The sequence below is a fragment of the Ranitomeya variabilis genome, chromosome 1, assembly GCF_051348905.1.
Source record: "Ranitomeya variabilis isolate aRanVar5 chromosome 1, aRanVar5.hap1, whole genome shotgun sequence".
Classification (NCBI taxonomy): domain Eukaryota; kingdom Metazoa; phylum Chordata; class Amphibia; order Anura; family Dendrobatidae; genus Ranitomeya; species Ranitomeya variabilis.
In genome coordinates, this window is record NC_135232.1 from 825,782,971 (window position 1) to 825,853,172 (window position 70,202).

General features: G+C 43.7%; 1 protein-coding gene across 2 annotated transcripts; it reads left to right on the top strand.

Moving 5' to 3' along the window:
* The first annotated feature begins 13,247 nt into the window (after positions 1-13,247).
* Positions 13,248-59,673, top strand: PRAG1 (PEAK1 related, kinase-activating pseudokinase 1). Of its 2 annotated transcripts, none has more exons than XM_077275213.1 (6): positions 13,248-13,518; positions 30,131-30,537; positions 34,720-36,188; positions 43,199-43,374; positions 50,624-51,363; positions 54,812-59,673. In XM_077275213.1, the coding sequence occupies exons 1-6, from the start codon at positions 13,275-13,277 to the stop codon at positions 55,844-55,846; spliced, it is 4,071 nt and encodes a 1,356-aa protein (XP_077131328.1). In that variant the 5' UTR covers positions 13,248-13,274; the 3' UTR covers positions 55,847-59,673. The 2 variants fall into 2 exon arrangements, with proteins under 2 accessions (XP_077131328.1, XP_077131333.1); XM_077275218.1 differs by having other exon boundaries at positions 13,415-13,537.
* Positions 59,674-70,202: the final 10,529 nt, after the last annotated feature.

Here is a 70,202-nt window from a genome sequence, read left to right on the forward strand (position 1 = left end):
GTTCTAAATGCGTTTTTGGGGTTCAAAAGATTTCCTTCTTGGGATACATTTTTTCCCCCTCTTCCATCGAGATGGATCCTGTCAAGGTTCAGGCTATTTGTGATTGGACGCAACCCTCTTCTCTTAAGAGTCTGCAGAAATTTTTGGGCTTTGCTAACTTTTATCGCCGATTTATTGCTGGTTTTTCTGATGTTGTTAAACCATTGACTGATTTGACTAAGAAGGGTGCTGATGTTGCTGATTGGTCCCCTGATGCTGTGGAGGCCTTTCGGGAGCTTAAGCGCCGCTTTTCTTCCGCCCCAGTGTTACGTCAGCCTGATGTTGCTCTTCCTTTTCAGGTTGAGGTCGACGCTTCTGAAATCGGAGCTGGGGCGGTGTTGTCGCAGAGAAGTTCCGACTGCTCCGTGATGAGACCTTGTGCTTTTTTTTCCCGTAAATTTTCGCCCGCCGAGCGGAATTATGATATTGGGAATCGGGAGCTTTTGGCCATGAAGTGGGCTTTTGAGGAGTGGCGTCACTGGCTTGAGGGGGCCAGACATCAGGTGGTGGTATTGACTGACCACAAAAATTTAATTTACCTTGAGTCTGCCAGGCGCCTGAATCCTAGACAGGCGCGCTGGTCGTTGTTTTTCTCTCGGTTTAATTTTGTGGTGTCATACCTACCGGGTTCTAAGAATGTTAAGGCGGATGCCCTTTCTAGGAGTTTTGAGCCTGACTCCCCTGGTAATTCTGAGACCACAGGTATCCTTAAGGATGGAGTGATATTGTCTGCCGTTTCTCCAGACCTGCGGCGGGCCTTGCAGGAGTTTCAGGCGGATAGACCTGATCGTTGCCCACCTGGTAGACTGTTTGTTCCTGATGATTGGACCAGTAGAGTCATCTCTGAGGTTCATTCTTCTGCGTTGGCAGGTCATCCTGGAATTTTTGGTACCAGGGATTTGGTGGCAAGGTCCTTCTGGTGGCCTTCCCTGTCACGAGATGTGCGAGGCTTTGTGCAGTCTTGTGACGTTTGTGCTCGGGCCAAGCCTTGTTGTTCTCGGGCTAGTGGATTGTTGTTACCCTTGCCTATCCCGAAGAGACCTTGGACGCACATCTCGATGGATTTTATTTCGGATCTGCCTGTTTCTCGGAAGATGTCTGTCATCTGGGTGGTGTGTGACCGTTTCTCTAAGATGGTCCATCTGGTTCCCTTGCCTAAGTTGCCTTCTTCTTCCGAGTTGGTTCCTCTGTTTTTTCAAGATGTTGTTCGTTTGCATGGTATTCCGGAGAATATCGTTTCTGACAGAGGAACCCAATTCGTGTCTAGATTTTGGCGGGCATTCTGTGCTAGGATGGGCATAGATTTGTCTTTTTCGTCTGCTTTCCATCCTCAGACTAATGGCCAGACCGAGCGGACTAATCAGACCTTGGAGACATATTTGAGGTGTTTTGTGTCTGCGGATCAGGATGATTGGGTTGCTTTTTTGCCTTTGGCGGAGTTCGCCCTCAATAATCGGGCCAGCTCTGCCACCTTGGTGTCCCCGTTTTTCTGTAATTCGGGGTTTCATCCTCGATTTTCCTCCGGTCAAGTGGAATCTTCGGATTGTCCTGGAGTGGATGCTGTGGTGGAGAGGTTGCATCAGATTTGGGGGCAGGTGGTGGACAATTTGAAGTTGTCCCAGGAGAAGACTCAGCTTTTTGCCAACCGCCGTCGTCGTGTTGGTCCTCGGCTCTGTGTTGGGGACTTGGTGTGGTTGTCTTCTCGTTTTGTCCCTATGAGGGTCTCTTCTCCTAAGTTTAAGCCTCGGTTCATCGGCCCGTACAAGATATTGGAGATTCTTAACCCTGTGTCCTTCCGTTTGGACCTCCCTGCATCCTTTTCTATTCATAATGTTTTTCATCGGTCATTATTGCGCAGGTATGAGGTACCGGTTGTGCCTTCCGTTGAGCCTCCTGCTCCGGTGTTGGTTGAGGGTGAGTTGGAGTACGTTGTGGAAAAGATCTTAGACTCTCGTGTTTCCAGACGGAAACTCCAGTATCTGGTCAAATGGAAGGGATACGGTCAGGAGGATAATTCTTGGGTCACTGCCTCTGATGTTCATGCCTCCGATCTTGTCCGTGCCTTTCATAGGGCTCATTCTGATCGCCCTGGTGGTTCTGGTGAGGGTTCGGTGCCCCCTCCTTGAGGGGGGGGTACTGTTGTGAAATTGGATTCTGGGCTCCCCCGGTGGCCACTGGTGGAATTGAACTTGTGTGCATCATCCCCTCTGTTCACCTGCTCCCATCAGGATGTGGGAGTCGCTATATAACCTTGCTCCTCTGTCAGTTTCATGCCGGTCAACAATGTAATCAGAAGCCTTTCTGTGCATGTTCCTGCTACCAGACAACTCTCAGCTAAGTTGGACTTTTGTCCTTGTTTGTTTTTGCTTTTTGTTCCAGTTCACAGCTGCTGTTTCGTTACTGTGTCTGGAAAGCTTTTGTGATCGGAAATTGCCACTCTGGTGTTATGAGTTAATGCTAGAGTCTTAAAGTAATTTCTGGATGGTGTTTTGATAGGGTTTTCAGCTGGCCATGAAAGAGCCCTTTCTGTCTTTCTGCTATCTAGTAAGCGGACCTCGATTTTGCTAAACCTATTTTCATACTACGTTTGTCATTTCATCTTAAATCACCGCCAATATATGTGGGGGCCTCTGTCTGCCTTTTGGGGAAATTTCTCTAGAGGTGAGCCAGGACTGTATTTTCCTCTGCCAGGATTAGTTAGTTCTCCGGCTGGCGCTGGGCATCTAGGGATAAAAAAAACGTAGGCATGCTACCCGGCTACTTCTAGTTGTGCGGCAGGTTTTAGTTCATGGTCAGTATAGTTTCCATCTTCCAAGAGCTAGTTCTCATATATGCTGGGCTATGTTCTCTCGCCATTGAGAATCATGACAGGGTAGCAAGTGTAATGACTGGCACAAGATGGAGGCATCGGTGAAGCGGCTGGACAGAAATATGACCCTGGCTGCCGCATTCAAGATGGATTGGAGAGGAGAAAGTTTGGTAAGAGGGAGACCGATCAGAAGAGAGTTGCAGTAGTCCAGACGAGAATGAATAAGAGCGACAGTAAGAGTCTTAGCAGTTTCAAAGGTGAGAAAAGGTCGGATTCTGGAAATGTTTTTAAGATGCAGGTGACAAGAGCGAGTGAGTGATCGGATATAGGGAGTAAAGGAAAGTTCGGTGTCGAATATGACCCCAAGACAGCGGGCATGCTGCTTGGGAGTTATGGTTGAACCCTCCAGGGTAATTTCGATGTTGGGTAGAGAGAGGTTAGTAGAAGGGAGAAACACAAGAAGTTCCGTTTTGGAGAGATTTAGTTTCAGATAGAGGGAGGACATGATGTTAGAGACAGCAGACAGACAATCCTTGGTATTTTGAATTAGCAAAAATGCAGAATGAGAAGGGTTTGTCCTCATAGTGGACAAACCCTTTAAGAAAGTGTTGTGCATGTAAAACAGGTCATACTTGACACACATTCTCCAGTATTAGAGATGTCAACCAGGGAGAGCTCTTCACAGGGTGATCATGAGCAGCAGGTCTCAGCTAAAATGATGGTTGCTTTTTTGAACGGCATGGTTTACATAAAAGCCCCTAAAATAATCAGGCCAGACAATATAGTTATCTTCTTCTCTCCAGGCTTTACACACACATAGATATCGCGCTCTGATAGAAGTCACTCTATTTCGCGACCCAGGATGAGAGGACACACATCTATTGAAGAGTTTTAATATTTATGTGATAAATTTAAAATGCACATGAAAATAAGAAACTTTGTAATGTATATTATCAGAGAAATCTGCTTCTTTCTCCTCCTGAACTGATCATTCACTCTCAATGCAGATCTGTAAAATCAGTATTCAGTGAAGATAGATATTCCCAAGATAGGAGATGACAGTGCTTTTAGGCTATGTGCACACGTTGCGGATTCGTGTGCAGATTATTCCGCACCGTTTTTGAAAATTCCAGTTTTTGAAAATTAAACGGTCGACCACTCTGTAATTTGGGGTGTATTGTGGTCAGGACAACACAGTTAATCCTATCCAAATTTTGTTTTTCATCTACTAGAGACAGCATGCCTTGTTTATTCTGGGAAATGTAGTTTTAGGCTATGTGCACACGTTCCGGATTTTTCGCGAGTTTTTTCCGCCGCAAAAACGCTTAAAAAAAGCATACATTAAGCATCCCATCATTTTTAATGCATACTGCAATTTTTGTGCACATGTTGCGTCTTTTTCCGCGATAAAAATGCATCATGGGAAAAAACGCAGCATGTTAATTAATTTTGCGGATTTTTTGCGGATTTCCTGCTATTTATTGCATTGTGAAGCTCCGTCAAAAAACGCGAAAAATCCATATTAAAAAAATCCACAAAAAACGCATTAAAAGCGCACAAAAAACGCATGCGGATTTCCTGTGGAAAAAGTCGGGTTTTGTTCAGGAAATTTCTGCAAATAATCCTGACGTGTGCACATAGCCTTACAACTAAAGACAAAGCAGTTGGTATAAGTACTATATATATATATATATATATATATATATATATATATATATATATATATATATATATATATACACACACACACATACACAATTATTTTACCAAATAGAAATTAGAAATATGTAAAAACCTCCTCCTACCTGCCAGCAACCCTCTTCCGCATAGTGGGCCTGGTGTGATGTCCTGCATGTAATGATGAGATCGCCCGGGGTTACTAACCAGAAGAGGCACCGGGGATACTGGCAGATGGGAGGAGGTTCCTGCTGTGTGGCCAAGACCCAGAACCTGGCTGATGGCAATATTTCACAGGGTGACTGGATGGAAAAGGCTGTAAACCAGGGTGAGTTTACCTGTCTGTAAGGCTATGTGCACATGTTGCGGATTAGGCTTAGGAATTTCTGGTGCGGATTCTGCATCTCTTGGCAGAAAACGCAGGTGCGGATTTGACGCGTTTTTTGTGCAGATTTGCTGCGGATTTCTTGCGGATTTACTGCGGTTTTAAACCCTGCGGATTTCTATAATGGAATGGGTACAAAAACGCTGCAGATCTGGAAAAAAGAAGTGACATGCTACTTCTTTTAATCCGCAGCGTTTCCGGACGGAATTTTCCGCACTATTAGCACAGCATTTTTTTTACCATTGATTTACATTGTACTGTAAATCGCTTGCGGATCTGCAGCGTTTCTGCACCGCAAAAAACGCTGCGGATCCACAGGAAATCCGCAACGTGTGCACATACCGTAAGAGTACTGTCATACGGCCATATAAACCAAGAATAAATAAACACCAAGAAAGCAGTCATGACGTCCAAAATATACAATCGTGCAAAAACTTTATTTTCTAATGACAGGTATAGAACATAGAAGATGGGAAATCCCCTGTGCCAAACTCAGCACATTTGGCTGAGTTAAACGTTAGCGAGGGTCTGTTTGAAATTAATTTTTTAACTATAGGGTCCACACGGGTTTTTCGAGTGTTGCACATACCCAATCAGATTGGGAGTTAAAGGTGGTGATGAACCATATTTTATTTTCACCATGAGTTTTCTGTCTATACTGACTCTTGTATGGTAAACTCTGACGTGAAGTGTGTTTAGCTCTCTGATATGCCTTCTTGATGGATCTACCACTATATCCTTGTGCTAGGAAACGCATTCTCAGTTCATTTGCTCTCTTTTCAAAATCATCATCGGTAGAACAGATTGGACGCAAATGAAGGAACTGTCCCACCGGAATGGATCTAATCATATGATGAGGATGACCAGAGGATGCGTGCAACAAAGTGTTGGTAGATGTTGCTTTGCGGAAAATATCCGTGTGTATTGTACCTGAGGGGTCTCTCTTAATAGTCACATCCAAGAAATCAATGGACTCACTACTCCATACAAATGTAAGATGGATATTCAAATCATTGCTGTTCAAAAGAGAAATATATTGCGCAAGGTCAACGGATGTGCCCTGCCAAACGAAGAAGATATCATCAGTGTACCGTGTCCAGAAGGGAACACGGTCCATTGTTCCCTGTTCGCTTGACAGGAGGAGGTCCCTCTCCCACAGCCCCAGGAACAAATTTGCATAGGAGGGTGCATAGGCTGCTCCCATTGCGGTCCCTTGGAGCAGGTAGAAGGACCCCTTGAAAACAAAAAATTTCCTATTTTGGTATGTATACTAACCATACTTATATTTGTATATATGCCACAAGGATCCATGGCACTAGTCTACTATGAGTATAAGCATGTGGGATTTATTTACATCTACAACTCTGCATGTTATTATGGGTCTTTGAGAGATATGTACCTCCACCTGTCCTTTTTTATGTGCTGAGTTTGGCGCAGGGGATTTCCCATCTGCTATGTTCTATACCTGTCATTAGAAAATAAAGTTTTTGCACGTTTGTATATTTTAGACTTCATGGCTGCTTTCTTGGTGTTTATTTATTCTTATTGAAACTGCAGTTTGTTCATTACGGTCCTGTCCTGTCTTACCATTACATTGGCTAAAACAATTTATAATATGAGAACTATGTATTCCATTAATTTTTTATGGCCATATAAACCAGACTGAGATCTGAACGCAATGTTTGGCCTGCCATGCTCAGGTCAGGACAGCCGCTGGCCGGTCTGTGCATTGTGTTCCGATCTCCGTCCGATTTATACAGCCATCTGACTGCGCCCTAAGGCTGCAATCACATCCGTGTGAAATTTCTGGGTGCTGTCTGTTTTTTTTTCTCGGAGAGCACTTAGACTCATAGAGTGGAATGGATGTATTCACATATCTGTTAAATTCAAGAGTGAGATCCGTGTAATTAAGAGCAAGTCCTAGTCTGATCCATTTGCGCTGATCAGAATCAGCCATTGAAGTCTATGGGGATCCGTGAGACACAGAACGCTTCCAGTTTGTGTCCTTGTCTCACAACTAGGATACAACTACTAGGATGACATCTGAAAAAACATTGTTCTGTTTCTATGGGATGGTAATGCTCACGGATGTGTGAATGCAAACTAGGATTGTTCACACATCTGTGTGACACTTCCTAACTCTGTCCATTATTTTTTCAGACTGCACACTGACCCATATTGTTTCATTGATCCATACACACATTTTTAAAAACGGATCTATGTGTGTGATTAGTAAATCTCACAGCATGTCCTGTAATCATCCATTTTGTGGATAAGAATGGACAAGGAAAGTCTCTGGGGATCTGTAATAAACAGATGAAGCACAGAAGACATGCATTGTCCTTTAGGCCGGGTCCAGGGCCGGTTTTAGGCAAAGTGGGGCCCTAGGCAAAGTTTAAAATGGGGCCCCAAATGCTAACATATTGCACATCATACAGAAGCATTTCGGTTGAATTTACATGCGCTGATCTCAGGCCGCTAAACGAGTGTGATCGACAATACTGAAGTCGTTGGACGCTTGTTTCCCGGCCTCTTTCCACCGTCTGAGAAAGAATGAAGGGGACAGAACGATCACTAATAGATCACTAACAGATCACCATACAGTATCATGTTATCAGCAGTACATCTACAGTTTATACCGGCGATGTGCTGCGGAGAACAATGATTTTTATTCCGGCATAAACAATCCAATGAATATGCAGCATTTTGCTTGTTTAGTATAATACACCCCACCCCATACACCCCTTGTTTAGTATAATACACCCCATAGCCCTCCATATATTATAATGTGCACCACAGTCCTCCATATTGTAAAATGCACACCCCATAGTCCTCCATATAGTATAATACACTCCTCATAGTCCTCCATATAGTATTATACACTTCCCATAGTCCTCCATATAGTATAATACACTCCTCATAGTCCTCCATATATTAAAATATACTCCTCAGTCGTCCATATAGCATAATACACTCCTCACAGTGCTCCATACAGTATAATGCACCGCCATAGTCATCCATGTAGTACAATTCACTTCCCATAGTATAATGCACCCCATAGTTCTTCATATAGTATAATGTATTCCCCATAGTCCTCGATACAGTATAATTCAGCCCACAAATAGTATAATGCAGCCACCACCCCACAGAGTATAATGCAGCCACCCCACAGAGTATAATGCAGCCACCCCAGAGTATAATGTAACCCCCCCAGAGTATAATGTAACCTCCTCAAAGAGTATAATAAAGCCCCCCATATATTATAATGTAGCCCCCTCATAGAATATGATGCAATCACCCCTCATAGAATATAAATATAATACAGCCCCCCATAATGTAGCCCCGAACAAGATATAATACAGCCCACCTCTCCATAGAATATAATGTAGCCCCATCAAAGGGTATGATGCAATCATAAAATCTAATAAAGCCCCCCACAGAATATAATGCAGCCCCCCATAGTATATAAGTCTCCTCCATAGAATATAATGTATAATGTACCCCCCAAATATATAACACAGCCACATAGTATATAACACAGCCTCCCCCATAGAATATAATATACCCCAATAGTATATAGCACAGCCCACATAGTAGTATATAGCACAGCCCATATAGTAGTATATAGCACAGCCACTTAGTATATAGCACAGCCCACACAGTAGTATATAGCACAGCCCACACAGTAGTTTACAGAACAGCCCACGCAGTAGTTTATAGAACAGCCCACGCAGTAGTATAAAGCACTGCCCACACAGTAGTATACAGCACAGCCCACAGAGTGGTATATAGCACTGCCCACACAGTAGTATACAGCACTGCCCACACAGTAGTATACAGCACAGCCCACAGAGTAGTATATAGCACTGCCCACAGTAGTATATAGCACTGCCCACAGTAGTATACAGCACTGCCCACAGTAGTATACAGCAGAGCCCACACAGTAGTGTATAGCACAGCCCATACAGTAGTATACAGCACTGCCCACAGTAGTATACAGCACTGTCCATACAGTAGTATACAGCACTGTCCATACAGTAGTATACAGCACTGCCCACAGTAGTATACAGCACTGCCCACAGTACTATACAGCACTGCCCACACAGTAGTATACAGCACTGCCCACAGTAGTATACAGCACTGCCCACAGTAGTATACAGCACTGCCCACAGTAGTATACAGCACTGCCCATACAGTAGTATACAGCACTGCCCATACAGTAGTACACATCACTGCCCACAGTAGTATACAGCACTGCCCACACAGTAGTATACAGCACTGCCCACAGTAGTATACAGCACTGCCCATACAGTAGTATACAGCACTGCCCACAGTAGTATACAGCACTGCCCACAGTAGTATACAGCACTGCCCACACAGTAGTATACAGCACTGCCCATACAGTAGTATACAGCACTGCCCACAGTAGTATACAGCACTGCCCATACAGTAGTATACAGCACTGCCCACATCCCCCCTTCCCTCCCTGCCTCTCTCCTCCCGAGAATGGCCGCACAGCCCAGTAAAAAAAAAAACAAAAAAAAAAACACAAGCTCCTTACCTCTCCTCAAGCCCGCACTGCTCCCTGCTCCTGTGTCGGCGGCTGCCACCGCACTGCCTAACACACAGCGAGTGCGCGATGACGCGCACCCGCTGTGTCAGTGGCAGAGCGGGGAATGATGGGAGAGGGAGCATCAGGTGATGCTCTCTCCTCCATCATTGCTTTGAACTGTACCGGCAGACGCCAGTATAGTTAAATGCGGCGGGGGAGTCAGCGCTGGCGGCAGGCGGGCCCCCCTGCCTCACAGGGGCCCCATAGCGGCTGCGTGACTTGACGCTAGCTGGGGGCCCCTGGAGGAGCAGGGTCTGCCTGCCCCTAACGCCGGCCCTGGCCGGGTCACACTTGCGAGTTCAATGCTAGAAACTAGTGAGAGTCTCTGACATCAATTCCCGGCACCGCCGCCGGCACTCGGGACCGGAGTTTGCGGCTGCATGTATTTCTATGCAGCCACGCGCTCCGGTCCGAACCGCCGCCGGCAGTGCCGGGAATTGATATGAGAGACTCGCACTAGTTTCTCACAGTGAACTCGCAAGTGTGACCCCGGCCTTAGGGTATGTGCACACGTTCAGGATTTTTCGCATTTTTTCACGTTTTTTCACTATAAAAATGCATAAAAACGCATACATATGCATCCTATCATTTAGAATGCATTCTGCAGTTTTTGTGCACATGATGCATTTTTTTCCGTGAAAAAAACCGCATCGTGGTAAAAAAAAGCATCATGTTCATTAATTTTGCGGATTTTTCGCTATCTAATGCATTGGGAAAGCTCTGGAAAAAAAAGAAATGTCCGGTTTTTGTCAGGAAATTTCTGCAAGAAATCCTGAACGTGTGCACATACCCTAACAGTTACTTCTGTGTTTCATCCATTTATAAATGGAGTCAATTAATCAAACAAGTTTAGGCCAGTCTCACACGTCCAGATAATTCCGGTACCGGAAAAATCGGTACCGGAGTTATCCGTGTCCGTGTGTCCGTGAGCTCACGTGGCACATCAGTGTGGCACACGTGCGGCAGCCGTGTGCCGCCCGTGTGCCGACTGGGTACCACACGGACCGTGCAGGAGACAGCGCTACAGTAAGCAATGGGGTACTCGGCACCGGGTCCTCGGTCTCGGTTCTGGGGATGTCACGGTGGCCCAACCCGGTCCGTGGCCCTGCTGAGGGGCGCCCAATTAAAGGTGTAAGTTTGTCTGGTGTTCGTGACGCCACCTGTGGTATTCGGTCAGGGTGACCGACGCTGCTGGGGGTCCGCTGGGGTGATGAAATAGCAGCCAGATGGTATACCTTCCCACAGTTGAAGTATGTCCCCAGGGCTTCCCAAAGTGTGCGGATGATGATAGTGGACGTTGTAAGGCGCGATGAATAACGAGGACACAAAGGTGCAGTCTCTTTACCTTTTACTGTAGACTTCAGCGTCCGCAGTCCAGAGTACCGCTCACGGGGCTGGCTGAATCCGGCCGGTCCGAAGGCACATCCAGAGTTCCCTTAGCCAGGAGGAAATCAGTAGCCTTCCTACTAGCGCCTGTGTGTTGTAGTACCTCCCTGCTGAGCACCACGGGAAAGTCCTCACAACCTTTGTAGATATTTCTCATGTTCTCTCTCTGTGCCTCCGTGTCTTCTTAGGTATTTAGGTTGGGCAGCTAACTTGGAATTGACTGTCCTGCCGTTGTCTGGAGTAATGCGTAGAGTCAGTACTCCCTCGGTGTTCCGGCCACCGGCTATGCGCCTCGGAAGGAGGCTGACGATCTCCCGGTATTATCTCCTTGTGCTGTGATTTCGGTTCTCACTCTCCACAATATACTTCGCTTCGTGTCCTTTCTTAGGATGCTGCCGCAATGATGTGCAGGCGCAGCTCCGTAACGTTCTATCTCTTGCTAGGCCTCTGTCAGGATCCCACCCCTGACAGGACCTCTCTGGGTCAAACCCAGGCTGCTTCTCCCTCGATTTTATCTGGTCGAAGCCCGGTCTGCTTCTCTCCCTGACTTTCTATCCAACCCACCAGTTTTACCCGTGTGTGAGGAGTGCCCTAGTAGATAGAAGCTTTGCTCCCCCTGGTGGACTGGAGTGTAAAGTGTAGTGTGTGACTGTGATACCTGGCAAGGTGAACTCCTTTAGTACCATCAGAAGTAATATCACTCCCCCTGGTGGAAGAGCGACATTACTGCAACGACCAGGACTCTGGGGCGCTGCAGAAGGGATGAATGGCGGCTTCAGCACAAGCTGGGGGGACAGCGCTTACTGTAGCGCTGTCTCCTGCACGGCACACGGACGGCACACGGACAGCATCCGTGTGCGGTACGTGTTTACACGGACCCATTGACTTTAATGGGTCCGTGTGATCTGTGTGCTCCCACGAACACTGACATGTCTCCGTGTTTTTCAAACGGACACACGGTCCGTGAAAACACGCTGACATGTGCAGAGACACATTGATTTTAATGTGTCTACGTGAGTTAGTGTCTCCGGTACGTGAGAAAACTGTCACCACACGTACCGGAGCCACTGACGTGTGAAACCGGCCTTAGACTGTCTACCTGCTTCTTTGAAAAAAAAGAAAGAAAAAAAATCAGATGGCAAGGTTATGTTCACCTGACTGTGGATTTGGTCTGAGTGCTGTCCGTGGAAAAGACAGACAGCAGTCGGACCAATGTTATTCAATAGGGCTTTTCAGAGAGAAAATGCCTGCGTGACCGAATGCCTGCGTGACAAAAATTGCAACATGTTCTAGTGTATTCCGTATTTCGGATGAGACTCATTGTATAGGATTCAAATAAAATGGAATCCTATATGAATCAACCATATAACATCTGAGTTTTACGGGTACAATGGCATTTGTACCTATAACAGTTTATGGGGCTGTTCACATGTCAGATTTTTTCCTCGGACCAAGTAGTCAGTGCAAAGTCACAGAGTCATGGAGACAGATCCGATTTTGATCCAAGTGTCAGATCAAAATTGACAATGCAAGTCCATGGGTCTGTTAAAAAATCTGACAGCGTTCGGATGTGGCCCGTGTGGTGTCCATTTTTCATTAACTGATTAGAGAAGATGGAGAAACTAACGAAACTGATGAAAAAAACTGATGAAACTGACCAAACTCTGAAAATCTGATGACACTGATGAAACTCGGTCCGTTTTCCTCGTACGTCAGAAAGTCTGAACGCAGCCTAAGACCAGGGTCACCCAAGTGTATAAAAAAATCAGTCCGATTTTCATCCAAACAAGTGGGGCGATTTTTCCTCATTTGTCAGTGAAATCGCTGCTGCTGCTATTTTTTTTGCACACAGATTTGTGTCAGTGAAATAAAATCAGTCATCAGCCCTGCCCCATTGAATAACATTGGTCTGAGTGCGATGTGATAAAAACTGGATAGCACGCGTCCAATATATTCGCTTGTGTGAACGAGCCCTTAGAGATAGTTCTGATATTTTCTGCTTTCATAGGCATGTCTCACAATAATAAAATCAAGGTATAATAGAAACACGTCACCACTGCTGTGTTTATCACCCACTCCTGGTTTTGGCTTAGAAATACTGAGGTAAACACTGACCAAATACTATGTGCGAACGTGTCCAATTTGGATAACACCATCATATTAGGAGGAGCAGGCTGCCATTTATTTCTTTACCACACAGCTGAAGTCTCGCACTCGGTGACAAACATCTAGCCCAAGTTTTACAAGGTGTAATGTGATTCTAGAGGTGGGGACGTATTGCGCCTCCTCAGTCTGTTTGTCATTTTCCTGTTAATAGGTGTCTCCTCAAGTACTGAAATAGTTAAGGAGAACAAAAGTAACAATCCATGCCCTGTGGGTGGAGAGTGTGGAGGACTACAACACACACAGCTCCACCCAGCGCCTCCTCCACCTCTGTGCTGCTCCTCTCCCCTCACTCCAGTAGCAATCCTGCTGCCTGTGTGCACCGAGCCCTCACTGGGAGACTGGCATCCTGCTGCCTGTGTGACTGGCACCACCATCTACCCTGGCATCCTGATCATTGTAGGATTACTATATGCTACAAGAAACCTCAAGGAGCTGCAGGCTCAGGTAATACAAAAACTCCATAGTAAGTAACCAAACATGTTACAATGTGTGTGTATATATGTATATATAATCTCATGTCTGTTCCATACTGGTTTCCCTTTACAATGCATTAAAAAAAGTTTTCTGGTTGTTTTCAGACTTTGTTTTATGGAGCATGGAGGACTTGCCTGGGCAAAGTTTACTTTCCCACTTTCGAAAAGTGTAGTGCTACCCACCCCTTCTTCCTCCAGGCTTCTGACAGAGCAGGGTTGCAGGGCATGTTTGCCATCTATCCCAAGGGATAGGAGCAACACAAGCCATGGTAGAGAGTTTTTTTTTTGGGGGGAGTGTATTGCATTTCAGCCCAAATCAGACTTTTCTGTTGTTAACGAGCACTTTTGTAAAGGGATCTCTGTGACCGTAGAGGTGGGGAAGTGCTTTATACTCTGGGTCATGGTTTACTCAACAGGTACATTTGTAGAAATCTTAGCTGGGAGGACTATAGTTCAGAGCGGACGAGATCCTGATAATGAGATGAAGGCGTCTACAGAACATTTTTACGATGAAAAGGTGCACTTAGACCTACGCCGAGCTGCGTGGATGTCAACTCATTGATTGGGAGGCTCACTTGTCCATATAAGTGGTTAAAAAATAGGAATTCTGTTAAGGCTATGTGCACACATTGTGGATTTACTGCGGATCCGCAGCGTTTATTTCTGCGCAGAAACGCTGCAGATCCGGAAGGGATTTACAGTACAATGTAAATCAATGGAAAAAAAAAATGCTGTGCACAATGTATGCACATACCCTCAAAGCCATAAATGTTGATGGATCGTGGAATGACGATTGGTATGGTATGGGAAATTGGTGGGTACTGGGCTTTTATCGCCAAAGGACCTGACCTGTGAACTTGGAACAGTCATTTATTAATAACGTATCGAACGTTCACCAAGGGCGACCTTGACACTTATCTTGTTTTCAAGATTGAAAGCCTTGCCACTATCATGGAGGCGACGTGTACTTTCCCGAAATGATTATGGAATGCGTGCTTTTCCTATTTTGTGTACAAATCAACAGGTTTTTTTTTAATGGTTTTATTGTTTTAAGATATGTTCCTACTGCTACATTCCATGGGAATCTATCCTCATTGTCAATGGCTTGCAAATTTCACAGGATGGCTAAACAATGGGTAGTTGTAGGTTGCTCATGTTGTCGGAGTCTGACTATGTGGCTAAGTTCACACAAGTGTATAAAGTCATCCAATTTTTATCCAGAATTTTTTTTTTCATTGTCCTACGTACAGTATGTTTATTTATTTTTTTTATAAATCCACCAAAAATAAAATACCGTAGTCTTTAAATAGATGAGTCTGATCCGAAATAAGGAAGATACTAGTGCATGCTTCAATTATTTTCATGCTGACAGTCAGTCCGTGTAAAAAGCTGTCATCTGAACAGTCCAATGGAATGACGTTGGTCCTAGTGATTTTCCTATGGACCGCGCTCGGCCGGAAAACACGGTTGTGTGAATGTAGCCTAAAGGCTCCCATACACATTAGACTTTTGTCACCAATATTAAGTGGTTTCGGCTGATAGTCTAATGTATACAGTGTTGGACTGGGGGGCTAAGGGTCCACCATTAACTGACATTTGGGGGCCCACTTATCACCTGCATACAAATATTACACTACCCTCGTTCACAAATTTACCTATATCTCTATATAATAATAAACTGGGTAGTTTGGTTAATGAATGATGAGATGCTGCTTTTTTCTTTACAGAGTGAATCAATTGAATGATACCAAGAAGTGCCCATACAGTGGGGTTGGGGGCCAAGATCTGCGCAGGGGCCCTCTGGGGGATTCCCCTGGTACCCTATGGGCCAGTCCGAGCCTGAATGTATATGGAGGCCCCGGACACCTGATCATTGGAGATGTCAGTTGGGCATGTCCGATTTTTGGACTGTGCAATACTCAATCTCCCTGAGATGAGCCACTGTCAGAGATGGTTGGCAGCGGCTTGCTCATAGAGGACACATGAGTGCTCGACCGAAAGAGCCGACTGTGTATGGGAGACCCGACTGCCACCTAATGTGTATGGCAGGCTTAAGGGTGCTTGAGAAGGGGCAATAATCCCAGCTATTGTCACTCTGCTACTTTGCTTTGAGACCTACAGTATGTACAGAAGACGTCCCAGAAGGCAGGTGGCACCAATTCATCTGTTGCTTCATATCTCCCAAGGTGCTGCATAATTGCTCAATAGTTTTTACGCAGGTGATGGTGCAGAAGCAACGTCATTTTGGATATTGTTGGACTTCTAGTGCCCGATTCATTATTGCGTTTGTGCCATTTTTTTGTTAGTGTTGCGTTTTTTTTGTTGTTGTTTTTTTGTTTTTGAGCCTCATAAAACTTTTCAGTTGCTGCCTTTTAAAGTCACCTTTTTTTGCCATGCTGGGTAGAGTTTAGAGTTTCAAGATGTTATCGCCTGATTCATTATTTGCCACTTTTCAGAAAAGTCCCCACATATTTTTGCAGATGTACTCCAGTCCCTCTTTACTGCCTTGAGTTATTTTATGATTGCCTGAGATTTTTTAACTGAACACAACACTCCTGAGTTAAAAAGTCACAAAACAGATTTTAAGATAAGAATAAAGAGCATTTTTGGTCCTGTGTAAGATTCATGAAGCATGTGCACAATGTTGATGAACGTTGTGCAGAAACGGCAGCGAAAGCCACAAGGGAAAAATCGAAAAGTCACTTAAAAAAATCACAACTCGTAAATCGGGCCCAGTGCTTGGTTTTACTTATGAACACATAAAATATTGAAAATGTCAGTAGTGATGTGTTTATTAATGGGGTATATACTTAGGAATAGAGTGGCTGGCTACCTATACACCAAAAGTTTGTGTGCAAGTCTTTTAACAAATTTTTTGGCGTTAACTACCGTATATTTCTTTTGGTACTTTTTGATGCGGTGTTTACTTTTTTTAAATTTCTGTACAGTATATTTTTTATTTTTTTGGAACAAGGGGTGATGTTAGCCTAAACTGGGAATGGATCATAGAAACTCCCCAGCAAATGCATATGTGGCCCTTCTGGGAACAAACACTCATTAGTATACATTTTATCTCAGACTGTGAGCCCTCGTGGGCAGGGTCCTCCCTCCTTCTGTACCTGTTAGTGCCTTGTTTTTGCTCATGTTTATTGTATTTGTCTATATTTGCCCCCTTTTCACATGTAAAGCGCCATATAATAAATGGGGCTATAAAAATGTGTAATATTAATAATGATAATTAATAATATTATACTGGTTAACCAATGATCAGCAGATTATTATGATTATCAAAGGGAACCTGTCACTCGGTTTTCCCCATATAAAGTACGGACAGCATTTTAGTGTGCTGTATGTCTGTCCCCAATCCACTAGGCGAGGCACAAAAAGAGCATTTATTATATTCACAGATGGCATGGTCCGGCCGATGGGCATCACTGGTCTTGATCTGGTGCCTCCTCTCATCTCGTGATCGCCGTCCTGCTTCGTGTGGATGACTCGCCTTACGTCATCCACACAGTGTCCACCATCGCACTCCTGTGCAACCACACTTCAATCTGCGCTGCCGAGGGCAGAGCAAAGCACTGTATTGGGCATACCTGCCTGTCGTTGGCGCTCTTTGGCTTTTCCCAGCACATGCGCACTACAGTACTTTGCTCCGCCCTCGGCAGGGCAGATAGAAATTTGTTTGCCCAGGAGCATGATGGGGGGACACTGTAAGATGTCATCCACACGAAGCAGGGAAGGAGGACCGCGATTGCAAGAAGAGGGGCAGTGCCAGATCAAGACCAGAGATGCCCATGGGACCAGACCGCCCCGTGGGTGAATATAGCCTTGCATAGTGCATTGAGTATAAACAAGAACCATACTAGAATGCTGTATAAAGATGGCTTAAAAATCCTGGCAGTATTTGATATGGGGAAAACTTGGTGATAGGTTCCCTTTAAAATGGCTGTATCAAGGTTTTTTTGTATGATAGGCTAGGGTATAAATTCCTGCTCTCCTGGAAATCAGACTTCTGGAACCCCCACCGATCTTGAGAATGGGGCTATGTAGAGCCCCCATGTGAATGAAGCAGAGGTTGGGCATACGCACCTCTGCTCCACGCATTTTTTGTTGCACTGCCAGAGATAGATGATCTCTATACTGTATAGATAAGGGAGTAACTTCCAAACATGGTACGGATCCCTTTTAAATGATGGATCCTAAATAAATCTATAGCCGGGCACCAAACCTAATGTGATATTACCACAAGGCCTGTAGTTAGCCAGCTATTTCTTAAAGGAGTTGTCTTGCTTAAAAAGTACCGTAGACTTTAATGAATAGATCTTGGAATAAAAATAAATTTCACAATTGGATGACTTAAAACAAAATGTTCCTGTGCTGAGAAAATCTTATATAATGTGCCCCTGTTGTTTACTTTGTAATGGCCGTGTCTGTACATGCAGGAACATGGTCTGCAAAAGATTCTACAGATATTAGGGGATAGTAGGGTATCTGTGACTGGTACACACTGTGGGAATTACCTGGACACATTTATTACTAGCATGCTGTTATGTGGCTGTAATGAGGACATCAGAGGCAGGCACACGGTTTCCTTTCATATGGCATTTATTTGTTGCCACTACAGGTGCCATATTGCTTCTATCAATCAAAAGAGGTTACATAAAATTAATGTACCTATACGATTATTGGGACTCTGTCGACACAGAATGACTGTTCAAACCAAATACAGGCGCTCGGTGCAAAATGGCCGAACAGTTCGGTGCACTTTTCCACCTGCTTGTTTTCCCTCAATTTCCACCCCCACCCTCTCTTTAACAGCCTTGACTTCATAGAGCTAGAGAAGGGTAAAGATAAATGGAAAACAAGCAGGTAGGAAGGTGCCCGTTAAATATTTGGCCCCGCCATGATTCCTCGTACAGCGGTACTTGGTTTGAACAGTCTGTGCCCACAGTCACTTTAAGCAGATTATATGGTTGTATTGCATTGCTAGAAGAAAGCTGACAACGTATTTACAGACCGGTTATTTGAAGATACTGAGGTGAAGATACATAGTGTAATATATCTTGTATAGAGGTTTAAAGGCAGTCTTAAGGCCCCCACACACATTAGACTATCATCGTTTGATCTTGATGATATCGATAGGTTTGGTCACTAGTCCAATGTGTATGGAAGCCCACAACTCTTCCCCAACTGATGATGTCAGAGGAGATGGGAATTTGGCATGTCTGACTGGACTGCCCATCCTTTTGCTCTTGGTGAGGTAAGCCGCAGTCAGAGGAACTCCTGTGAACCGGAGAGTCGGGTGAGATAGCATCCGTCCAAACGATTGGCCAAGCCTTTGTTCGGTGTTGGTGGTCTTGTAGATGAGGCTGAATTCACCTAACAGAGTGGGGAACGGGATGTCTGAACCAACTGCACTTCTCCTGACCAGAACTCAACAGCCTCGTGTACACATGTTGAGTCCAGGTTAGGACATTGTGGTTCGTGCCTGGACCACGAATATTGGACACGTGCAACCGGCCTAATGGACCATAAAACGTGTGATCAGGCTTACTAGTGAACAATGGTATTTGCACATTTCTTGACCACATATAACATTTGGTCATTAAAAATTGTCACGGCGTTTTTTATCAATGAAAGTTTGCATTTTTGCAATTCTAATTAAAATTCCGGACATGTAACTGCCGTGTTGACTGGAATTCAGTTAAACCTTTTACTTCAAAGATAGATTACTGGAGCTTTGCTTGGGAATATTGTGGTTTGGCCTATTTCTGGTGTGGAATGCAGGATCTCTCTAGAATGGGAATCTCCCCTCCGCTCCATAACAAAGGCAATGCTAGCCGTCCATAAAGAAGGCAGGAATGTGAACTGATCAGGCCATGCAGATAGGGCTTCACAGGAATTCCAGGCTGTTTTCACAGCAAGCCAGTGTCTGAAATAAACCGCCTGTGATTACAATATTAGGACTAATCTGGAGGTATCTTGGGTTACCACTGATTGACCCATTATATAGAGATCGGGTTTGAAATTTTAATTTTATTTACCATTTTATATGTCAGATTTTTTTTTTCATGGGTATTTAAACTGCTTAGGCCAAATGGATAGGGCTATGAGTATTTTGCTTTTACTATTGGATTCAGTTTTTCCATCATTGCACGTCATTTCAAGTCTGGTTGTTTGTTTCAACATATTGGTGACTAAATGAGTCAGACTTTACCCCCTGAGGGACTGCTTCTTTAGGAATGTACAATGAACTGCTAATGATCAGGTCCCAGCTATCGTTCTCTTTAACCTGCCGTATAGATACATACGTAATAACCAACGGGTCTTGGTGGAAGGTATTCTTTCCTTTATTAACCATGTGGGGGTGGAGGAGGGTGCATTTTATAGAGGCAAAAATGTAAAAAATTAAAAAATCCGATACTGATGACCTAGGATAGGTCGTAAATATCATAACTGCTGATAATTATGTGCAAAAAAATGCAAATACCCTGCTGTATAATCTGAACCTACCATGCTGATTAAAACTACAATAAAAGGTATTTTAGACTGTAAGGCTATGTGCCCACGATCAAGGAGTAGCAGCGCTTTGGACGCAGCGTATTTTTGTTGCGTTCAATACATTCTATTGATTAAATTTCTTTTGCGTCTCCGCAAGAGAAATTGACATGCTGCGTTCCTGAAACACGGACGTATGTCAGTTTCCACAGGTGATCCGCAGGCGCATATACACACATGGTGGACATGGGATTTCTACAAATCCCATTCACTATGCTGTAACAGCTGGCCGCTGCGGGTTGGACGCTGCATAAATACACAGCACCAAAACCGCAGCAATTCCTGATCGTGAGAACTTACCCTAAGATGATCGACGAACAAAAATTTCTTTAAAAAGCTCATTTCACGATTATCTTGCCCTGTAGACAGGCTGCAGATCACCTGATGGACAAGCAAAATGCTCATTCATCCGGTAAAATGATCTTTTGCACAGCATAAAAGATCATCACTCTCAGCAGGTGCATCGTCCTGTGTAAACAGGACTTGTGCTGCCGAGAACCATAGCTGCCTATGTGCTTGCTCTTCCACTGTAAATGAGCAATCAAACAACTGCCGATGGGTAAACGTTTACAGCATAGCGTCCGTGTGGTGCCACTGGTCGGTCCATGGACTGTTGTGTGAACTACTGATGCTTCAGTTATTTTCTCAATTTTAAAGCTTACTATAGAAAAGCGAGCTCACAAACACAGTGGAACACCATTCATTCCATTTCACCAATGTGTTTTACAGCAAGCTTTTCAGGAAAGTAAAACAAAGCATGTTGCATAACGGCTTATCTCGGGTGAAATGGGATAGCACAGGAACATGAATGGCAGGTTTTAGTTTCGGGACATGAAGCTGAAATCCAGGTTTTACTGATGAGTTTCAACTTATTTCCTGAGTATTTACGCCTGTTTCCGTTCCTTTTGTAGGTAAAGGAGCTTTTCATTAGCATACAATAGCTACAAGGAATAATCTGATTTTCTGTCAAACTTTATAGTACAAACTAATTTAAATCTCTGACCTAAAGGTACCTTCACACGAAGCGACGCTGCAGCGATAGCGACAACGATGTCGATCGCTGGAGAGCTGTCACACAGACCGCTCTCCAGCGATCAACTATGCCGAGGTCCCCTGGTAACCAGGGTAAACATCGGGTAACTAAGCGCAGGGCCGCGCTTAGTAACCCGATGTTTACCCTGGTTACCAGCGTAAAATCTAAAAAAAACAAACAGCACATACTTACATTCACGTCCCCCTGCGTCCACTTCCTGACTGACTGAGCGCCGTACAGTGAGAGCAGAGCGGTGACGTCACCGCTGTGCTGCTTTCACTTTCACTTTGCGGCGCTGAGTCAGAGGAGGAAGCAGACTGCAGGGGACGCAATGTGAGTATGTGCTGTTTGTTTTTTTTACATTTTACGCTAGTAACCAGGGTAAACATCGGGTAACTAAGCGCGGCCCTGCGCTTAGTTACCCGATGTTTACCCTGGTTACCAGTGTAAAATATCGCTGGTATCGTTGCTTTTGCTTTCAAACACAACGATACACAGCGATCGGACGACCAAATAAAGTTCTGGACTTTATTCAGCGACCAGCGACATCACAGCAGGATCCTGATCGCTGCTGCGTGTCAAACGAAACGATATCGCTAGCGAGGACGCTGCAACGTCACGGATTGCTAGCGATATCGTTATAATGTCGTTTCGTGTGAAGGTACCTTAAAGGTTGGTTTATACAGACCGACCAGCGGCACTAAACGACTGCTGATCGGTAAATATTTCCAAATGAGCGGTCCTTTAATAGCCTGTTTACACAGGAGACTGCTCTTTGAAATGGGCACTGAACGATCTAGACTACCAGTGTTCTTGGCATCACATTGATGTTTGCGCGGGACATCTCGCCCAATAAACGAGCCTGTTTACAGTAAAGGATTCTTGTGAAGCGAGCATTGCTAGGAACACTCATTCACTATAATCTTTCAGTGTAAATTCATCTTAAAGTGACTACCCTCCTTTCAGTTAAAATTTGTACCTCAGCACAGTTTGCTATAGGGAAAATCATATTGCGTGAAACGCGCCTTCCTGGGTTCCACCAGTTTAAGACTTTGCTCGTGATGTCTAGCAATTGACTGCTGCGTTGACGTCATGTCAAGGTCACTCACAGCAACTAATCGCTGAGTTGAGCGGCTCCGAGTGGGGCGTTCTATCTACACTGTCGGAGCCACTGAGCTCACCAGCTGCCTCACTGTCATCTTGACGTCAGCATCAGGGCTGTGGAGTCAGTCTGTATAAGGCCGGTTTCACACGTCAGTGGCTCCGGTACGTGAGGTGACAGTTTCCTCACGTACCGGAGCCACTGACACACGTAGACACATTGAAATCAATGCATCTGTGCAGATGTCATTGATTTTTTGCGGACCGTGTCTCCGTGTGCCAAACACGGAGACATGTCAGTGTTCGTGGGAGCGCACGTATTACACGGACCCATTAAAGTAAATGGGTCCGTGTAAAACACGTAACGCACACGGATGTTTTCCGTGTGGAGTCCGTGTGCCGTGCTGGAGACAGCGCTTACAGTAAGCGCTGTCCCCCCAGCATGGTGCTGAAGCCGCCATTCATCCGTTCTCTCCAGCGCTCGCTGGGGAGAAGGGATGAAAAATCTTTTTTTGTTTTTGTGTTTAAAATAAACTTTAGGGCATCCTCCCACCCCCTGTGCGCCCGGCCGCCGGCATTAAAATACTCACCCGCCTCTCTCGACTCTTGCTCTCCGCCCCGCAGCTTCTCCTGTATGAGCGGTCACGTGGTGCCGCCCATTACAGTGATGAATATGCGGCTCCACCCCTATGGGAGGTGGAACCGCATATTCATCAACTATAATGGGCGGCACCACGTGACCGCTCAGTGCAGGAGAAGCTGCGGGGCGGAGAGCAAGCGTTGAGGGAGGCGGGTGAGTATTTTAATGCCGGCGGCCGGGCGCACAGGAGGGGGGAGGATGCGCTAAAGTTTATTTTAAACACCTAAAAACAAAAACAAAAAAAAAGATTTTTCATCCCTTCTCCCCAGCGAGCGCTGGAGAGAACGGATGAATGGTGGCTTCAGCACCATGCTGGGGGGACAGCGCTTACTGTAGCGCTGTCTCTCCTGCACGGTCCGTGTGGTACCCAGGCGGCACACGGCTGCCGCACGTGTGCCACACGGCTGCCGCACGTGTGCCACACGGATGGCCTATGTGAGCTCACAGACACACGGACACGGATAAAACTCCGGTACCGATTTTTTCCGGTACCGGAATTATCTGGACGTGTGGGACAGGCCTAAAATGAACCGTTAAATAAACAAGGCAGCACACTGTGGCGCCAAAACATGCAAACATGAACTGCATTAGAAATATGAAAAAAATGAGAGCGTTTAGCGCATAATTTGGCCAATTCATGTGTACCTGATAGCCACATTAAGACATTTCTCGTGTACCAGGACCTAGACTTTCCTTTCCTCGCTGAAAATAAACGTCTTCATCTGAATGGGAACCTGTAAATCCTCTTCTTAGACTAAAATCTCTCTCTCTCTCTCTCTCTCTCTCTCTCTCTCTCTCTCTCTCTCTCTCTCTCTCTCTCTCTCTCTCTCTCTCTCTCTCTCTCTCTCTCTCTCTCTCTCTCTCTCTCTCTCTCTCTCTCTCTCTCTCTCTCTCTCTCTCTCATGGTCCTGCTGCGATTAAAACACCTGTGGCTAAGAGGCGGAGTGCTCAGTTAGAAGGCTACTGAATACAAATTTCAAAAAAACTGACCGTCCCATCCAAACATAGAACAAGTGTGAACAGGTGCTGAACCGAGTCACCAACTCGCATAGTCAAATAAATAAGGCAGCACACTGCAGCGCTAAAACATGCAAACATGAAAATTGAACTGCATTATTGCACTAGAAATATGAAAAAATTTGAGCGTTTAGCGCATAAGTTGGCCAATTTATGTGTACCTGGTAGCCACATTAGGGCATCTCTCGTATACCAGGTCCTACACTTTCCTTTCCTCGCTGAGAATAGGCGTCTTCATCTGAATGGGTACCTGTGAAACCTCTTCTTAGACTAAAATTCTCTCTCTGTGGAGGGGTAATGGACCTGCTACGATTAAAACACCTGTGGCTAGCTAAGAGGTGGTGTGCTCAGTCAGAAGGCTACTGAATACAAATTTCAAAAAAACTGACCGTCATATCCAAACATAACCTAAGTGTGAACAGGTGCTAACCTAGAGTCACCAAGTCAAATAAATAAGGCAGCACACTGCGGCGCTAAAACATGCAAACATGAAACATGAAAATTGAACTACATTACTGCATTAGAAATATGAAAAAATGAGAGCGTTTAGCGCATAAATTGGCAAATTCATGTGTACGTGGTAGCTACATTAAGGCGCTAAACGCTCTCATTTTTTTCATATTTCTAATGCAGTAATGCAGTTCAATTTTCATGTTTGCATGTTTTGGCGCCGCAGTGTGCTGCCTTGTTTATTTAACTGTATACGAGTTGGTGACTCTAGGTTCAGCACCTGTTCACACTTGATCTATGTTTGGATGTGACGGTCAGTTTTTTGAAAAATTGGTATAAAATGAACCAACTCCTAAAATATATAATACATTGGGTACAGTAGTAAAATGCAGGACGTGCTGTACATATTTTCATAATTTGGGAAAGTTATGAAATGTCCTATAAATGTCTGTTCTGTTCCTGATCTGAGGATCTCGGCTTTTAGTTGAGATGAGTCTGTGCTGCACTTTATGCACATGATCAGTAGTGACCAGTGCTGTGGAGTCGGAGTCGGGGAATTTGAGGAGTCTGAGGTTTGGCTTATCGACTCCACAGCCCTGCAGCCAATACCAGACATCAGACTGGAGTAACATTTATTGCGTAGAAAATGCTGACACTATTAATTTGATGGGTGGCCACTCCCTGTCCCACCCCAACTTCACTCATTTTGGCAGAGCTGCTTTAAATTGGCGTGAAACGCCAACAATTGCTTATGTTTTGCACAACTCCAACTTAAACTTTTCAAATTGATTTGGGCCAGTTTTCAGTCATTGGACAGCACTTTTCCACATAAGTCATATTTTACAAAATGTCCTCATGCACTTTCATTTAGGCTACTTTCACACTAGCGTTAACTGCATTACGTCGCAAATGCGTCGTTTTGCCGAAAAAAACGCATCCTGCAAAAGTGCTTGCAGGATGCGTTTTTTTCTGCATTAACTAACATTAGCGACGCATTTGCGACGCAATGACACACGTCGCAACCGTCCTGCGACGGTTGCGCCGTGCTGTGGCGGACCGTCGGGAGCAAAAAACGTTACATGTAACGTTTTTTGCTCCCGACGGTCCGCTTTTTCCGACCGCGCATGCGCGGCCGGAACTCCGCCGGAACTCCGCCCCCACCTCCCCGCACCTCACAATGGGGCAGCGGATGCGCTGGAAAAATGCATCCGCTGCCCCCGTTGTGCGGCGGGGACAACGCTAGCGTCGGGGACCTCGGCCCGACGCACGGCGACGGGCCGAGCCCGACGCTAGTGTGAAAGAAGCCTTACTCGTTACCGCTTTAAAAATCAGTGTTCTTTTATTTAAAGCGAATCTGTCACCAGGTTTGTGCTACCACATCTGAGAGCCGCATAATGTAACAGCAGATACCTTAATTTTAGCGATGTGTCATTTACTGGGTTGCTTCCTGTCACTTTGATAAAATCATGAATTGTTTTTATTATTTAATTATTATTTATTTATATAGCACCATTGATTCCATGGTGCTGTACATGAGAAGGGGTTACATACAGATTACAGATATCACTGTTTGCTGTAGATCTATTAGTTCTCTGAATGTTCAACCCTGTAAACCCCGCACACACCACTGATTGGCAGCTTACTGTGTACACTTCTGCATAGGCAGGAAATTGCCAATCAGTGTTTGGGGCGGGGTAATATAGAGTTCATGAATACGGAGGACTACATGGCAGTGGGTTTACTAGTCCTCTAGTGATGATCTAAGTGATTTTTATCACAACTACAGCAAGCAGCCCAGTAAGTGATACATTGCTGGAATCAGTGTCTCTGCCCCTATATTATGCTGCTCTTAGATTAGGTGGCAAAACCTATTGACAGATTCCTTTTTAAGAGCAGTAGATAACATGCAGATGATAAATGGTAGATCAGTGGTAGTTCTACTGTAATTCCCACCTGTGGCTAGACAGAGGGACCTCTCCCAGGATGATAAAGTGATCTTCGCTTGAAACAGGGAAACTATTCCCACGGATGGGAGTACCAGCGAGTGATGTTCAAGAACACAAGTGTCATGTTGCTAAGCCCAAACAGAAATCCCAGTCTGTTTCTGTTATCTGATTTATTTGTTTTAAACCTGTCACAGAAGGATGGATCATGCAGTTCCTCAGCAAAAGTCTCAAGGTGCGATAGTTTACGTGACATATGACCCTAATGACTGGTAATCTAAGCAATGTGTTTGTGATTCAGAGATAACATTATCTGCCTTGTTGAAAATACCATTGAAGACCCTTTTTTGGTGAAAGGTGCGGGGAGGGAGTCGCCTGTGGAATCCCATCACTGAGTTGCGTAAAGTAATTTTTTAAATTTGATTTCGGACTATGAAGCATTAAGATGAGACGGTCTTATTGCACCTAGCAACACCATGAAGTTTCACTTCATCAGAACAGGAATTAAGATGACCATCAACTATCCCTTCTGACTACCTCATACACAAGAACTGGCTTGGTTGAAGGTTCTTGGAGGTCATGGAAAAAGATGTGAAATGTACATGTTAGTGGCTTATCTCCTGAAGATCATAAAGGTCGGGTGTTGTGTTAAAGTTCAGTCTGCCCCCACCCAGACACCAATTTGTGAGTTGGGGGGTTCACATGTACTGTAGATTAGACTATTGGCCAATACCAGTAATATTGGAGGGTTTATGCCGATATGAATTGGTTTGGTCAACAGTCTACTGTGTAGAGGGCTCCTGACATCGTTTGGAGAAGATAAGGATCCCTCATGTCTGATTTTTGGATTGCTGATCCTTTTTTGTTCTCTGTGATTAGCTGCCACTGGAGATGTCTCAAGTTGGCTCACTAGTAGTGATGAGCGAGTATACTCGTTGCTGGGGTTTTCCCCGAGCACGCTCGGGTGACCTCCGAGTATTTGTTAGTGTTCGGAGATTGTTTTCATCGCCCCAGCTGAATGATTTACAGCTACTAGCCAGGCTGAGTACATGTGGGGGGATTGCCTGGTTGCTAGGGAATCCCCACATGTAATCAAGCAGGCTAGTAGCCGCAAATCATTCAGCTGCCGTGATGAAAACTAAATCTCCGATCAGTCATAAATACTCGGAGGTCACCCGAGCGTGCTGGGGAAAACCCGAGCAACGAGTATACTCGCTCATCACTACTCACTAGTGGAGAACACAGCAGTGCGAGCCCACCTTCATATGGTAGTCGGAAGAGATGGCTGACAACCATTGTTAGGCCAGCAACTATTTAGTGTATGGGGAGGAGACTTTAGTCTAATGTGTATAGGGGGCCTTCATACTATCTTGGCCATGATTTTCTAATTTTAGTTCTAATAAAACATGGGAGGCTATAAGTGTGGTATCCATAATATGGGATAAAAAAAATGTCCGCCTGAAATCGTTTAACTGCAGGATAAGTTTTGGACAAAGTGACTTATTATCTCACATCTGTAAATCAAGAATAAATCAGTAAACCTGTTTTGATTTAATATGAGTTAGTTTAATACTAATATTTAGCAAAAAATTATATTTAGTAAAACTATTTTCTATGGTAGTAATCCTATTTGCAGAGGGGTAATGAATTGCTGTAATCTTCGTGATTAGTTGACTAGGGTTGTCTGACAATACCTATAGAAAATGTTGTTACTCTCGAGATCCTGATCACCCGAAGATCTGTGATATCGATGACGTTTCATGGTAACTGCAGTAATGCTAATATTTTGAGCCAGGAAACTTTAGGATATGGAAATAATGATGCCCCAGTCAATGGTGTAACAAGTAGCCCTAGGCATCACCAGTTGGTGGGAGATGTCTTCTCAAAATCAAACAGTTTGAGGCAGCTGTGAAATGGCAATGAGAACCTTTTGATATGGTAAAGATTTAAGGTGTCACTTTCAATTGTCATTGAGCTGAGAAAGGAAATGCATATTCCAAACCAGGGAGGAATGAGTTTTCTGTTAGAACTGGATATTGGGGTTGGGAGTCACCAGATTATTCAGGAATTGCAGGAAATCTAGTTATCTCACAGTATCAGAATCTCTGTTTCATGACTACTGCAGGCATGATCACAAGGAGGATTCGGGCTCCTGCCAAATACTGAGTAACATATCTGTCAAAAGACATGTAGGTTATACTGGTGATTCATTGTATGTCATTCAGCACATAGTTATTGGTGCTGACCTAAGTGGATTTGTTCTAGTCAATGCTTGATGAATCACCTTGATATAGTTAATCACGTTTAATCAGATGAAGCTTTTGGGCATTTACTGCCGGATATAACCTTTAATAGTATTTGAGGCATAAAACGCAGGCTTGTCAAAACGAGGTTCACTTGGCCCCGCTGCTTCCATCAAACACGCTAGGTCGAGAACCTTTTCCTTCAAAGTAGTTTATTGATTCCACATTTGTCTTAATACAATATTGATAATTTTATTTAGTATATAGACCATTTGACCTGACAAAGGGGTCTGTACAACTCTGAATCACGTTGACCTATTGTCAGTGGAATCCATAAACTAGTTTGATTGAAGAGATTCTCGACCTTGCATGTTTTCCCAAGCGAACCCTCGTTCACAAGCCTGTCTTCATGACCACTAACGGACCAGTATTATTACTGTGAGGTGCGTTCAGTAGCTTTAACATTATCAGAGGCTTTTCTGAAAGTGGAAGTGGGTGAGGGTTGAGATTTGGCACCCACCTGTCCACAGTAAGGCTATGTGCACACGTTGCGGTTTTTGCTGCAGATCCGCAGCGGATTTGAAGCTGCGGATCCGCAGCAGTTTTCCATGCGGTGTACAGTACAATGTTAACCTATGGAAAACAAAAACCGCAGTGCACATGCTGCGGAAAAGCTGCGGAAAAAAAGAAGTAGCATGTCACTTCTTTCTGCGGATTCCGCAGCGGTTTTCAAGCTGCACCAATAGGAAAGTGCAGTTGAAAACCCGCAGAGGAATCCGCAGAAGAAACCGCGTGAAAATCCGCAGTGGTTTTGCACTGCGGATTTTCAAAATCCGCTGCGGAAAAATCCGCAGCAAAATCTGCAACGTGTGCACATACCCTAACAGTCTTGCTCTACCAAGTGCATCTGCTTGACTTTTCTGCCAATCTAAATTAAGTCTTTGGGCAGATTTAAGGGGAACCTGTCATGTTGACAAAGATATCAGATCTGCATGTAGAATGTTATAGAGAAGGAAGAGATGATGAGATTGAAATATATTAGTTGAGGAAACAAATCAACAAAACTTGTGTTGGTTGATATCCCAGGTGATTGTATACATATGAATCCAGTGGGCGGTCTCACTATGAATAAAATACAAGTCCTATTGAAACTTTTCCTAAAAAGCTATATATCATTTTGCGAAGCTTCTCCTTCACTATACCATAACATCTGTATATTGGACAGACAGGTTCAGTTTAAAGAAGAGTCCAACAAGGAAAGACTACTGCTCATGATGTATAAACTAATCTAGACTAAAAGTGGAGTAGTTTTCCAAAACAACCAAACCACTTGGATCTTATTCAGTTTTAGACTTGATGTTCTCTTTTTGCTCAAAGAAGGCATAAAAAGAAAAAAAATGCTTACCTGACCATTGAAGAAGGTGCCTATTATATGAAGTGATGTCTTATTGCTAATTTGTATGCTTTCTTAACTATACATTTTGGAATTATTCCAAAGGTTCCCTTTTCTTGAGGGTCATCTACATGATAAAATGGAGGTTGTATTCCAGTGCGGTTCTATAAATATAATATGCTGTCTTTTTTTCTACTTGCAGAAAGAAGCCTCCATTCTTGCCCTGTATATTTGTGTGCACAAGATGAGAGCAGAAATTCTGATCCCAACATGCACAGAGCCATCCCAATGACCAGTCAAGGCTTGATGATGTCTGCCTGCAATGATTTTGTTGAACATATTTGGAAACCTGGATCCTGTAAAAATTGCTTTCACCCAAAAAGTGATCACCGAAAACATCAAGCACCCTCAGATGGGAAAACCAGCAGCTTGCCAGTCCTGCCAAGTCTTAATGGGATTAGGATCAAGCAGGAGAGCACAAACCAAGATGATGACATTATAATTGCTGCTCTGTATTCAAAGCCAACTATAGCAGTGAAACCCACAATGATTACATCAGAGACTGCGGAGGAATGGGCACAGCTAAACAGCACCGAGACGCTCACTCAGGTAATGGGAATCCTGGAGTTAATATATCAAAGAATCACATAGTTGCCAAACATTGGATCCTAAATATATCGAAGTCAACTATGTAAACAGGACATTAAAATACAGATGTGAGGAACAGATTTTTCATTACAACTTTAATCTCCACACAACTTGGTCGACCAGGTGATGTGTGGTCTCCTGATTGTCAGCCAACATCAGCATGTTATATCTCAATGCCTCATCCTTTTTTATTCCAAGCCCAGGAAAGATAAGCCGCCACTATCCGTGGTGTCTGACTGTGGCTTACTTTACTTTTCCCACACAACATCTTCAGGAGGATTCTGCCTGGAACCTGCCTGAAATGGTACTAAAAACATCAAGAAGTTTGATCATATGTACAGCAATGTCAGAATGACTTGCTGTGTATATGTTCTGTCTCTTCTAATTTCTGAACTTCTTTAGGCTTTGAAAGCTGTTAAGCCGCTAAAAAAAGTACCCTGTCCATTGTTCTAGCGCAGTGCTCCTCAACTCCGATCCTCAAGAGCCACCAACAGGTCAGGTATTCAGGATTTCCTTAACATTGCACAGGTGATGGAATTCTTGCCTTTCCAGGTGAGGCTACTTTCACACTAGCGTCGTGCACTGCACGTCGCTATGCGTCGTTTTGTAGAAAAAACGCATCCTGCAAAAGTGCTTGCAGGATGCGTATTTTCTCCATAGACTTGCATTAGCGACACATTGCCACACGTCGCAACCGTCCGACGGTTGCGTCGTGTTGCGTCTGTCCGTCGCCACCAAAAAACGTTGCATGTAATGTTTTTTGGTGCGTCGAGACCGTCTTTTCCGACCGCGCATGCGCGGCCGGAACTCCACCCCCGCCTCCCTGCACATCACAATGGGGCAGCGGATGCGTTGTAAAACAGCATCCGCTGCCCCCGTTGTGCAGCGCTTTCACTGCTTGCGTCGGTACGTCGCAACGACGCAATTCGTCGTGCGTCGTACGACGCTAGTGTGAAAGTAGCCTAATGCAATTATCACCTGGGCAATGCTGAGGAAATCCTGAAAACATGTCCTGTTGGTGGCTCTTGAGCACTGGAGTTGGGGAACACTGTTCTAGCGGCTTCTGTTTGGAAGCCGCCACTATTTTATATACACCTCATAAAAGGAAAGAAAATGGCAAAGTCATCACAAACAACATCTGAAAAGACGTCTGAGAAGACATTTCGGGGACAGCGCCACCAGCATTTTCCTGAAGCGTCTTAAAAAATGATGCGGGTATAAAATAATGGCTAACAGATTGCCCTGTGTCCTCCCTAACCTTATCTCACTTTCACTGGCAGGCTTTCTTAAAGGCCAATCAGCGACACTTATTAGGAAGGTGTTTTTATTATTAGACAAAATCCAATCTTGTTAAGATCAGAGTTGTAGTAAAGAAGCACCAGCTACAGTATCTATCGATGCAGAAAAAGCCTTTGACAATATTAATTGGGATTGGCTATATATGGTACTAACTAACATGACTTTGTCGGGCCCCTTCAGTTATTTACCCAACTTCCAACATGTATTCCTCCCCAAAGGCACAAGTCTGTACCTCAGGCTTATTGTCAAAGCCTTTCCCTTTGGAAAAAGGAACAATGCACAGCCTTGTCTCCTCTCCCTTTCTCTTTAACCCAGCCATAGAACCACTAGTACGTATCTTATTGAACCCAAACACTTTTTTTCAGGTATAAGGCTATGTGCACACGTTGCGGATTTTGCTGCGGATCTGCAGCTGCGGGTCCGCAGCAGCTTTCCATGCATTTACAGTACAATGTAAACCACAGCGGAATCCGCACAAAGAATTGACATGCTGCGGAATGTGACCCGCAGCGGAATGTGACCCGCAGCGGAATGTGACCCGCAGCGGAATGTAACCCGCAGCGTTTCCGTGCGTTTTTTTCCGCAGCATGGGCACTGCAGATTGCAGTTTCCATAGGTTTACATTGTACTGTAAACACATGGAAAGCTGCTGCAGTTCCGCAGCAAAATCCGCAACGTGTGCACATAGCCTAAAGATTAATAAGAAGACAAAACGGGCATCTTTCTTTGCAGATGATATTATTCTGTTCCTAGCTAACCCTAAAACCCATCTAGCAGCAGTTATCAGCCTTCTCAAGGATTTTGGCTTATATTTGGGATTTAAAATTAATGTTAAGTGTGAAATACTCCCCTTAACCGAAAGAGGGAGATCTGTCCTCAAAATACTCCTCTCGGGGGCATAGCCTTGTGCCATCATTCATAACATACCTGGGGATTAGAATTGGATGAATTATATAAATAAAATTATTGCTCAACTAAAATCCCAGCAAGACATTGCGCTATCATTTACGGGCAGAGCCCACATTATTAAAATAAGCATGGCCAAGTCGATGTACCAACTGCAACTCCTTCCGCTGCTACTCAAACACTCTGACATTAATTCACTTAATAAAGCCTTTAGCCAATTACTTTGGAGGGGGAAACGTCCCTGAATTTGTTTGCCTAAACTCATGGCTTCTAGGGATGATGGCGGTATAAACCTCCCTAGCACTAGAAATTTACAATTTGGCCTGTCTTGCACAGTATATAGTGGATTGGATTCACCACAGACACACTTACTGACTCTACCCTAGAATAAGACTTCGCCTATTCCTTTAATCTTACAACAATATTGTATTCATGCCTTGCCGCCCTACCCATGGCAATTAAGCACTCGCTAGTTTTTAGGGATACGATAGCAGCCTGGAAGATGGTCAGAAAAAAGTCCGGCCTTTCCTTAAGAATCTCAAAATATCTTCCTTTGTGGAAAAATCCTGAATTTACCCAGGGCTTGGACAATAAGCTCTATTCCATGTGGCGTAAGGCAGGTATTTTTAATGCTTCCCATCTTTTCTATAAAATGGAATTTAGATGGCTGACAAACGCCAAGTGCCTTGAAAAATACCACCTCCATCCCTCCCCTTACTTACAGTACGAACAGGGTAGACTCTCAATTATGTCCAGTTGGCATGATGCTACTTTTGAACCTAAACAAAACGACCTTGGTACTGTAACATTCTTCTTTACCCAATGGGTACCCCATCAATATCACTACTCTATTCCATGATGAAACCTAATCTACTGGGAGTAGATCCCGACACCTACTATTGGAAGCTACATTTGCACTATGTTGATATCTAATCTAAAATTGGAACAAGGTGGTCTACATTCTGAAAGAACATGATCAATGAAGCTTGGAGGGAAACTCAATTTAAGCTTATGCATGGGGCTATTTTCGCAATCAATATTTCTAAAACGAACCCAACAACAGATAGGTTAACTGCTTTCCCCAAATGCCAACTGCTTAATTCTGATCTTAATCATGGCATTTGCCTGTGCCCCAAAACTTCTTCTTTTTGGAAATCGGTCTCAAATTTAGCAAGCGCACTTTATAACTCATTACGTCCCCTATCTCCTACACTACTGGGAAGACTCAGAATTAGATAATAGTGTCTGCAAAGCTGCTCCAAAACTTTTACATACCATAGTATTATTATTGAAGAAATTAATTCTTAAACAAAGGTTAAAACCCCTCTACCTCTCTAAAACCCCTTTCTACAAAGGTTAAAACCCCTCTATACCTGAACTGATAACTCAACTTAAGCATTACATGGAGATTGAACAAGGTGATACCATTACAAATAAAAAATCACAAGCAGGTAAATTTCTACTAAAATAGAAACCGTTTATTGGAAAATACTACAATAATGAGGAGAAAAATAAAATTCTACAACCTTTCGTATCGACTGCGTGGTATATTCTGGAAGATCTTAAGAACAATTTGGGCCAGCTCTGAATTGATAGCTGACTGAGACTGTGAGAAACTATGGCTAGATAACAATCGATAGAATTAATACTCTTATTCCTCTTTTTAAGATGGCCTTTATGATTACTTATTTTGTTTAACCCTTTTTGACTTTTTGTTTCCCTTGTGGTCTTTCAACCAAGACTTTGAGTACCAATTGACTGAATGATCTCCGATAAGTATCCCGAAGTCATAGACCAAATTCTTGTTTACCCAGACTGTGTACTGGACAAAAATGCTATCAATCTAATTAGTTTTAATTACTTTGAACAGATCTTCTATCTTTATTTTTTGTAATATGATTTTTACTTTTAATGTAGTATTTTTCTTTATATTTTCAGGTTAGCTGGAAAGAATCCTCAACCGTCAGTCCTATCCTGAAGTCTGGGGATATTTCAAATGATCTTTTGGATAAATTTGCAAAGCCTTTCCCTCACAATTTCAACTTGTCCAACAATGCACCTCAATATGTTTTTAATGGATTGTCAAATCATGACAAGATCGAGTTCAATGCAGTGCAGAATTTAACGTACGTGAGCCACTTTGGTGGTCAGCTTGACAAAGCTGTGTTTCTCAAAGAAAAGTTGCCATCACCTTCCGACGGATGTACCCTGTTATCAAAACAAAAAATAGATGGAGAAACGAAGAAGCTGAACGTCCTCCCACCTGAATTTGCATCATCTCCCAAAGAAAGCCCTAATTCAGGTTCAGCTAGTGAGTTATTCGTCAAAACCGGTCAAGAATTGTGCAATCAAGCAATGTCTGCGAATGAACGCAAACCATGCCATAACTCACAACCTGCATCTAGTAAGAGCATGTTCTTCAGCAGAACCAATGTATCTCTTCATTCTGAGTCACATAACGTCTCCGAGACACTCTCGTGTGCTAATATGAAGACCAGCCCTCTTAAATCTCCAACTTTTACAGATTCCCAAACTCCGCTTCAGTCGTCTGTATTACCAGTGGATAGAAGGAACAATGAACCAATTTACGCTGAAAGTACTAAAAGAAAAGGTGTGAACAAGAGCATGAAAACTGTAATGCAAGCAGAGAAAACGAATTCTAAGCAAGAAGAAAATGGCCCCAAAGAGAAGCAATGTGTGGGCGTTGAGAGCGTATTGCAGGATTCTACCACACATGTGGCAGCTAGGATAACAGTCATGGCTGCACACACAGAAGAAGACAACAGGACAATCTATTTGAGCAGCCCTGACTCTGCAGTTGGGGTTGAGTGGACATGCGGTAGTCCATCATCTGTGGAGAATGTAAATCTCTCGCCTACGTTTCTCTGGTCAGAAAGGAACCACGGAAAAGGTTTTGATGTCAATAAAAAGTACCAGTCTTCATTATCCCAGAAATTCCAGTGTAGCTCCAGTCTGGTACTGCCAGCTAAAACTACCAAATTTGAGAATGTTTCTACTTCCAAGTTCTCATCGCCAACACACACTACTGGGATATTTTCCTCAACGTCCCATAAAAAGGAACCCTTGGAATTGAATGACAGATGTCTGCTGACTGGAGACCGTAGGCAGAGGATCACACACACAACATGGAGCCAGCAGTGCAGGATTGATGAAGAAGAAGAGGAGGAGACCTCGCCACCTCCATCACATCCACGTACAAGTGCCATAAGCAATGGACAGCCTTGTGCTCCCAGCTCTATTTCTAAGGAAAGGGACACCTTGGATGATCAGAGAGGCCAAAAAGGCATGAGCAAATCTGTGTCCTGTCCGGTTGAACTGTTAAAAGCAAGCACCGACATTGAAGACTCTTCTGAGCCGCCGCCTCCGCCGCCAAAAAAACAGACCAGGTATGAGCCATTTGTGGCTTAATTGCACTCTTTAATTCTAAAATTCCTGAATCGGTTCGGTAATACAGGATGCAATCATTAGATCGGATACTTACAGGATTTGGCACAGGATACTCATCAGCCAGATCACAGCGATTATTAAGATGAAGTAATCCCGTCAGCAAGGAAGGGAAATTATAGTGCGGTCATAAATAAGAGGTTTTGAATATAAATGATATGCTACAAATATAGCAAACACTAAACTGTCTGCCTGTGTGCTACACTATTAGCATAGCACGCCACGGTGCTTTACACAGTGATACCGCTCTAACACTATAGGGAATAAATGGCGCGCTATGTAAGCAGCGTATATTTATGGCATAGAGCTCCCATTTGGCACATCTGTATGTCAGTGTGGCCCAGTAGGGTAAATGCATGGCCTAGGTATAAAAATGTCCAAATGTATTATTTAAATGCCTGACCATCACCCCCACCCTTACACTATATCAGGACCCTTTCACCTGGTCTAACATTGGCTAGGATTTTATTAGCAACACTGCTGGAGAAATAGCTCATGCTCCGTATACCCACATATACCAGCCTTAATGGGGGGCTTTACCAACTATCCTATTCTGTACGGAAACCAAAAAGGTACAGACAAATGTATATGAGGGGCTTTTATACTGTAGTGAGCAGTGTGATTGCACCCCTCAAAAAAAAAATTATTGCAGGAAATCTGTCAGCAGGTTTGTGCTGCCTAATCTGAGACCGAGACCCTAATTCTAGCGATGTGTAACATACTGGGCTGCTTGCTCTAGTTTTGATCATCCCCTGCTGATAAAACGGTGATTTTTATCAGGACTATTAAACCTGCTGCCAGGTAGTCAAGCATATTCAGAAGCTCTATATAACCCCGCCCCCTCCACTCATTGGCAGCTTTCTGCCCATGCACAGTGTACCCAGAAAGCTGCCAATCAGTAGTGTGGGCGGGGTTATATAGAGCTCCGTATTCAGAGAACTGCTAGGTCTGCAGCAGACACAACTGATTTTATCAAAATGACAGCAAGAAGCTCAGTAAGTGATACATCGCTGGAATCAGGGTCTCACATGGGGTAGCAAAACCCTGCTGACAGATTCCCTTTAATAATGTGGGCTCAGAAAACCCTTTTAAAGTGTTCGCTTTCAGAATTCTGGAGAATATACATGGGATCTGTGTGCTGTTGTTTTCCCTCACGTTATTAATTATAAAGGGTTTTTCCGGTCTTTGCTAGTAAGTGGTTTAGATGAAAGTTCAGTGCACTGGAATGTCCTCTATACTATTCTGCTTTGCTCATAGCCTGCGGTTGGAAGATGCTTTAGTGTTTTTTTTTGTTTTTTTTCCCTAATTACAAGAACATACTAGTCTAACTAAAGTTCCGGGTGTGCCAAGAGTCTGGAAGCTACACTGTGAAACGAGGTGCGCTCGGCTCTATGTAATCCGTATTCTCTTATGTGTGCCTATTGGGAGCGCTCCCAATACACTGTTTATACCATGGGGCACTGATATCTGACACACCTTGTGGCAGAAGGATCCTCATGAACCAGGTAGTCAGTGCTGCCATCTATATTTTTCAGTTTACTATTAATGTTTATGGAAGTTGAAGGGACCTGTCACCAGGTCAAAAGTATTTTGTTTGCGCTTATTACTTGAGGTGTGTGTTGTTTTTTTTGTTTTTTGTTTGTTTTGTTTTGTCTTTTTATATAAAGTCCACCATACGGTTCCTGAGATATGAGCCGTTTTATTTAGTGACTATTTTTATGGTCTTTACAAAGGGGCCGATGATCACAAGGTAATTATGCAAAGCGGCCTGAAGACCATAAATATCAGCACTACATAAAAGCCTCATCTCTGGAAAGCAAGTTTTGAAATCTTCAGTTTTCCACTCCTATGATATTGGTGATGTGTCTTTAGGATAGGTCATCAATATCAGATGGCATTGGTACAACACTCGGCGCCCTCACTGATCACCTCTTATTACCTGCTACTCACTCAGTAAGTGCTGATGTATCACCTCCTGTCACTGCCAGAGCTACTAACAGCCGATAGGCGGGGTGCCAGGCGTGGAATTCCCCTGTGATTTGATATTAATAACTTATCCTAAGGGCTCATGCAGACAAACGACAAAACATCGGATCCCAACACGACCGATGTTGGTCTTTAGATCTGTGCACATATGCAATTTTTATTTTTTCCCTCGGACTGAGTCTGTCCGAGAAGAAAAATACAGCATGCACAATTTGCATCCAATTTTCGGATCTGTTTCGGCCATGCAAGTCAATAGGTCCGTGGAAAAAATTGAATCGCACTTTGCCATACAAGTCAATGGGTCCATGGAAAAAAATCAAGCTGCACTTGTATGACATCTGAGTGCAGTCCGATTTTCACAAAATGAGACATTTTTCTTTTCTTATATCCTTTAATCATCGGTTGGGAAGCCCCATTATGCACATCGTATGTAAGGTGATTTTGGATGATTTTTAAGGCTATAGGGGTTTTCAGACAAACAGATTATGATCTGTTTAAGACCCGGTGCTTCCATTTTGGAGGTAAAATTTAGGCCCTGGCTGCATTGCAACTTTTTGTAGCGCTACTAATTGATTTTAACTATTTAGCTCCAGCTTTAGTCCGAAGCAATACATAAGATCTGTATGCGATTGGGTGGACCGCAGCTGTTGCAGTGTAGCCAAGGCCTAAACATCCAAACGGTGTCCTTGGTCCATTTATTTTTCCTCTTAATCTATGGGTTAGTTAAGTCGGCATTTGCCCATAAATCCCTTCTGGCTTCAGCTTTGCACTTTGTGCAGTCGGATGAGTAGAGCGCATGTAATGCCAGTTATGTAACCCGTTTATTTCTAATCGTGCTCCACTTTTCCTTTCCGCCAGAAACTTCATGCCGCTTAACTCTATAATGCTGTGTAATTGGGAAAAGGTCACTTCACCATAATGATGTGCCTGACTTTGTCTGATAGCAATTATCATCACCCTCCTCCCAGCACTCATCACAACATTCCTTAAAGGCATTGTGCAGCAAGATGACTTTCCATCTACACACCACATACAAGTGTGTGACTTGATAGCTCCTGTCACTGACCTGTGTCATAAGATGAATGGGATCATTGACTCTGGACACACAAAAGGTTGTCTGTTATGTTAGATCAACACATGACTGTGAACATTATCTCCATTTCTCACATCCCTTCCAGCCAAGATGGTGATACCCCCTTCCAAATTCCACTACCTGTCTTAAAAATCACATTATATGAAGACAAAACGTGCTTTCAATTTATATGATCCTTCACTTGTTTGATGTGATTATGCCTAATGTACACGCATTGCCGCTGGCGGACAAAGAATATATACTGATTTGTTAATCCTGGTCACAGCATTTACTTTTATTGATGACGTGTGGCCAGTCATGGCTATGGATTCTTACATGTGTGCCTCTATATGCTAATGACTTACTCCTATGGGGGATGGTGGACACATTTTCTCATTTGTTAGAACAGATAGCCACTAAAAGGTTGGGCTTTACTCTGGAAAAACCAGGGATATATGTACATTACATTGAAAGACATCTAATTTCACTGCAACGTATCAAATAATGTGATTTTCCATGGCTCCAACTCTTTGCACTCCCAGAGATCTGGACGGTGATGCTTAGAGGGGTTGTCCACTACTGTGGACCCCTTATTGATGGCCCTTGGGTGCTGCAGGAAATCCATAATTGTTTATTGGATCAGTTGTTTGTCACCCGCCGGTCTCCTGACATTGTCATTAGGTCACTGATCGGCTGCAGCCTTCACAGTTGGGTTTGTGCTGAAGAAACACTGTCCTTCTTTTTGAACATAAATGTGAAATTTGCAGGAAACTAGCAGAGGACACTGGGCTGAAAACAATGGGGCAGTTCCAGTCTGAGGCAAGTATACAGTAGATCCTTTTTTATTTGCGACACCCTGGACCTTTATAACGAATTATCCAATGATGGACAATTCCTTTAAGGGATCACTGTGCCCACCTTAAGGCATACATTGCTCTGTACAGCACAGTGCCATACTTCTAATTGTGACTATGCTTGATGTTGCTGAGGTGTTGAGCTTCTAATCCCCACCAATATTGGGGTATCTGGACACAACGTCTTTTATTTGTGGGCGAAACCCCCTTGTTTTTCCAATAGAAAGACTCTTCAGGGCATGTCAGCATTTTTTTTTTCTCCTGAAATGTCTTTTTTGGACGTTTCCTGAGCACTTGTTCAAAGTTTTTGACCACCTGTCATCAGAGCGGAAAATGCCTGAAGAATTTTCAGCTAGCTTCTTGTAGCTGCTTGGAGTCTTCGGAAACCTGAAGCCATTAAGGTGCTCAAGACTTTACATACGCGCCTCAAGCATATTCCAAGTGCTTTTTCAGGTGGTTTTGGAGCAGACCTATCTGAAAAAGATGTGTACACATAACCTTATGCTGATGGTGCATCCTAAATTAGAAAAAAGAAAAAAAACAAAGCTTTCAACAGTGACGTATCTAGAGTCCTAGGGGCCCAAGTGCAAAATTTTGACCTCGGACCCCACCAACATGTTGGTCATATATACGGGCCCCTGTAATAATGTCCTTCGTCCAGACGCCCAACCTGTATTAATGTCTCCCTTCCTGGCACTTGTCCTGTAGTAATGTCCCCTGTCTTGGCACCTATCTTGTAGTAATGGCACTCTTCTCATGCACATCTTTGGGGGAAAAAATATATTCTTCTTCTACCCTCTCCCATGACAAGCGGCGTCTTTTCCTCCTCTATAGCCATCGCAGGGGCTCGCCGATGTCAGCTACTGCTTGGCTGGAGTCATGTATAGCTATCGTGGTGAAAACCACGCTAAGGTTGGAGAGCCCCCTGACTCCACCTTCTATGACCACGATCGTTACCCCACTGGATTTCAATTTTAGAGGCCAGGATAATGTAAACAAAAAATTAAAATAAATTCACAAAGTATCATTAAACTCACTAAAAGATATGCCATCCTGCACAACCCCTTTATTGGGACACTTGGTGGTGTTGACTATTAGGACCTGGTAGACTGGCACTGTATGGGCCACAGTTTGCAGAAGAATTTGCAGATGGTTAAGCATCCTTTCGCCTTGTGTTTCACTCTCATCAATCATATGAGTGGTATTGAGACACGATGGGCTGCTATGGAGATGGTATGTGTCTTGTACACACTCTTCCTGGCACGGACTGAGTAACATTTATCAAAGGCAGAACCTGTTCCAGTTATAGGGTTCAGGCTGTGTTTTTGTTCCAGAAGACTTCAAAGCCTTACATGGCATTTGTTTGCTAATTCCCAGTAGCAGAGCTGCTTGGAGGAGCTTGGAGTTATGCAAAGAATTCCTTGTGTCCTTGAATCCGGAGACGGTCTCACAATGACCTGCTACCTTCTATGCACTGGCCACCTCTTCCCACAGCCTCCATGGCGAGGACTTGTAGATTGGCCTAGTCGCAATCCACTCTGCGCTTTGATTGCCATTCAGTTTGCAGCTTAAGCCATCAGCTTTACAGCTCAAAAGCTAAAGAGAAGACCCCGAGGTAACACGAGTGCAAATTCAACTAAGCTTTGACTGGTTTTCTAGTAATTTTGGTGCATTCAATACCCCACATATTAATATAGAAAGGAGAAGAATGGGGTTAATGATTGTTAATGTTCCAAGGAGAGCAAACATTCACCATCACAATGTCTTCTTTCAGAAATATTCCTGTTAATTATGCCTGGACGAGGTTGCCTTTCCACATATTTGTGCAGAGCTTTTATCTTTTTGTTTTGTACCTGTTCCAAGTCTAATCACCCAGAAATATGTACATCGTTAGCCAAGCACAGCTTCAGTTTAGTGGAAGATCTGACGGTTATGAAAGGTGTTGTGTCTGCTGATCCTCACCTGTACGCTGCCATGTATGATGGTGTTAGGATGCCAGTAGGGAAGTGTACATATGTATGTATTTTACTCCAGATTCAATTGGAATTTGGCCTCCATTGCCTGGATCTTTAAAGGGTTAATCCCATGCTATAAAGTAGTAATCATAAAGGATAAGTCTAGGATATGTATTTTGTGAATGGTGAGGTCCTCGTAAACCCTGACAATGATGGGGCTGGAGCTTTGACTCTGCATGATGGGCCCATAAAACATAATTAAGACGTCTGTGAAACACTGATCAAGTTTGGACCACGATGCATGGACTGTCCATGGGTTTCCCAACCTGAACGTGACAGCCTCATATATGCCTATCAGGGTGTCCAGTATGGGTCAGGAGACCTGTCGCAAGTCTCACCACCATGGAGCTGTACATGGACTCTTTCACAAATGTCTGAATTAGGCCTTAAGTCTCCCATATACATTTAGATTAATGTCAGGCACATTTTCCGATATTGACGGATTAGGACGAGTAGCTAATCTATTTGAGAACACCAACCAACTGAATTTAGGGTAAGATGTCAATCGGACATGTCCGATCTCGGGAAAATACAGATGATTCTGGACAACCATAGTAAATGACTCCACATTTATGGTCAGATAGAACTGGAACAAGGTACAAATGAACCAGGGAAGGGGGTCTCTTGTGCAGAGCAGCCATCAGTATTCCTGTGTGTCCGGTTCTTGTCGTGTAGGTGCGGTATACGCTCCTGTGTGACTACAGTAGTTCCAATGATGGCTTGTGTTAGGGAGGCACAATACTGATCGTTCTGCTCCATTTCAAAAGCGCATTTTTGTGGAAAGAGAAACCTGTTTTACTGCTCCCTAATTCATCTGTTAAGGATAGAGAACAGGACGTGTCAATTTGTGCATCCTGGTTTGCCAGCACTAATTTGTGTTTTGCGATACTTAAAATCTGACTGACTTAAAATCTGACTGCTCATTTCTAAACTTTTAAAGTCGCTCGTTTTCCAAAGTAAAGTTCAAGGAAAAAAATAATAAAATTGTTACTCATGACTCTTTTGTGCTTTATTGCTGTCCCAAGGCATCTGAAAATGAACAAAAGTAGCGGTGAACTGGAGAAAATGAGTCTTGGCTCGGTGGAGAGTCTCGGAGAATCATTTAAGGCGACGAACATCAGCAGCTCAAATGTGAACATTAATGTCAGCTTCAGTACCGACTCTATGGACAGCCTGGACTCCAGGACGTGTAGTGAAGGAGGTAATGAGATCAAACTGCTTCTGCAGCTCATTTGTTTACTGGTCTTTTTAGTTGCATGTTGCTTCATTAAAAAATTAGACTAGGATTTAAAGTAGCCACTAATGGCAGGTAGACATCTACTTGAGCTTACTCTATTCCATGAGCATAGACAGACAGTCTGATGTTTTGCTTTTCTGTATAGTAAAGGGTTTTACCCTTGTTTAGACGCTATCTACAGGATATGTCGGGGGGTGACCAACGGCTGGGACCCGCACCAAGTCCAAGAGCGGGGCTGTAAGGGACCGGTGGAAAAAGCTGAGCAGGATACTCGGTGACAGTCCTATAGAGAATGAACGGAGTGGTAGTGTGGATATCGAGCCATCCCTACATTCAGACTGAGCTCTGCAGAGCTGCGTTCTCAGGATCAGTGGTGGTGCCAACAGTTGGACCCCCACTGATGAGCACATTATATCACTTTCTAAAGGTACCTTCACACGAAACGACTTTGTAACGATATCGCTAGCGATCCGTGACGTTGCAGCGTCCTGGCTAGCGATATCGTTTAGTTTGACACGCAGCAGCGATCAGGATCCTGCTGTGATGTCGCTGGTCGCTGAATAAAGTTCAGAACTTTATTTGGTCGTCCGATCGCCGTGTATCGTTGTGTTTGACAGCAAAAGCAACGATACCAGCGATATTTTACACTGGAAACCAGGGTAAACATCGGGTTACTAAGCGCAGGGCCGCGCTTAGTAACCCGATGTTTACCCTGGTTACCAGCATAAAATGTAAAAAAAAACATACTTACATGCATCCCCCGGCGTCCGCTTCCCACACTGACTGAGCGCCGCAAAGTGAAAGTGAAAGCACAGCGGTGACGTCACCGCTCTGCTGTTAGGGCAGGCGCTCAGTCAGTGCAGGAAGCGGACGCCGGGGGACGCGAATGTAAGTATGTACTGTTTTTTTTTTTTTGTTTTTTTTTTTACATTTACACTGGTAACCAGGGTAAACATCGGGTTACTAAGCGCGGCCCTGCACTTAGCAACCCGATGTTTACCCTGGTTACCCGGGGACCTCGGCATCGTTGGTCGCTGGAGAGCGGTCTGTGTGACAGCTCTCCAGCGACCAAACAGCGACGCTGCAGCGATCAGCATCGTTGTCGCTATCGCTGCAGCGTCGCTTCATGTGAAGGTACCTTTATTAGAAATAAGCATTGAAGGAATTTAAATGGGTATTCACATAATTGATGGCATTTCTTTATCACTTGGTATCAGACCTCTGGGGCATACGTGATCCTTAACATGAGGCTTAAAACCTAAGTCCTCTCTACTGCACACCTCCATACAAGTGAATGGGAGCACTGCTGCAGCGAAAATCCTTAAGAATACAGCATGGAGATAGATAGTTTTGCAGTTCCTTCATTCTCAGGATTAGTGGATTCCCAGAGATCAGACCTCCAGTGTTCATTAAAGGGGTTTTCACATAAACGCACAGTTTAATCAATAAATATTGGAATAAGAACTTCCACAATTGAATGTGTTTAATTTAAAATGTTCCTGTGCTGAGATAATCTTATAAATGTGCCTGGGCAGGGGAGGAAGCAAGAGTATATACAGGCAGGACAGAAGGGGATCCCAGCTAATTCTTTCTTTGAAGTAAAACATTGTTTAAAAACGGGCAGTGAAACGTTTTACTTCACAGAAACAATCAGCTGTGATCTCCTTCTGTTCTGTGTGTATACTCTTTTGCTTCCTCCCCTGCCCAGGAGCTGAGGTATGATCAGACCATATCCCTGTACGGTCAGACACTGCCATTACACAGTACACAGCAGGGCACATTTATAAGATTATCTTCGCACAGGAACATTTCATTTACACACATCCTATTGTGGAAATTATTATTATTCAAAGATGTATTGATTAAAATGAACTTATGTTTGCGGGGAAAACCCCTTTAAGTCATGGCATCACATTCCAAGATGGGCATAGCCAATTTAAAGGAGTTTCTCATGAAGACCACCTGTGTTTCAACAGAAGTGGGCAATTAGCTGAATATCACACGTCCGTGTTCTCTAAATCCCTTGGCGATAAAGCCAGCTCATCTCCTGTTCTATAGTGTTTGTTCCAGGATGCAGGGAACTCACTATGATCAGGCGTCCTTACTAAATAAGAAAGTTGTGCCTGGTAATAAAAACATATACATATTTGAATAATGGAATTTTTAGTGATGTGACAATAAACTTTGATGTTTCGTTCCCTGCGAGCTGGAACATTTTTTCCCTAAGCCCTTGCTATCATTTGCGTGCAGACCTGATGTATTGCAGATGATATGTAGCATTATAGGACCATTTTTGCAGGATCCCATATATGTCCTGATAGGGCACAGGAAAAGGGGTTTTGCCTTTTTATTGGTGAATATGTGCACGTCTATATTTCTAGAACGATGAAATTCATGAAAAGCATAGATGCATACATAAATACACTGAATATATGCTTTAATAATGGAGTTTCGATTTCAACTATATATACAAAATTGGTCGGCATGCTAGGTAAGTGGCCGAAATGGGAAATACCAGTATTTAATGAAGCATACAAATTCTAAGCCATCTTTGTGGCAGAAGAGTAAGGGTACCGTCACACAGTGCAATTTTGATCGCTATGACTGCACGATCCGTGACATCGCAGCGATCGTATGATTATCGCTCCAGCGTTGTAGACTGCGGTCACACGTTGCAATCACGGCGCTGGAGTGATGCCGAAGTCCCCGGGTAACCAGGGTAAACATCGGGTTACTAAGCGCAGGGCCGCGCTTAGTAACCCGATGTTTACCGTGGTTACCAGCGTAAAAGTAAAAAAAAACAAACCGTACATGCTCACCATCTGATGTCCGTCCGGTCCCTTGCCGTCTGCTTCCTGCTCTGACAGATCCGGCCGTACAGTGAGAGCAGAGTGCAGCGGTGACGTCACCGCTGTGATCTGCTCTCACTTTCCGGCCGGCAGACAGTCAGAGCGGGAAGCGGACGGCAAGGGACCGGACGGACATCAGATGGTGAGCATGTACGGTTTGTTTTTTTTTACTTTTACGCTGGTAACCACGGTAAACATCGGGTTACTAAGCGCGGCCCTGCGCTTAGTTACCCGATGTTTATCCTGGTTACCAGCGAACGCATCGCTGGATCGCTGTCACACACAACGATCCAGCGATGTCAGCGGGTGATCAAGCGACGAAAGAAAGTTCCAAACGATCTGCTACGACGTACGATTCTCAGCAGGATCCCTGATCGCTGCTGCGTGTCAGACACTGCGATATCGTAACGATATCGCTAGAACGTCACGAATCGTACCGTCGTAGCGATCAAAATTGCACTGTGTGACGGTACCCTAAGGTCATGTTACAGAAAAGAGACCCTCGCTGGGAAATTCCTAGAAATCTTTGAAGTGCTTTTTGTTTACCTACTTCATTTAATCCTTTTGATAGCTGTCACTTAAAGACTAAAAAACCCATTGCAATATAAAGGATATATCCGTAAACTGATTAAGTTGTTTTGAGATCATAGAATATCAATTATAATTAAACTTTGCCAGATATCTGGCTCAATAATTAATATCTGAGAAGCTTAAATTGTATTATCTCCCAATTTCTCGTACAAACGGGAATCATACAGCCATTCTGACATGGATATTCAAAGTTAGTTTAGTTCACCAGCCTCATCAGGTCTAAGAGATCAATCTCACCATGCCCTCCGCCCTGACTGACGCTCTGCATTGGGGCTTAGCTGTCAGTCTGTGCCAGGGTTGTAGTTACAGCTGCAGCTAAGTATACTCAGAGCGGTGACTGATCTGGTGCTGCCCCTGTGACTGAAACCCGGACCCGGCAGGGGGAAATAAAGTTTTATAGCATCCGGCTATGTGCACCCACCAGACAGATTAGCAATGCTATTAGCATGCAGATTAACCCCATCTGCAGGTTAATAGCAATTTTTCTGTTGACTGGTCCCCCATATCACCAGCATTTATAGCTTCCTTTATAAACACCCTGCCTGACAGACCATTTATTACATTTGACGCTTTTGCAAAAAATCTGGTTATGTAGTTCTAAAGTCCATTTATCATATGCAAATTAACCCTTTAACTATTCGATGTGACTCTTGTTTTCTCAGACTATTATCACTCCCTCTGGACATGATACCATCATTTGTAGAAGCCAGGGTCATCGCCAGCTCCCTGCAATTCTCCCAAAGTGACCGCGACTTTCTTTCATACGAGTCATTGTGTCTCTGATGCCGGGTGTATGCTTCTCTCCTTCTGGGATGCACCACACATGTCCAGAAGCAAAAAATAGGCTTCTTCTCCAGCTCCTCCATTGACTTGAGGCTTCTTCTCTGCTTCCAGACAACGAAGCATAAGTCACGGTCATGCGCGAGAATTGTAGTGGGCTGACTCTTACAAATCATGTGATGCATGGGGGGGTTCACTTTAATGTTTGTGGTCCTGCCATTAAAGGGGTTGTTCCCTACCTGAACAACCCCTTCTCAATACCTATGTTGCCCTCAGTAAAATAATAATGCTTATACTCACCTCAGTTGCCAGCGCCAATCAGGCAATGTTGGCACTGGCTCTCCCGGGGATTGCTTGATATTGTTACGTTATGCAATCCCTGCTGCCAATCGGCAGCCTCTTCGCTCTTCCCGACTTTGGACGTATTGTATACATCCGGGATAATAGAAGGAGCCTTTTGAAGTTCACAGAGCTATCAAGGCTGATGGATAATTGGCAAGGGCTGAAGAGGCCCAATGTTCTTCTGACGAGTTCCGACCACGGCCCATCAACGAGGTTACAGTCAGAAATTTTGGTAGTAGGGGGTTCTTACACTGACTGTCATTGATCAGTTTTATTCAACTGATCTTGATAGAGTATTTTCATTGTATATACTATTTATTTTTGTAAGCCTTTCCGAGGAGAGCCAAAGCCAATAAAATTAGTTCTAAAATTATTTCTAAAATTATTTCTGGAACTTGGAGAAATGTTAAAATTACTTGTTATCTACGATACGATTCCGGGGGGAAATTACGGAAATCTGATCTACTACATTTAGATTTAATATTATCAGGAAGTCAAATAATTTCATTGTATAGCAAAGCCCATAAAGTAGCTGGTCACCGTGACCTAAACCTAGCCCTATCTAATGACATTTCTGCTTGCAGTAAGTTTGTTTCCATGAAATTTTTCTACCAGCGTGAGGGCGTCTATAAACATTCTCTCTTCTAAGATTTCTGCATAACTCTTGTGGAAGGAGCAAAGTCCACCAGATCTCCAGTTTCTACAGTCTGTGTTCATATCTGGTGGATATGTGTATGCAAATATGCCGGGACTGACTCTGAATTTTTCCGCTTGCTTCGGAGTCAGCATTGCAATATGGACTTGGTACCAATATTGCTCTTTGACCACCATGTAAGAGGAGCAGGATTATCAGCGGTCGTGGCGGTACGTTCAAGAAAAATTATCTTGGATCCAGTATAGTTCTAGGGACTTTTGCTTTCCGGACTTGTTGGCTTTTGCATGTAGCTGGTTCATCGGTTTGCCATGTGAGTATTGAATGCAGACTTCTCGCCTGTTCTTCTACTGCTCATTTGTTCAGATATGCCAACATTCTCCTTCACACATCAGTATTTTTGTATCAGTGTTTGTAAGCCAAGTCAGGAGTGGAACTTACAGAGGGAAACTGTAATTCAAAGATGGACGTCTTTTGGAGACACTCATGGTTTTGGCATACAAATACTGATGTGTCAATGAGGCCTTTGGTGGTTTTAGAAGCTTGGATAAAGAAGGGCATGTTGGAAAGCTGACATGGTTAAGGTAATGCAAGGAGTTATCATTGCTTTTTAAGATCCCCCTAAGCCTCCTTTAAGGCTATTTCAACATCTGCCCTCTACTCAGAATATGTACTTAAAATAAAATAAGCTTGCCAGATCAGTGTTCGGTAAGGCGCCACTCCCTGTCTCTATTTATAATCCGATTGCTATGAGCCTCTTGTCACAGGGCAGCCATGGAATGTGCTTTATTCTTTCCACCTGAGCAATGCAAACAACCTTTATATGCTCTGCTGGCACCAAAATCATCTGTTTGCAGCAGGTTTACCAGTTATTACACATACAGGGCATACGAAACCTGTGCTGTTGTACTAAATACAGATTGGGACACATTGGCAATGGCAACTAAAAATATTTCTTTATTATGCTTGCTTCTATAGTGCCAACATATTCCACAGCGCTTACAGACATTATAATTCAGTATGCCTTTCAGAATACAGAAACATCCATATGATGTCTTTTAGACGCCAGGTTACCCAATGAGTTTTTGAACCTCAAGACTCTTTAGGAAAATGCCAGCAGTATTTTTCCTGAAGGGCGTTCCTTGGCGTTCTTGTTGTTTTTGCTTCCTGCATCTTTTTTTTTTTAAAGCTATGTCTGACCATATGATCAACTTGACATTAGTACATGTATTAATTATTTTAAGGGGGTTGTCTACTATTTGTTAAAATTCCTTCTGAATCGCTATGTTTTCCCCTCAGTAAAATAACGCCTATATTTACCTCCAATGCTGGCGCCATGTTGGTCGTGTCAACTGTAGGTCTCCTGGGGCCAGCGTGACATTATTCCATGCTGTCCCTGCGGCCAATTAGCGCTTACTTCATGCTCCCCTCCTTCAGACAAATAAAGACATCCAAAAGAAGTGAGAAAGCAGCTGCAGCTCTCACGTCCTCTGGATGTCAATTACATCCATAGGAGAATAAAATGAAGCCAGTGCTTGGCTGCAGGGATTACATGACATAATGTCACGCTAGTTCCGGGAGAGCCAGTACTGACACCGCTGGAACAGCATCGGCATCAGAGGTTAGCATAAGTATTACTTTACTTGGGGGAAAAATAGGAATTCCGAAGGGATTGTCCAAACAGTGGACAACCCCTTTAACATTTTTTTTGTAAGCGCTTTTTCAGATGGATTTTGAAAAGATTACATGTGCACATACCATTTGGAAGGAAACCTACACAAACACAGGGAGACCATACAAACTCCTTGCAGATATTGTCCTTGATGGGATTTGAACCCAGTGCTAACCACTGAGCCACCATGCTCCGTGTAGAACAAAATGTTTTTGTTTCATGCATATAAAATGATTGGTATCATAGTTTACAGAAATCTATGTAAAAAAGAAAAAAGTGTGATTTTAACATGAAGGCTCCGGTTTAATTGGTGCTTTGTTTTTGTAGGTCAATCATGTGAAGCTGTCATTTCTCCAAGTCTTTCATCTGCTACTGAGAAGAAGCATTTTGCCCAAGTTTCATTCTCTGTGGACTCTGGAATGGAAGCTCAGAATGGACTTGGGCAGCCACCTCCATTGCCTGTAAAGAAGTCTATGAATAGAGCTGTATCGGCACCGGATAACTCCGCATGGGGCCGGGCTTTCCCATCAAGAACTGGAGTTAATCCAAATAGTCCAAGGTCTAATCTTAGTCAGTCAGAAAACAATGTCTGTGGAGAGGAATCCACACTGCATAGCCATCCATTAAGTCCAGTCGATAGACATGCCATGTTTTCTTCATCGGAGTCCTTGGAAACATGCTGTAAAGGCCCTGGCCACAGAAATGAAGTGAGGAGCAGAAATTGTCTTCAAAGCCGAGGAACACCAGCCCTGTCAATGTCCCAGCTAAGTGTTTCTAGTCAAACTTCGTCAGCATCTAGTCTTCAGCTGCACCACCTTCTCAGTAACATAGACAGCAAAGAGGGCATGTATGCCAAGCTCAGTGGGCTTTATGCACAGTCAACAAGACGTTTAATGAACAAATGTGAAGATTACTTCATGCGGGACCAAAAGAAGGAACTGCATTTCAATGAAAATAACTGGTCGCTCTTCAAGCTGACGAGCAACAAGCCATGCTGCAACGCTGGGGATGCAATCTACTACTGTGCCACTTGTGCTAAGGACCCTCTAAATAATTATGCCGTGAAGGTAAATTTGATTTTTAATGACATTTCAGATCCAAATTTTTTTCTATCTGTGATCTATATTATCTAGGAAGAATGCTTTGTTTTCCTGCTAACCAAGCAATAGTTGTGTTGCCCATCTTGTCATCTATTCCCTTACCGAGCATGTTAAACTGGCTACATCATAGTAGCTGCTTAAACTAGTGAAAGGTCCCATTTAAAGAGGACCTATCACCAGATCAAAAGCAGCCTGTTTTTGCACATTTTTTCCCACTGCTCAGGAGTATGAGCTTTTTTTTTTTGTTTGCCATTTAATTCCAGAGATATGGGCCTTTATATTTAGTACTTTAGTAAGGAGACGTGGCTCACAGGATTCCCTGACTTGCAGCAAATTTTAAGGCCCATATCTTTGGGACCAAATGGCGGATTTTAATAAAACCAAAAAAGGAATAATCAGTGGGAATAAAATAAGAGGAAAAACGGTCCACTTTTGACCTGGTGATCGGTCCTCTTTAAGAAGCTGCTGCCACTGACAACTGTTTGTAGAAGGTTCACCAGTGCGTACTCAGTACTTGTGATATCTGTCTCTGTCTCTGATCTCTAATCTCTTTTTTTTGGGGCTGAAAGTCCCCCTCTCGGCTTATACTCGAGTCATACCCAGGGGTCGGCAGGGGAGGGGGAGCGGGGGCTGTCCTAGTCCAGGCGCAGTCCCTGCAGGTCCCGGGCGCCGGCAGCAGCAGCTTCAGCTTCTTCCTGTACTTAGCGGTCACATGGTACCGCTCATTACAGTAATGAATATGCGGCTCCACCTCCCATAGAGGTGGAGCTGCATATTCATTACTGTGTAATGAACGGTAACGGTGACCGCTCAGTACAGGATGAAGCTGCGGCGTCGGGGAAGCAGGGTCTGCACAGCGCCAGGACCAGGTGAGTATACGGGGAGAGGAGCGCTGCGCGATATTCACCTTTCCTCGTTCCGGGCGCCGCTCTGTCTTCTGCAGTGACGCTCAGGTCAGAGGGCGCGGTGACGTGGTTAGTGCGCGCCCTCTGCTGAACGTCAGTGCTGAGCATGGAGTGGCGCCGTAACGAGGAGCAGGTGACTATTGAAAGTGTCGGGGGTCCTGAGCAACGGAGAGGTGAGTATTTTTTTTTTTTTATCGCAGCAAATGGGGCAAGTGTCTGTATGGAGCATCTATGGGGCCATAACGTTTGTGCAGCACTATATTGGGCCATAATGTTTGTGCAGCACTATATGGGGCCATAATGTTTGTGCAGCACTATATGGGGCCATAATGTTTGTGCAGCACTATATGGGGCCATAACGTTTGTGCAGGCAGCACTATATGGGGCCATAATGTTTGTGCAGGACTATATGGGGCCATAACGTTTGTGCAGCACTATATGGGGCCATAATGTTTGTGCAGCACTATATGGGGCCATAACGTTTGTGCAGCACTATATGGGGCAAGTGTCTGTATGGGGCCATAATTAACGTTTGTGGAGCACAACGGTATATGGGGCAAGTGTCTGTATGGAGCATCTTATAGAGCCATAATCAAGGTTTGTGCAGCACTATATGGGGCAAATATCTTTATAGAGCATCTTATGGGGCCATAATCAGCATTTGTGCAGCATTATATTGGGCAAATGTGTCTATGGAGCATCTTATGGGGCATTTATTAACCTTTATGCAGGATTATATGGGGCATATTTTAATATGGAACATCTTATGGGGTCATCATAAACTGCATGGAGCATTATATGGGGCTCCTGATTCAATATGGATATTCAAAACACTTAACCTACCGATGTCTCAATTAATTTTACTTTTATTGGTATCTATTTTTACTTTGGACATTTACCGGTAGCTGCTGCATTTTCCACCCTAGGCTTATACTCGAGTCATTAAGTTTTCCCAGATTTTTGTGGCAAAATTAGGGGGGTCGGCTTACACTCGAGTATATACGGTGTGTGTATATATATGTGTGTGTGTGTGTGTATGTATATATATATATATATATATATATATATATATATATATATATATATATATATATATATATATATATATATATATATATATATATATATATATATATATATATATATATTATAATCTATCCCCTCTGAGTAAATAGCTATATTTGAGAGCTGTAGTAGAAAATATAGCTTTGTCAGAAAGGAAAACTTTATAACTTTATTTTTAGGCCACATGCACCGGCAAAGCTGTGCACATAATCATCTGTGTCCTAGGGACGGCATGTGCCGTTGTATGATTCGTCAGGTGTCGTATAAAATGTCACTATGTATTTTTAAAGGATTTCTACAGAATCTGATAGAAAAAATCTCTATGCATCAAAATGAAATTCCAGGCCTATAGAGGTATAGTAGGGGCAATACAAAACCTAAAAATGGGGCACCCTTGTAAGCCTCTGAAACAATGTCTGGTTTGAACTTCAGCATTTATTAAACGTTCATGGAAATAAACTTTAGTTACCTTTTGCCACCCTCATTTAATACATTGGCCTCTTAATTTGATTACTTAGGTGAACGTGCAGCGGCTTGTGCAATTACTGCCTAACAACAGATGATTACAGCTAAGGTTGTAGCACAGTTTATATTAAGAAAACAATAGCTTGCCATCAAACACACTGAAACCCTGACAGATCCCATTAAAAGTAATTTGGTTTAGGCAGATTTTCACTGGTAATTTCTTGAAAATATCTCAAATGTGACCAATAATTCTTCGCTGGCATCTGGAGAAAATTTTCAACACATTAACCCTAAGATCAGGTGAACTTGGCTGTCTGATGTTGCCCATGCAGTCTGCACAGTTTTGGTAATATGATATAAGCAGCAGCTACAAATTCTCATATTTAAGACTTTTAAAGGGGTTTCTCCTTTCCGAAAACGTTTGCCTGCCGGGTGTATGTTACCCTCTCCGGTTCCAGTGCTGTGTTTCCGGCAATGCCCCAGCCTCTGTTTGGCTACAGTCGTAACGTCCCATTGACAGTTCTGCAGCCAATCACTGAGCTGAGCTGCTCTGCTTGTGCTGTTAACAATAATGTGGCCCATACACTTAAACGAGCAGCACCAGAGACTAATTGCTGGACCTAAGGAGGGTGAGTAAAGTGCAGTTGTTTGTTTTATTAGCAGGCAAAAGTTTTTTGAAAAGGGACAACCTCTTTAACTCAAATGGGGATTATTGGTGTAACTAGGCCTAAAGCCAAGTTCACGCAAGCGTCTTTCCATGTCCATACACAGACTGCAATTCCCTGAGCTAGCAGCGGGTCTCCTGACCTGAACTTGCAGTCTGTGTCTAGGCTGAGGCTGTAAGTTCGGGTCGGGTGACCCACGATAAGCCGGGGCATACGTTTATGTGAACCCGGCAGATCAAGATATAATCCTAGCTAGTAAGAAATATTAACCAATGTATTCATAACATAATGGTGAATCTCCTTTTTTATTTACAGCTATGTAGAACAGAAGACACGAAAGCTCCATTTTATTCCAACCTCTCTTTACCTGTCCATTTCAACATACAGCAAGATTGTGGGCACTTCTTGGCCACTGTCCCTTCAAGCTTGTTACATCCCTCTGATACATCAAAAGGCAGTTTAACAAATGAGACGTCCCAGGCTGTTGGCCTATCCTCTGAGGAAGATTGTGTGGTGGTGATCACTCGCGAAGTGCCCTACCGTACAGCTGCAGACTTTGTCAAAGAGTCCACGTCCACGCATAAAACCCAGCCAGAGATCTATGAGCGTCAAGTCTGCCTCCTTCTTCTTCAACTCTGTAATGGCTTAGAGCACTTAAAAGAACATGCCATTATTCATCGAGACCTCTGCTTGGAAAATCTGCTTCTTGTTCACTGTCATACCACAGCTGATAAACTTAAAGATGGAAAGTATGTCCCAAGACTTATAGTGAGCAATTTTTCTAAAGCCAAACAAAGACCTGGTTCTGAGGACTCTAAACTCAAGAGAGATAAGACCAGACTGGCGCCGGAAATCATGGCTGCTTCCCAGTACAAAAAGTTTGATGAGTTTCAGACAGGGATCCTTATTTATGAATTACTCCACCAGCCAAACCCATTTCAGGTCCGTACAAGTCTTCATGAGCATGAGTATAGTCAGAAAGACTTGCCCCCACTCCGTAACTTATCGGTTTATTCTCGTGGCCTTCAACATCTTGCCCACTTACTCTTGGAAGCTGATCCAATTAAACGCATTCGCATTTCTGAGGCAAAGCGTATACTTCAGTGTCTATTGTGGGGCCCAAGGAAAGATTTAACAGATCAACCATTTAGCCATGAAGAGGCGTTACACTGTGCCCTTCAGAACTGGATTGACATGAAGCGAGCCCTTCTCATGATGAAGTTTGCAGAGCGCGCTTTAGAGCCTGAACATAACATTTCTCTCGAGGACTGGTTATGCTGTCAATACTTGGCATCTGCAGATCCATGCTACCTTTATAAAACACTGAAACTTATCAAACTTATTACATGATCTGTAGTGTAACACTCTATCTTTTGAAATCATAGTAGAGCAGTTTATTGCAATGATGTTGCATTTTTTACCTGGCATGAAACGCCTAATGGACCTGTGATTCCCCTGTTTCAGCATAGACATTTCATTGGTGACATTACACTGCAATGATCTATCTCATTACTCATTTCCATCTGGGAACACTAAATATATCTTTAATCCAATGCTGTGAATGATAAAAATTAGTAGTGAGATATTTTTTGTAGCAAATATGATTTTCTGACTCTTGGCAACAATCCACTGCCAGAGTTTTCAATGACAGTGGCTTTCAGGTGGAGCTGTCGCCAGGTCCAAAGTTGCCATTTTATGCTCTAATTTTGTTCCTGCTTTTCTAAATCGATCTACAGATCTTTTTTACTTAGTGCTTTTTATAGTCTTTACCAAAGGAGGCAAAACTCACAGGGTAATTATGCAGATCAGCCAAAAGACATGACCCCAAAGAATCCTGTGAGCTATGTCTGCTTGGAAAGCACAGAAAACTTTGTACATAGTAAAAAATCCCATAATTCTGAAACCGTATATGGAATTGGGAAAAAAAAAAAATTGTTGCCAGGAGGAAATTAACTTTATTCCCCTGGCAGCATTCCGGTTTCAGTAACAGGGGTGGCGCCGGTGCACGTTCAGTCACCGCTCTGTGTATAGAGAGCGGTTTTTGTAACTGCGCCTCTGACACCGACTGACAGCCGGATCACCATTAGTCAGCTGTCAGTCGATACAGAACGGTCATTGAACCTGTGCCAGCGCTTCCCCCATGACTGAAACTGGAATGCTGCCGGGAGGAATAAAGGATCCAAGTACAAGCTCCAGGCAGGTTCACAATGCTTCTAACCTGCAGATTGACCACACATCTGCTGGTTAATAGCAATTTTTTTTTTTTTTTTTTACAGGTGACAGGTTTACTTTAAGAGAGAAAACTGTCCACTTTAGACCTGGTGACAGGTCCTCATTAAGCAACCTAGATATAATTTTTTCCTATCCCTTTTCAATATTTTGTTCACCACAGAAATTTGCATATTAAATCCAAAATGTGACTTATTTAGTAAATAGTGTTATTACTTGGCAATTGTCTTATCTTTAGCACAGACTTTTTTTTTTTTAACTTTTCCATTACGCGGTTCCCGATATACATTACCTATTGTTCTACGCGTTATAGAGGAAATCCCTCCCAGAGCACTCTGACCCGTACTTGAATATTGCATTTGTACTGTATAAATTGAGCAGTAAAACAAGGCTGTGGTCTCCGTAACCTGCCCAGTATACACTTCTCAGCTTGGCACCACACACCTCTGTGGAGATCTATAATTTCTAAGACAAATACAGAATGGTGGTGTTGTCCTGACCGGAATAGTAAAATGTTCATTTTATAGCACAGGTTGTTGAAGAATGAAAGCAAATTTTCCATAAATCTCCCACATTTAATGTGCAAATTTATTTCTTTTGTGTTTTTAAAAAAAAAAAAATTAAGGGTATGTGCACACGACAGGATTTCTTGCAGAAATTTCCTGAAGAAAACCGGAAATTTTCTGCAAGAAATCCGCATGTTTCTTTTTGCCTTTTTTTCCCGTTTTTTTCCCGTTTTTTTTAGCATTTTGCAAGCGTAATTAGCTTGCAGAATGCTAAAGTTTCCCAAGCGATCTGTAGCATCGCTTGGAAAACTGATTGACAGGTTGGTCACACTTGTCAAACATAGTGTTTGACAAGTGTGACCAACTTTTTAGTATAGATGCAGCCTATGCAGCATCAATAGTAAAAGATAGAATGTTAAAAATAATTTAAAAAAATTTAAAAAATGGTTATACTCACCTTCCGCAAACAGCCGATATCCTCAGCGGCTTCCGTTCCTATAGATGGTGTGTGCAGGACCTTCGATGACGTCGCGGTCACGTGACCGCGACGTCATCGCAGGTCCTTCACACACACCAGCTATAGGAAAGGAAAGCGGCAGTGTGCACCGCTGAGAGGCGGGAAGACTGCGGGGGCCATCGAAGGTGAGTATATGACTATTTATTTTTTATTTTAATTCTTTTTTTTTTTTTACCAATTATACGGTGCCCAGTCCGTGGAGGAGAGTCTCCTCTCCTCCACCCTGGGTACCAACCGCACATGATCTGCTTACTTCCCGCATGGTGGGCATAGCCACATGCGGAAAGTAAGCAGATGAATGCATTACCAGGTGTGCGGAATCCCCGCAATTCCGCGAATTTTTTTTTTCCGCAATGCGATTTTTTTCGCGGAAAAAAATGCAACATTTGCACAAGATATGCGGAATACACTGAAAATAATGGGAGGCATATGTAAGCGTTTTTTTCGCGTTTTTATAGCGAAAAACGCGAAAAATACTGAACGTGTGCACATGGCCTAAAAGCGAGCCAACACTTGGAATAAAAGATAGACAAATCTGATGATTCCATCAGGAGAAGCATGCACTGTTGTGTATAGAGTCCTGGTGGCTTTATGGGGGAAACAGGGGCTATATCATGCATCTTAATCTTTGTTATTGCATGACATAAATGACATAAGCAACTACTAGACTCCTCTCTCCATTAGAACAAATTGGTAACATTTTAGAGAAATATCTACTGATTGAACGCTAATCTTAAATATATGGCTGGCTTAAAGGTATTATGCCATAAATAACATTTATGTACAAGATAGATAATAAATACGACTCCCACTAATTCTGATTACAGGGGTTTTGTGTAAATGGAGCTGTAGTGAGCATGTGTGACTGCTGCTGCTATAGATTGTGTAAATGGAGCTGTAGTGAGCATGTGTGACTGCTGCTGCTATAGATTGTGTAAATGGAGCTGTAGTGAGCATGTGTGACTGCTGCTGCTATAGATTGTGTAAATGGAGCTGTAGTGAGCATGTGTGACTGCTGCTGCTATAGATTGTGTAAATGGAGCTGTAGTGAGCATGTGTGACTGCTGCTGCTACTAATTGTGTGAATGGAGCCGTAGTGAGCATGTGTGAATACTGCTGCTATAGATTGTGTGTATGGAGCTGTAGTGAGCATGTGACTACTGCTCCTACTAATTGTGGGAATAGAGCCGTAGTGAGCTTGTGTGACTGCTGCTATAGATTGTGTTAATGAAGCTGTAGTGAGCATGTGTGACTACAGCTCCATAAACGATCTCTAGCAGCAGTGGTTGCACATGCTCAGTGCTGCTCCATTCACACAATGAGCTCTTGGATCCTTGTTCTCATGATTGGGGGGTTCAGTAGTCACATCCCCAGTGATCAGACACTTACCATCAAAGGATAGGGTAATTCTAATTCAAATAATGTACTTTTTTTTTTTAAGAGATTGATGCTCCTTTGGGTGATTTTGTACTTGAGTTGCTGTATATCCTTACCACTACTTTTAAATACTTGACTTGTTTTTTTTGTTACTGACTGTACATTCCCCTACACTAAAAAGGCTGCTGAATGCCAAGAGTGCCACGCTGATCTTCGTAAATATGTATATAACACAGGCTAAAGTAGCCTGGATTGCTACATATAGCTTCTATTTGAATAACGAGAGATAGTAGTAGAAGTCGCTGGGTTGTGATCCAGCATTTCTGTATTATAGATGTACATTTGTTCTATACAATTACCATTTAAAACATTTTTGTGGAAGCCTAATCACGTTGCAGTGCAATGGTTTATTAGCTTCACATGCTATGGTTTATTTTTGTGTGCTTTAATACTGTTTACAAATCCCATTTTTCGCATATGGAAGATGAATCGTTTTGTACGTTCATGTGTTAATTTTTAAAATATTGTAAAATAAACTACTTGTTAAATCCAAACTGTTGTGTATCTTCCTGTATTTTTCATCTTTGAGGACACCATTGATCCTGTTCAAATCATCAACTGCATTTGCTGAAATTCATCCCGAAACTTACAAAGAACCTCCTCCATGCTTCACTGGTGCTTGCAGACATTCATTATTGTGGCACTTTCCATCCCTTCAGCAAACAAACTGCCTTCTGTTCTATCCAAATGTTTCACATTTTGACTCCAGTCCAAAGCACCTGACTGCCATTTTTCTGTCCCCCCCAGTTGAGTATCTTGGCCTTCAAAGACATTTGCTTTTTGGCCGAAATACTTCCATAATGTCCACTTCTGGCCATATTTCTCTAAACATTAGATGGATCTAGCTAGGTTCCATTGGTTGCGGTCTTGCACTGCTAGACATTGTCTAATTTTACAAGAAAGTATGATTTGATTTATATCAGCTGCTTTACGTTTCCTAGGCTGACCAGTGTCCTCCAACATTGCTTTCTTTGTGCTTCTTCAAAAGAGCTTGATCAGCATATCTGTCCACGAACTCTCCTGAAATACCAGCTTATTAGTGTTAATCGGCTAATAAGGAATTCTATCTTGTGACAAATTATTTGTCTACATCCTGTGGGAAATATGGACTGTGAATACCACAGCAGGATGCTGAGATAGAAAGTTCTGGAAATGAGCTTCCCGTGGGTGTAATAGCCCTATAGTAACAGCTGAATACATTTCCTTCCAGTTCATTGTACATATGCAAAGTCATTGAAAGTGTAGAAAGACGAGTCTAAACTACTTGTACATTCTCTGAAGTGTTTTATCATTGTGCTATACGCTTGTCCTGGTGTTTCCACAGGACACATTTCACCCTTTCCACATCTTTCCACTCCTACACAAATTCCTTGGTGAATCACAGCGCAGAACAAATACAGTGCACTTGGTGGTTCTGGCGCTAGCGTTTATAGGAGTGTCCATCTGGACGTGTAAAACTGCTCAATTATTAACAGCTATTAACAGCAAAGTAAAATTAACATAAAAAGATAAAGGGGATAAATTAGCAGATTTATCATTGCTGAACTCTATGACCGGTTCACAATTCATGTTTGAATTCCAGATTGCACTAATGTGCTGAACGGAAAGGAGTACACTCCAACAGATTTGTCAGAAAACCTTTAGCTTCCCCTCAAAATCGACATTTCCTACAGGATACCATACTCAAAATACTCCCACAACCATGAGCCATTGATTGCAAATAAGGTTTGTTATTTTGTAAACCTAAAAAAAGTAATTTTCCAAACCATTTCATGCAAGACCGTGTTGCAAAAGTGAGTACATCTCAATGAGTTTCAGGTGCCAAGCGAATGTTCAGGCTAGAAAATTCTAATTGAGAAGTCAACTACAGTCAAGTCTAACTACTCATTAAACAGGTGTCCAGCAGACAGTTAACTATAAAAGGGTGTTACTTAACCCCTTAACGACGAGGTATTTTTGGTTTTGCATTTTCATTTTTTTGCTCCCCTTCTTCCCAGAACCATACCTTTTTTTTTTTTTTCATTTTTTTGGGTCAAAATGGTCATATGGGGGCTTGTCTTTTGCAGGATGAGTTGTACTTTTGAACGACACCATTGGTTTTAAAATATTGTGTACTGGAAAACGGGGAGAAAAATTCCAAGCGTGGTGAAATTGCAAAAAAAGCGCAATCCCACAGTTGTTTTGGGGTTTGTTTTTTTTACCATGTTCACTAAATGCTAAAACTGACCTGCCATTATGATTCTCCAGGTCATTGAGTTCACAGACACTAAACATGTCTAGGTTCTTTTTTTTTTTATTTAAGTGGTAAAAAAAAAATTACGCCATTTTCTGTTATCCATAGTGTCTCCATTTTTCATGCTCTCGGGTTGTGAGGGCTTATTTTTTGTGCACCGAGCTGATGTTTTTAATGATACCATTTTGGGGCAGATACGATCTTTTGATCACCCGTAATTGCATTTTAATGCAATGTGACAACCAAACAAACTTAATTCTGGTGTTTTGACTTTTTCTCATTACGCCATTTTGTCGTCAGGTTAATTTTTTTTATATTGATCGGGCGATTCTGAATGCGGCGATACCAAATGTGTGTTTTGTTTGTTTCTTTTGTTTGTTTTATTTTGAAAGGGGGGTGATTCGAAATAAATAAATATATATATATATAATCACTTTTGGCATGCTTCAATAGTGGGAGACTAGAAGCTTAAGTACTTTGATCGGCTCTGCTACATACAGGCGATGATCAGATCGCCTGTATGCAGCAGAAATGCTCACTTGCTATGAGCACCGACCACCTGGCGGCGCTCATAGAAATCCAGCAATGACAACAACAGAGATCTGCAGGAGAACTCTGGTTGTCATGCCAATCCATCAATGACCCGCGATCACGTGACGGGGTCACCGATCAACGGGATTTCCGGCGCGCTTGCCAGAAGCACGACTTAAATGCCACTTTCAGAGATTGACAGCGGCATTTAACTAGTTAACAGCCATGGGTGGATCGCAATTCAACCCGCGGCTGTTAGAGGCACATGTCAGCTGTTCAAAACAGCTGACATGTGCCGGAAAAGATGTGGGCTCAGCGCCGGAGCCCACATCAAATGAAGGGAGTCCGACATCTGCGTACTGTTATGCCGAATGTCGGAATAGGGTTAACTAAGAAACCCCTTACAATTTCATGCTGTCCGCAATGGCACCACATGGAAGAGAAATGTCTTGAGTCTTGAGAAAGAAAACAGTTTCTTTACACAAGAAAGGTGAAGGTTACAAGAAGATCAGAAAAGCTTTACTTTATTCAGAATACTGTAACAAAATTGATACAAAAATGGAACGGCAACCATCTCACAGAGACTTCAAAGCCAACCATAGACGTTAACACCTAACAAGAACATCGACCTATAAGTTCATTAAAGAAATAGAAAGCCAAACCGGGGTGAGTGTTTCCCATGACACAATACTGCGTTCACTGCAGAGAATTGGCATGCATGAGTGTCACCCACGAAGAAAGCCTCTCCTAAAACCCATGCACAAAAAAGCCAGCATCTAATTTGACAGAGCCAATGCTGAAAAATATGAAGAGTACTTGGCTTCAAAACAGTATGGTGTTGCATAGGTGAGAAGTACAAGGAAAAAATGCATGGCGCCTACAGAAAAACATGATGGTAGCTGCATGGGTGCTCCTGGTGCCAGGAAGCTACATTTTACCCTTCGCCACGACAGCACCCTACTGGAGAGAGGGATCTGCCCCACAGGAACAGGAAACCTACAAAAAGATAAAAGGGGGCGGTCCGCCTTTCCTCCTCAGTTTAGGTTCCCTGTTCCTGCGGGAACGACAGGACTTTTAGAACTATGGAAAGATACCTGGGCTAGGCACGCTGCCTGTGCAGTGTGCTCGGAACGGCAGGGGCTGCAGCCTGGAAGCAGCGTCGGGGGAGTTCCGTTAGACTGCTCCCTCCTCGTCTGGGGAAGCATGCAGATGGCCGGGTCTGGGGAAGGCCGCCCAGCATAATCTGCATTATGCGGCTGCCGTGGCGCTGGAGGAGCCCTGGCCGACAGGAGTCGGGTGAGTGAGGGCAGTGTTCAATTTGCGGTCCAGTGTTAAAATCCCGGACCGCACATGCGCCGACCGCCATAAGTCCATTTGCCCCGGAAGTAGACAGTGAACTTCCGGGGCGTCCAGGCTGAGCTCAGCGGCGGGGGAAAGCGCGGGTTCGCGCATGCGCAGTGCCGCACAAAAAAAAAGGGCAGCAAAAAAGGCGCACTATATAAATCAGTAAGCCACTGTAATTCGGAGATGCAAGATGTCATCCCCAGGTGCCATGGACCCTACTGCAGGAGACCCAGTACCCTCCGCCAAGGATCGCTCCAGCAGGGGATCTTCAGATACCGGTCGTAAAAGCGACGTGGACAGATCCAGGACAGGACCCCGGCCTTCTGATCCGGTACTAATAGCTTCACTGGGTGAGTTTTTAACTCTGCCTATTAAGCTGATGCCATCTCCCTTCTTTTTTTCTTTCTCCTTCACTCGCTATGTCTTATTCTGGTCAGATTAAAAAACGACAAAAGACTAAACGTAAGGAATGCTCCTTATGTAGCCAGTCCCTGCCAGACACATACCCTAAAAAACTTTGCAAGGACTGTATAACGGAAACAACACAGGGAGCAGCAGTAGTGTCCATTAGGCTACTTTCACATTAGCGTCGTGTGACGCACGTCTCAATGAGTCGTTTTGGAGAAAAAACGTATCCTGCAAAGTTGCCCGCAAGATGCGTTTATTCTCCATAGACTTGCGTTAGTGGCGCATTGCGACGGATTGCCACTAGTGTTGAGCATTCCGATACCGCAAGTATCGGGTATCGGCCGATACTTGCGGGTATCGGAATTCCAATACCGAGATCCGATACTTTTGTGGTATCGGGAATCGGTATCGGGATTAATATCAATGTGTAAAAAGAATTAAAATAAAAAATAGGGATATACTCACCTCTCCGACGCAGCCTGGACTTTACCGCCGTAACCGGGAGCCGTTGTACCTAAAAATGCGCGCTTGAAGGGCCTTAGACCTAAGGTCTTTCAAGCGCTTGAAAAACCTTAGGTGACGTCACTGCTTTGTGATTGGTCGCGTAGCGGTCACGCGACCGCTACGCGACCGCTACGCGACCAATCAGAAGCTGCGGACGTCTTCTAAGGTATTTCAAGCGCTTGAAAGACCTTAGGTGACGTCACTGCTTTGTGATTGGTCGCGTAGCGGTCACGCGACCGCTACGGACCAATTAGAGCGCCGTGACGTCATCTAAGGCCCTTCAAGCGCACATTCTTAGGTACAACGGCTCCCGGTTACGGCGGTAAAGTCCAGGCTGCGTCGGAGAGGTGAGTATATCCCTATTTTTTATTTTAATTCTTTCTTTTACACATTGATATGGATCCCGATACCGATTCCCGATACCACAAAAGTATCGGATCTCGGTATTGGAATTCCGATACCCGCAAGTATCGGCCGATACCCGATACTTGCGGTATCGGAATGCTCAACACTAGTGGCAATCCTCTGCCATTCTTCCTTGCAGATCCTCTCCAGTTCCATCAGGTTGGATGGTGAATAGTGTTGAGCATTCCGATACCGCAAGTATCAGGTATCGGCCGATATTTGCGGTATCGGAATTCCGATACCGAGTTCCGATATTTTTGCGAAATCGGAATCGTTCCCAGGGTCTGGGAGAGAGGAGACTCTCCTTCAGGCCCTGGGATCCATATTCATGTATAAAATAAAGAATAAAAATAAATAATAGATATACTCACCCCTCCGGCGGCCCCTGCTTTTAGCGGTGCCTACGTTCCTAAGAATTCCGAGTTTAGGACCTGCAATGACGTCGCGGCTTGTGATTGGTCGCGTGAGCGGTCACATGAGTGGTCACACGACCAATCACAAGCCGCGACGTCATCGAAGGTCCTAAACTCGCTCATTCTAAGGAACGGAGGCTGCCGGTTGCAGCGGTTTCAACCAGGGCGCGTCAGAGGGTGAGTATATCCCTATTTTTTATTTTTATTCTTTATTTTACACATGAATATGGATCCCATATTTTTAAAATGCGCGCGTGTCCAGCCTCCCGTGACGTCACGGCTTGTGATTGGTTGCGTCGCCCATGTGACCGCGACGCAACCAATCACAACGCCGGAACGTAATTTTAAAATCCTGAAGGACCTGAAATTACGTCACGGCTTGCTGTGATTGGTTGCGTCCCGGCCACATGGGCGGCGCGCGACCAATCACAAGCCGGGACTTCGCGTAAGGAAGTTAAAGCGCGAATTTTAAGCAAACAACGCTGCCGGTTCCCTCGGTAAGGTGCAGGCTGCGTCGGAGAGGTGAGTATAGCAATATTTTTTATTTTAATTCTTTATTGTACACATTAATGTTGTTTCGATACCGATACCCGATACCACAAAATTATCGGAATACCGGTATCGGAATTCCGATACAGCAAATATCGGCCGATACCCGATACTTGCGGTATCGGAATGCTCAACACTACTGATGATCTAACCATTCCAGTAGGGGGCAGACTTCCCACTCAGTGGGAAAAAATAACAACCCGTTCGTGGATTTTAAATATAATCAGAGACGGAATAAAATTACAATTCTCTCACTTTCCCCACGAATCATGTATTATAACATCCCACAGCTCGCCTATACAACAAGAGGCCCTTGAGGTTGAAATTCAAACCCTATTATCAAAACTGGTTTTAGTCCAAGTTCCTGAAGAACAGGAAGGTAGGGGATTCTATTCTCCCCTATTCTTGATTTCCAAACCCGATGGTTCATTCAGAACAATTATAAACCTTAAAAAGCTTAATTCATTTATTAAAAATAATACGTTTAAAATGGAGTCTATTAGATCCACCATAAAGCTACTTTTTCCAAACTGTATGATGGGGGGCAATGATCTAAAGGATGCTTATTACCATCTCCCTATCCATGACTGATACCAGAAATTCTTCAGGGTAGCGGTGACAATCAAAGGCAAGATTCGTCATTTCCAGTATGCAGCTATGCCCTTCGGCCTCTCTACAGCGCCAAGGATCTTCACCAAAGTAATTCTAGAGGTGATGGCCTATCTTCGCCAAAAAGAGACGTTAATTGTGCCCTACTTAGATGACTTTTGGTCATCGGAAATTCAGTTTCTCAATGTGCTGACCGTTTAGCTCATGCAATTTCATCTCTACAGGATCTAGGTTGGATCATCAATATCAACAAATCCAGACTTACTCCACTGTCACTCCAAGTGTTTCTGAGGTTCCATCTAGACTCTATAACCCAAAAATGTCTTCTCCCTCAGGTAAAAATATCACTCATCAGACAGTCACAGCTGCGATGGATAACCCACACATCTCCCTAAGGAGAGCTATGTCGTTACTGGGATCTCTTATTTCATGTACCCCTGCAGTCCAATGGGCACAATACCATACCCGGACACTGCAACACCAAATCCTCCAAGAGGAAAGATGACTACTTGGTCACCTGAATGAAAAAATAACTTTGTCCCAGGAAGTTTTAACTTCCTTAACGTGGTGGTTAGATTGTAACCATTTGATGAATGGTGTTCCATGGATGATAACACCATCTCACACTATAACCACTGATGCCAGTCCTCACGGATGGGGCGCCCATATAGGAAATAAATTTTGCCAAGGGTTATGGGACACGGAAGAATGCCACAACTCATCTAACCTTAAAGAATTAAATGCAGTAAAATACGCCTTATATCATTTTCTCCCACAGCTCCGGGGAAAAGACGTCAGAATCCTTTCCGACAACACCACCACAGTGGCATATCTAAACAGACAAGGAGGTACTCGATCAGAGACTCTGATGTCTTCAGCTGGGAAAATCTTCAATCTAGCAGAAAAACATCTATTATCCCTTACTGCGCTTCACATAAGGGGGGAAAACAACCAGCGGGCAGACTTCTTAAGTCGACACACCTTGAGGCAGGGGGAATGGTGCCTAAACCATCATATCTTCCAAGAGATAGTATCCCTATGGGGTCGTCCTCAAATAGATTTCTTCGCCACAAGAAGAAATAGGCAAGTCCGGAGATTTGCCTCCCTATCTTTAGCAGATCATCCGGACATTCTAGACGCTCTCTAAGCCCCTTGGCAATTCACTCTGGCATACGCCTTCCCTCCGATAATGGACACATGGACCCGTAGAAGTGCAATTTGCACAAAACGGCCGTCGTCCTCCTGCACTCCCCGCACCCTCCGCACTTCCAAGTATGTGCCTGTATTAAGCTGCACATGAATTAAACACTTCGGAACAGCAAACTGGTGAGTGCCACTACTTTCTGAAACTTCCTTTATGAATCTTCGCATTGCAACATTTATAGGTAGTTGTGCACCATAAATCCAGTTGCTCCACGCTTGACCGCACCTGAATGATCCGTTGTGATTAACAGTCCTCTGGCTGCGATCCACGCGGACCTAGTGCTGTTCCCCTTTTAAGGATTCTTCCCTCCGATAATATTATTACCACAGATCATACGGAAAATCAGAGAAGATGGAGCGAGAATTATACTGATAGCTCCATTTTGGCCCAAGAGGCCGTGGTTCTCGTGGCTACAAACCATGTCGGTCTCAGACCCTTGGGTCCTCCCCTCAATACCCAACCTTCTCTTCCAGGGACCATTTTTCCACCCTCAGGTGGACAATCTCCATCTGACTGCGTGGGATTTGAAAGGCAAATGCTAAAATTAAGAGGGTTCTCGGAGGGATTGATTGACACACTCCTCCAAAGTAGAAAACATTCTACCACAAAAATATTTACAAAAATATGGAAGAATTTCTTACAATTCCATACATCTCCCAACACATCAGAAATTCCAATACAATCGATCTTGGAATTCCTTCAAAAAGGGAGGGAACTAGGTTTATCTGTAAATACGCTAAAAGTTCACGTATCCGCACTAGGGGCCCTCTATGGCTATAACATTGCAGGAAATAAATGGGTGTCCCGATTTATCACAGCTTGCGAACAGATAAATCCCATTAACATATTTAGAATTCCACCTTGGGATCTAAATTTAGTTTTACAAGACCTAACAGACTCCTCGTTTGAACCAATAGACTCAATACTCATTAAATACCTATCACTCAAAACGGCCCTCTTTGTAGCACTGACTTCGGCTAGGAGAATCTGTGACATCCAAGCTCTTTCTATAGATCCACCTTTCCTACTGACCTTTCAGGATAAGTTGATTCTTAAACCAGACCCCTCCTACCTTCCCAAGGTAGCAAAGAAATTTCATAGATCACAAGAAATACTCCTGCCCACCTTCTTCAGTAATCCCTCTACTCCTGAAGAACAGAAGTATCACTCTAGATGTTAGGAGTAGTGTTGAGCATTCCGATACCGCAAGTATCGGGTATCGGCCGATACTTGCGGGTATCGGAATTCCGATACCGAGATCCGATACTTTTGGGGTATCGGTATCGAAACAACATTAATGTAATAATGTGTAAAAGAGAGAATTAAAATAAAAAATATTGCTATACTCACCTCTCCGACGCAGCCTGGACCTCAGCGAGGGAACCGGCAGCGTTGTTTGCTTAAAATTCGCGCGTTTACTTCCTTACTTGAAGTCCCGGCTTGTGATTGGTCGCGTGCCGCCCATGTGGCCGCGACGCGACCAATCACAGCAAGCCGTGACGTAATTTTAGGTCCTTCAGGATTTTAAAATTACGTTCTGGCTTGTGATTGGTCGCGTCGCGGTCACATGGGCGACGCGACCAATCACAAGCCGTGACGTCACGGGAGGCTGGACATGCGCGCATTTTAAAATGCGCGCTTGTCCTGCCTCCCGTGATGTCCCGGCTTGTGATTGGTCGCGTCGCCCATGTGGCCGCGACGCGACCAATCACAGCAAGCCGTGGCGTAATTTTAGGTCCTTCAGGATTTTAAAATTACGTTCTTGCTGTGATTGGTCGCGTCGCGGCCACATGGGCGGCACGCGACCAATCACAAGCCGGGACTTCAAGTAAGGAAGTAAACGCGCGAATTTTAAGCAAAAAACGCTGCCGGTTCCCTCGCTGAGGTCCAGGCTGCGTCGGAGAGGTGAGTATAGCAATATTTTTTATTTTAATTCTTTCTTTTACACATTAATATGGATCCCAGGGCCTGAAGGAGAGTTTCCTCTCCTTCAGACCCTGGGAACCATCAGGGATACCGTCCGATACTTGAGTCCCATTGACTTGTATTGGTATCGGGTATCGGTATCGGATTGGATCCGATACTTTGCCGGTATCGGCCGATACTTTCCGATACCGATACTTTCAAGTATCGGACGGTATCGCTCAACACTAGTTAGGAGAGTAGTTTTAAAATACATTGAAAGGACCAGAAGCTGGCGACAGTGTAGGGCTCTGTTCATATCCTTCCAGGGTCACAAGAAAGGTCATGGAGTCAAAAAAAGCACCTTATCCCGGTGGATCAGGGAGTCTATCAGATTGGCTTATTCCGCGAGGAAAGAAAACCCTCCGGAAGGCATAGCAGCGCACTCTACAAGAGTTATGGCATCCTCCTGGGCCGAAAGAGGAGACGTCCCAATTGAAACTATATGTAAGGCGGCAACTTGGTGAGATCCTTCTACTTTCTATAACCACTATAGGCTTGACCTATCCTCAACTTCTGACCTAGACTTTGGCAGGACTGTCCTCAGCACGGTGGTCCCTCCCTAGGTGATGGTCTCTGGAAAATCTCCAGTAGGGTGCTGTCATTGCGAAGAGTAAAAAGCCGGATTACTCGCCGGTAATGCTCTTTTAATGAGTCCACGACAGCACCATCTCACATCCCTCCCTAGGTTAATATAGTATATACTAATGAGTAAAATTCCTCTTACCAAACATAGAGCAAATAAGTTTAAAATTTAAATAATGATATTTTGCCTAACACTGGCGGTCCTCCGGGTACTCTGAAATCAAAACTGAGGAGGAAAGGTGGATCCCTCTCTCCAGTAGGGTGCTGTCG

Excerpts from the sequence above, each read along its gene's own strand:
- PRAG1 (XM_077275213.1), top strand. The coding sequence starts at position 13,275 with ATGCCCTGTGGGTGGAGAGTGTGGAGGACTACAACACACACAGCTCCA. Across the intron at positions 30,538-34,719 it reads GCACCGAGACGCTCACTCAG|GTTAGCTGGAAAGAATCCTC; the intron begins GTAATGGGAATC and ends TTATATTTTCAG. Across the intron at positions 43,375-50,623 it reads CAGGACGTGTAGTGAAGGAG|GTCAATCATGTGAAGCTGTC; the intron begins GTAATGAGATCA and ends TTGTTTTTGTAG.